Source organism: Siphateles boraxobius, unplaced genomic scaffold (genome assembly GCF_051911475.1).
Source record: "Siphateles boraxobius isolate OS27281-9 unplaced genomic scaffold, OSU_SipBor_1 63, whole genome shotgun sequence".
NCBI classification, from domain to species: domain Eukaryota; kingdom Metazoa; phylum Chordata; class Actinopteri; order Cypriniformes; family Leuciscidae; genus Siphateles; species Siphateles boraxobius.
The window spans coordinates 2,944,129-3,013,985 of NW_027509190.1; the positions used below are offsets into that span (position 1 = coordinate 2,944,129).

Consider the following 69,857-nt stretch of genomic DNA (forward strand, 5'->3'; position numbering starts at 1 on the left):
GGAGGCGGTGCGACCTTTCGACCCCTGTATTTCCGCCCTCCCACGTGCAACTTATTCAGTTTAAACTTCACAGTCGCTTCCAGGTCAAGTGGGGCTTTTTTCGGCCAAACGAGCAGTTTTGGGCACGGAACTCTAGAACCCGTCCCCGGGGCCCGTGAAGGGACGCATATGTCAGTTTCGGGCCGATCGGGCGTTTCCTTCGAACCGTTTTGCTGAAACACATACTTAGAACCCATCTAGAACCACCAAACTCGTGATCTAGACCCGGGAGCCCCCGGACTACCGCCGTGCCGAATTTGGGGCCGCTGCGACCTTTCGACCCCTTTTGGCCCCTGTTTATTTGACGTCCCACGTGCAACTTATTCCCTGGGGCTGTTGGTGGCCAATTAGCGCGAAAAAAGGTCAGAGGGACGCGGAACTCTAGAACCCGTCCCAGGGGCCCGTGACGGGACGCATACGTCAGTTTCGGGCCGATCGGACCTTTCTGAAACACGTCCACCAAACACCTGTGGAAATGAATGGGATAAGTCACACGTGTCAGTGGCCCCTGTACGGCCCCCGGAGGTCCCACGGGCCCCAAACACTGCGTGCCGAACGACATATCAGGTGGACGAGTCTCTAGAGCTCAGGGCTAATTTTTTCTCCACATTTGTTCAAGTTTCTCTTCAAATGCCACTTGCACTCATAGTCAGCTCATAGACTGGCATTCCCTCTTGAAGGGTCAAACTGAAAACACACTCGGAACCGATCTAGAACCACCAAACCCGGGATCTAGAACCGGGGGCCCCCGAACACCCACCGCGTCGAGTTTGGGGCCGCTGCGACCTTTCGACCCCTTTTGGCCCCTGTTTTTTTGACGTCCCACGTGCAACTTATTCCATGGGGCTGTTGGTGGCCAATTAGCGCGAAAAAAGGTCAGAGGGACGCGGAACTCTAGAACCCGTCCCAGGGGCCCGTAATGGGACGTACGTGTCAGTTTCGGGCCGATCGGACCTTTCTGTCCACCCTTCACCGAGCACATGGTCCAATTAATGGCAGCCCTCTTGCACACACAGAAAGAAATATGCTCAGTAGAACCAAAGCGAGGAGATTTTTGCACAAAAAAATTATACACTTGGAACCGATCTAGAACCCTGCGATCCTGGATCTAGAACCGGGGGCCCCTCGACTACCAGGGCGGCGAATTTGGAGGCGGTGCGACCTTTCGAGCCCTGTATTTCCGGCCGCCCACGTGCAACTTGTTCAGTTCAAACTTCACAGGCGCTTCCAGGTCAAGGGGGTGTTTTTTGGCCAAACGAGCAGCTTTGGACGCGGAACTCTAGAACCCGTCCCAGGGGCCCGTGACGGGACGCATACGTCAGTTTCGGGCCGATCGGGCGTTTCCTTCGAACCGTTTTGCTGAAACACATACTTGGAACCGATCTAGAACCACCAAAACCGTGATCTAGAACCGGGGGCCCCCGGACCACCGCCGCGCCGAATTTGGGGCCGCTGCGACCTTTCGACCCGTTTTGGCCCCTGTTTTTTTGACGTCCCACGTGCAACTTATTCCCTGGGGCTGTTGGTGGCCAATTAGCGCGAAATAAGGTCAGAGGGACGCGGAACTCTAGAACCCATCCCAGGGGCCCGTGACGGGACGTACGTGTCAATTTCGGGCCAATCGGACCACCGTCCACCAAGTACCTGTGAAATCGCATTGAATAAGTTGCACGTGTCACTGAACCTCGTTCGGCCCCTGGAGGTGCTAGGGGCCCGAAACTTCTTGGAAAGCTGCGTCACTCGGCCCCGGAAAGCACACAGAGAGGGGAACGTCTAGTCACACAAAAAAAATACTTGTTGCCCAATGTCCACAGAACACCTATGAAAATCAATGGGATAAGTTGTACGTGGGACGCTTTGCCGTTTGGCCCCCGGGGGCCCTGGCGGCCCCAAACTTAATCTGCCTACTGTCACTGGGGCCCAGAAAGACCCTGGGGGATGGAGAAAGCTGAACCATGTGTGGATCAGGCCGAACCACCGAAACGCACACTTGGGAACCACGTAGAACCTTGAAACTAAGGATCTCGCCCCGGGGCCCGCTGGGCTACCCTCACGCCAAATTTCGAGGCCCTGTGACTTTTCGGCTCAGAGTTAGAGACACAGTGAATTGAGACAAAAAACAGGTGGTTAGGGGTCAAAATAGGCACTTTGTGGTACTGAGGATGACTATGGTGAAGTTTAGGTGGTTAGGGGACCCCACAGGCACTTCGTGGCAATGGAGAAGAAAATAGGTGGTTAGGGGTCAAAATAGGCACTTCGTGGTACTGAGGAAGACTATGGTGAAGTTTAGGTGGTTAGGGGACCCCATAGGCACTTCGTGGCAATGAAGAAGAAAATAGGTGGTTAGGGGTCAAAATAGGCACTTCGTGGTACTGAGGAAGACTATGGTGAAGTTTAGGTGGTTAGGGGACCCCATAGGCACTTCGTGGCAATGAAGAAGAAAATAGGTGGTTAGGGGTCAAAATAGGCACTTCGTGGTACTGAGGAAGACTATGGTGAAGTTTAGGTGGTTAGGGGACCCCATAGGCACTTCATGGCAATGAAGAAGAAAATAGGTGGTTAGGGGTCAAAATAGGCACTTCGTGGTACTGAGGAAGACTATGGTGAAGTTTAGGTGGTTAGGGGACCCCATAGGCACTTCGTGGCAATGAAGAAGAAAATAGGTGGTTAGGGGTCAAAATAGGCACTTTGTGGTACTGAGGAGGACTATGGTGAAGAGTAGGTAGTTGGTGTACCCCAAAAGCACTTGGTGGACTCCCACGTGGTGCAATGGCACCCCCAGAGGCGTCCACAGAGAGCCTATGGTAATATATGCTAATCTTGGCCTCTTTATATGCGATTTTGGAAAAGTGACACGGCACCACTGAATAAGCAGCTCGTGTCGTCCATTTCGAGCACGCGGACCTCGAAGTGTCGGTGCTGACAATGGCAACTTAAATGAATGGGGAAAAGCAAACGTGATAACCACTACACTACGGAAACTTGATTTGGACGGCACCCACCTAGTGTCATTCGGCATTGCAGTCTGCCTACAGCTCCTTGGTACGATGGCCTTCACCTGTCTCAAAAGTAAGGGTTTTGTAGCATTTATATTTAAAATGCATCCACTTGTTTCCGCCCAGTTTTGAACTGAGCACCTTTCGGGTGTAAAGCGAACGTGATAACCACTACACTACGGAAACTTGTTTTGGACGTCAGTCCCACCTCTTCTAGGGTACGCTTGTTCAAAAGCGACTGAAACTATAAACTGCCCAGTGTTTTTAACATGGCAAAAAGCTGCTAATTTTGTTGGACCGAACATTTTATATTACTGTACAGGAAACCTCAATGGTTATTTGTTTTATTTCTGTCCTTTTCTAAGAGATTAAACCACAAACATCCCTGCAAGTGTACTGACCTGCTCAACAGAAAATCGCATACGAAATTTTTGCAAAAATCACCCACAGTTTCCGCCCAGTTTCAAACTGGGGACTTTTCGCATGTGAGGCGAACGTGATAACCACTACACTACAAACACGTCTAAATCTTTAGGTGCACGCTTATTAAAAAGCATATAAAGGAAATGAGCGCTGCACCCAACTAGCGTGGCAAAGAGTTAAAATTTTCTGTCAGAATCCAACCACTGTTTCTGCTCGGTTTCGAACCGAGGACATTTCGTGTGTTAGGCGAATGTGATGACCACTACACTACAGAAACCTATTGTTGAGACGGATGTGCTTTTTAGAAGATGGCTCCTTCCCATAATCTGCCCTGCAAGCAGTGTGACAGTCTGTAAATTCCACAAACAACAGAACAGAGGTCATTCGGCACCCACCTAGTGTCATTCGGCATGGCAGTCTGCCTACAGCTCCTTGGTACGATGGCCTTCACCTGTCTCAAAAGTAAGGGTTTTGTAGCGAATTGCAGCATTTATATTTAAAATGCATCCACTTGTTTCCACCCAGTTTTGAACTGAGGACCTTTCACGTGTAAAGCAAACGTGGTAACCACTACACTTCCGAAACTTGATTTGGACGTCAGTCCCACCGCTTCTAGGGTACGCTTGTTCAAAAGCGACTGAAATGCCCAGTGTTTTTAACATGGCAAAAAGCTGCTAATTTTGTTGGCAGACCGAACATTTTATATTACTGTACAGGAAACCTCAATGGTCATTTGTTTTATTTTTGTCCTTTTCTAAGAGATTAAACCACAAACATCCCTGCAAGTGTACTGACCTGCTCAACAGAAAATCGCATACGAAAGTTTTGCAAAAATCACCCACAGTTTCCGCCCAGTTTCAAACTGGGGACTTTTCGCATGTGAGGCGAACGTGATAACCACTACACTACAAACACGTCTAAATCTTTAGGTGCACGCTTATTAAAAAGCATATAAAGGAAATGAGCGCTGCACCCAACTAGCGTGGCAAAGAGTTTAAATTTTCTGTCAGAATCCAACCACTGTTTCTGCTCGGTTTCGAACCGAGGACATTTCGTGTGTTAGGCGAATGTGATGACCACTACACTACAGAAACCTATTGTTGAGACGGATGTGCTTTTTAGAAGATGGCTCCTTCCCATAATCTGCCCTGCAAGCAGTGTGACAGTCTGTAAATTCCACAAACAACAGAACAGAGGTCATTCGGCACCCACCTAGTGTCATTCGGCATGGCAGTCTGCCTACAGCTCCTTGGTACGATGGCCTTCACCTGTCTCAAAAGTAAGGGTTTTGTAGCGAATTGCAGCATTTATATTTAAAATGCATCCACTTGTTTCCACCCAGTTTTGAACTGAGGACCTTTCACGTGTAAAGCAAACGTGGTAACCACTACACTTCCGAAACTTGATTTGGACGTCAGTCCCACCGCTTCTAGGGTACGCTTGTTCAAAAGCGACTGAAACTATAGACTGCCCAGTGTTTTTAACATGGCAAAAAGCTGCTAATTTTGTTGGCAGACCGAACATTTTATATTACTGTACAGGAAACCTCAATGGTCATTTGTTTTATTTTTGTCCTTTTCTAAGAGATTAAACCACAAACATCCCTGCAAGTGTACTGACCTGCTCAACAGAAAATCGCATACGAAAGTTTTGCAAAAATCACCCACAGTTTCCGCCCAGTTTCGAACTGGGGACTTATCGCGTGTGAGGCAAACGTGATAACCACCACACTACAAACACGTCTTCAGGTTGCAGACATTAATCTTTAGGTGCATGCTTATTAAAAAGCATATAAAGGAAATGAGCGCTGCACCCACCTAGCGTGGCAAAGAGTTAAAGTTTTCTGTCAGAATCCAACCACTGTTTCTGCTCGGTTTCGAACCGAGGACCTTTCGCGTGTTAGGCGAATGTGATGACCACTACACTACAGAAACCTATTGATGAGGTGCATGTGCTTTTTAGAAGATGGCTCCTTCCCATAATCTGCTCTGCAAGCAGTGTGACAGTCTGTGAATTCCACAAACAACAGAACAGAGGTCATTCGGCACCCACCTAGTGTCATTCGGCATGGCAGTCTGCCTACAGCTCCTTGGTACGATGGCCTTCACCTGTCTCAAAAGTAAGGGTTTTGTAGCGAATTGCAGCATTTATATTTAAAACGCATCCACTTGTTTCCGCCCAGTTTTGAACTGAGGACCTTTCACGTGTAAAGCAAACGTGATAACCACTAAACTTCCGAAACTTGATTTGGACGTCAGTCCCACCGCTTCTGGGGTACGCTTGTTCAAAAGCGACTGAAACTATAGACTGCCCAGTGTTTTAAAAATGGCAAAAAGCTGCTAATTTTGTTTGCAGACCAAACATTTTGTATTACTGTACAGGAAACCTCAACGGTCAGTTGTTTTATTTTTGTCCTTTTCTAAAGAGATTAAACCACAAACATCCCTGCAAGTGTACTGACCTGCTCAACAGAAAATCGCATACGAAATTTTTGCAAAAACCACCCATGTTTCCACCCAGTTTCGAACTTGGGACCTTTTCGCGTGTGAGGCGAACGTGATAACCTCTGCACTACGGAAACACGTCTTCAGGTGGCAGACATAAATCTTTAGGTGCACGCTTGTTAACCCTCTGGGGTCCAAAGTATTTTTGGGGTTCTGGAGGTGTTCTCACATGCTCTAACATTTGAGCTTTTTTCAGTTATTTATAAACATGTTAATGGCAAAGGTGTAAATTCACTCTATATAGCACAAACAGGGCTACCATAATATGTTAGCAAGATTTATGTACATGTTTGTATTTTTGAGAGAATATTGTTTATGCATGGTTATTGAAAAAACTAAAACTTAAAGTCTCTGAAATAAGGCCACAAAACACATACTAAATATGTGTCCACAAGACTTTTGACTAATTGATGTTCTCGCCTAGGATTTTTGCTTCAAAATGATCTGAAAATCATCCTTCCAAATCATTCACATAAAACAATACATTGATTTAAATTTAGTAAAACACTTTTTGTTTGGAAAGGCAATATGCGAAATGGGCGTGACTCATGTATAATGGTCTGATTCACACCTGTGAAGACAAAAGACCTGCTTAATGAGCCTGCATAATGAGCTTTCCACAGGTGTGTCACTGAGCCACAAGAAAGAATACAAGGACACAAGAAAAGAAATGTGTATATATACTACAAAATTGGTTCACAGTTGGAAACATCTATAAAAAAATAGTATTTTTCCACTTGTATTTTTGCTTGCAAATTGTATAATATCCAAGGTGAACATTTCTAGTAATTGTGTAGTTAATTCTCATACTGTATTTTCAGAAAGTTTTGAATATGTATCCTCTCCCCAAATTTGTCACTAATAAAACACAATACAAATAATTTGAAGAGAAGGCTTATATTGACCTTTTAAGATTTTGTTTACATCTACCTTGTAAATATATTATTTGCTATTTTATTAAAAAGGTTACAATTACAGCAACAATTCAAATAACAATATTTCAAGTGTAATATTTCTTTGTCAAAACTAAAGTGTACATTTTATCATACATATTTCAAATTTAAGGATTCATTAGTTTGAATAAAGCCTACATTGGAACAAACACTATAATAGCATCCTAGTTGATGACTTTATTTTTGACAAAACAAACATAGCCTAATATATTTAACATTTGAGCAGAAATTGGTGAACAAAAGCTTATTCAATGTGGCAGTAGTCTATAGTTTAGGCTACAGTAAACAGTTAATAATCTATTTAAAACTAGTCAACAAAATGTTGTCTTTCATATTTCTTCTGTAACATAGGCATATTGTTTGTTGTTTTTATGATAGCCTATATTAGGGCATATAAATATTAATTTGCAGTTTAATACGTTGCTAATACAAAGACATTTTAACGTTATTTCAACCTATTTCAGTCGATTTTCACTCATCTCAGTATAGCAATAGGGTTTGGTAAAAACTGTTCAGTTCATTCATTCACACACGCGATTCATATTTAAACAGTCTTTTTGCAGTTTACATACACTATGATATCGCGATTAGAACAATAATAAAAAAACTTACTTCTCAGATGGATATTTCATATTTCTTTGTAAAAACTAAATTATACATTTTATCATACATATTTCAAAGTTAAGGATTCATTAGTTTGAATAAAGCCTACATTGGAACAAACACTATAATAGCATCCTACTTGATGACTTTATTTTTGACAAAACAAACATAGCCTAATATATAACATTTGAGCAGAAATTGGTGAACAAAAGCTTATTCAATGTGGCAGTAGCATATTTTACCTTAAACAGTTAATAATCTATCCAAAAATGGTCAACAAAATGTTGTCTTTCATATTTCGTCTGTAACATAGGCATATCGTTTGTTGTTTTTATGAGCCTATATTAGGGCATAAATTTTAATTTGCAGTTTAATACGTTACTAATACAAAGACATTTTAACGTTATTTCAACATATTTCAGTCGATTTTCACTCATCTCAGTATAGCAATAGGGTTTGGTAAAAACCGTTCAGTTCATTCATTCACACACAGACGCGATTCATATTTAAACAGTCTTTTTGCGGTTTACATACACTATGATATCGCGATTAGAACAATAATAATAAAGAACTTACTTATCAGATGGATCCGTTGCTCCTCGGAATGAAAAAAAAACAGCACATGTTCTGAGGTAAATGTCCCAGGATTACTCCTCACACAGCCTCGCAAGAAGAAATAGTAGGCTACATTAATCTGATGATTACATTTGTTGTGTTATCGCGTTTATGAGGGGCGTTGACACTTTGCATGTGTTGCTTCAGATCATTTGCGTTTGAATACCGCGCGCTCTCCGTGGGCGTGTCAGATTAGCAGAATAATGAGCTAAGAGAACGATATTGAGATCGGCTGACACCTCTCTCTTTTTTAATAGATTACATAAACAGAGAATATTTATTTTAGTTTTGAATTAGATATTTTAAAAGTACAAACTTAAATGATTATAAAGATATATTGCTCGTGCTTGTGTGAATAGTATTCGCTGAGCTTTGTTTAAGTTTAGAGACGTGCACCAGAAAAAATTTTAACGGAGACAGAGAGGCAGAAAGCACACCCTGTTTATTTTCTTCATTTTACAAAAGCACACGGTTTTGATGTTAATGTGAGTGTACACAAAAAAAGAAGACCCTCTATAGTTTATAATCATGTATTGATTTTATTTATATGACGTAAAATGACGGAGTATTTTAAGTCTATGTTGCTGCTATGTGGAAAAAAAACGACCCAAGAGAGTTAAAAAGCGTATAAAGGAAATGAGCGCTACACTCACCTAGCGTGGCAAACAGTATAAATTTTCTGTCAGACCCCAACCACTGTTTCTGCTCGGTTTCAAACCGAGGACCTTTCGCGAGTTAGGTGAATGTGATGACCACTACACTACAGAAACCTATTGATGAGATGGATGTGCTTTTTAGAAGATGGCTCCTTCCCATAATCTGCTCTGCAAGCAGTGTGAAAGTCTGTGAATTCCACAAACAACAGAACAGAGGTCATTCGGCATGGCAGTCTGCCTACAGCTCCTTGGTACGATGGCCTTCACCTGTCTCAAAAGTAAGGGTTTTGTATCGAATTGCAGCATTTATATTTAACATGCCTCCACTTGTTTCCACCCAGTTTTGAACTGAAGACCTTTGCGTGTAAAGCAAACGTGATATCATGGCATGTGCTTTTTAGAAGATGACTCCTTCCCATAATCTGCTCTGCAAGCAGTGTGACAGTCTGTGAATTCCACAAACAACAGAACAGAGGTCTGCCTACAGCTCCTTGGTACGATGGCCTTCACCTGTCTCAAAAGTAAGGGTTTTGTAGCATTTATATTTAAAATGCATCCACTTGTTTCCGCCCAGTTTTGAACTGAGGACATTTTGCGTGTAAAGCAAACGTGATAACCACTACACTAGGGAAAACTTGATTTGGACGGTACCCACCTAGTGTCATTCGGCATGGCAGTCTGCCTACAGCTCCTTGGTACGATGGCCTTCACCTGTCTTAAAAGTATGGGTTTTGTAGCGAATTGCAGCATTTATATTTAACATGCCTCCACTTGTTTCCACCCAATTTTGAACTGAGGACCTTTCACGTGTAAAGCGAACGTGATAACCACTACACTACGGAAACTTGATTTGGACGGCACCCACCTAGTGTCTTTCGGCATGGCAGTCTGCCTACAGCTCCTTGGTACGATGGCCTTCACCTGTCTCAAAAGTAAGGGTTTTGTAGCATTTATATTTAAAATGAATCCACCTGTTTCCGCCCAGTTTTGAACTGAGGACCTTTTGCGTGTAAAGCAAACGTGATAACCACTACACTACGGAAACTTGATTTGGACGGCACCCACCTAGTGTCATTCGGCATGGCAGTCTGCCTACAGCTCCTTGGTATGATGGCCTTCACCTGTCTTAAAAGTAAGGGTTTTGTAGCGAATTGCAGCATTTATATTTAACATGCCTCCACTTGTTTCCACCCAATTTTGAACTGAGGACTTTTCACGTGTAAAGCGAATGTGATAACCACTACACTACGGAAACTTGGTTTGGATCTCATTCCCACCTCTTCTAGCGTACGCTTGTTCAAAAGCGACTGAAACTATAGACTGCCCAGTGTTTTTAACATGGCAAAAAGCTGCTAATTTTGTTGGCAGACCGAACATTTTATATTACTGTACAGGAAACCTCAATGGTCATTTGTTTTATTTTTGTCCTTTTCTAAAGAGATTAAACAACAAACATCCCTGCAAGTGTACTGACCTGCTCAACAGAAAATCGCATACGAAATTTTTGCAAAAATCACCCACAGTTTCCGCCCAGTAATGAACTAGGGACTTTTCGCGTGTGAGGCGAACGTGATAACCACTACACTACAAACACGTCTTCAGGTTGCAGACATAAATCTTTAGGTGCACGCTTATTAAAAAGCATATAAAGGAAATGAGCGCTGCACCCACCTAGCGTGCCAAAGAGTTCACATTTTCTGTCAGAATCCAACCACTGTTTCTACTCGGTTTCGAACCGAGGACCTTTCGCGTGTTAGGCGAACGTGATGACCACTACACTACAAAACCTATTGATGTGGTGCATATGCTTTTTAGAAGATGGCTCCTTCCCATAATCTGCTCTGCAAGCAGTGTGACAGTCTGTAAATTCCACAAACAACAGAACAGAGGTCATTCTGCATGGCAGTCTGCCTACAGCTCCTTGGTACGATGGCCTTCACCTGTCTCAAAAGTAAGGGTTTTGTAACATTTATATTTAAAATGCATCCAATTGTTTAAGCCCAGTTTTGAACTGAGGACCTTTTGCGTGTAAAGCAAACGTGATAACCACTACACTACGGAAACTTGATTTGGACGGCACCCACCTAGTGTCATTCGGCATGGCAGTCTGCCTACAGCTCCTTGGTACGATGGCCTTCACCTGTCTTAAAAGTAAGGGTTTTGTAGCGAATTGCAGCATTTATATTTAACATGCCTCCACTTGTTTCCACCCAATTTTGAACTGAGGACCTTTCGCGTGTAAAGCGAACGTGATAACCACTACACTACAGAAAATTGTTTGGATCTCATTCCCACCTCTTCTAGCGTACGCTTGTTCAAAAGCGACTGAAACTATAGACTGCCCAGTGTTTTTAACATGGCAAAAAGCTGCTAATTTTGTTGGCAGAACGAACATTTTATATTAGTTTACAGGAAACCTCAATGGTCATTTGTTTTATTTTTGTCCTTTTCTAAAGAGATTAAACAACAAACATCCCTGCAAGTGTACTGACCTGCTCAACAGAAAATCGCATACGAAATTTTTGCGAAAACCACACACAGTTTCCGCCCAGTTTCGAACTGGGGACCTTTCGCGTGTGAGGCGAACGTGATAACCACTACACTACGGAAACACATCTTCAGGTGCCAGACATAAATCTTTAGGTGCACGCTTATTAAAAAGCATATAAAGGAAAGGAGCGCTGCTACCACCTAGCGTGGCAAAAAGTTTAAATTTTCTGTCAGAATCCAACCACTGTTTCTGCTCGGTTTCGAACAGAGGACCTTTTGCGTGTTAGGCGAACGTGATGAACACTACACTACAGAAACCTATTGATGAGGTACATGTGCTTTTTAGAAGATGGCTCCTTCCCATAATCTACTCTGCAAGCAGTGTGACAGTCTGTGAATTCCACAAACAACAGAACAGAGGTCATTCGGCATGGCAGTCTGCCTACAGCTCCTGGGTACGATGGCCTTCACCTGTCTTAAATGTAAGGGTTTTGTATCGAATTGCAGCATTTATATTTAACATGCCTCCACTTGTTTCCGCCCAGTATTGAACTGAAGACCTTTGCGGGTAAAGCGAACGTGATATCATGGCATGTGCTTTTTAGAAGATGGCTCCTTCCCATAATCTACTCTGCAAGCAGTGTGACAGTCTGTGAATTCCACAAACAACAGAACAGAGGTCATTCGGCATGGCAGTCTGCCTACAGCTCCTTGGTACGATGGCCTTCACCTGTCTCAAAAGCAAGGGTTTTGTAGCGAATTGGAGCATTACATTTAAAATGCCTCCACTTGTTTCCGCCAAGTTTTGAACTGAGGACCTTTCGCGTGTAAAGCAAACGTGATAACCACTACACTACGGAAACTTGATTTAGACGTCAGTCCCACCACTTCTAGTGTACGCTTGTTCAAAAGCGACTGAAACTATAGACTGCCCGGTGTTTTTAACATGGCAAAAAGCTGCTAATTTTGTTGGCAGAACGAACATTTTATATTAGTTTACAGGAAACCTCAATGGTCATTTGTTTTATTTTTGTCCTTTTCTAAAGAGATTAAACAACAAACATCCCTGCAAGTGTACTGACCTGCTCAACAGAAAATCGCATACGAAATTTTTGCGAAAACCACACACAGTTTCCGCCCAGTTTCGAACTGGGGACCTTTCGCGTGTGAGGCGAACGTGATAACCACTACACTACGGAAACACATCTTCAGGTGCCAGACATAAATCTTTAGGTGCACGCTTATTAAAAAGCATATAAAGGAAAGGAGCGCTGCTACCACCTAGCGTGGCAAAAAGTTTAAATTTTCTGTCAGAATCCAACCACTGTTTCTGCTCGGTTTCGAACAGAGGACCTTTTGCGTGTTAGGCGAACGTGATGAACACTACACTACAGAAACCTATTGATGAGGTACATGTGCTTTTTAGAAGATGGCTCCTTCCCATAATCTACTCTGCAAGCAGTGTGACAGTCTGTGAATTCCACAAACAACAGAACAGAGGTCATTCGGCATGGCAGTCTGCCTACAGCTCCTGGGTACGATGGCCTTCACCTGTCTTAAATGTAAGGGTTTTGTATCGAATTGCAGCATTTATATTTAACATGCCTCCACTTGTTTCCGCCCAGTATTGAACTGAAGACCTTTGCGGGTAAAGCGAACGTGATATCATGGCATGTGCTTTTTAGAAGATGGCTCCTTCCCATAATCTACTCTGCAAGCAGTGTGACAGTCTGTGAATTCCACAAACAACAGAACAGAGGTCATTCGGCATGGCAGTCTGCCTACAGCTCCTTGGTACGATGGCCTTCACCTGTCTCAAAAGCAAGGGTTTTGTAGCGAATTGGAGCATTACATTTAAAATGCCTCCACTTGTTTCCGCCAAGTTTTGAACTGAGGACCTTTCGCGTGTAAAGCAAACGTGATAACCACTACACTACGGAAACTTGATTTAGACGTCAGTCCCACCACTTCTAGTGTACGCTTGTTCAAAAGCGACTGAAACTATAGACTGCCCGGTGTTTTTAACATGGCAAAAAGCTGCTAATTTTGTTGGCAGACCGAACATTTTATATTACTTCACAGGAAACCTCAATGGTCATTTGTTTTATTTTTGTCCTTTTTTAAAGAGATTAAACCACAAACATCCCTGCAAGTGTACTGACCTGCTCAACAGAAAATCGCATACGAAATTTTTGCAAAAAACACCCACAGTTTCCGCCCAGTTTCGAACTGGGGACCTTTCGCGTGTGAGGCAAACTTGATAACCACTACACTATGGAAACAAGTCATCAGGTTGCAGACATAAATCTTTAGGTGCACCCTTATTAAAAAGCATATAAAGGAAATGAGCGCTGCACCCACCTAGTGTGGCAAACAGTTAAAATTTTCTGTCAGAATCCAACCACTGTTTCTGCTCGGTTTCGAACCGAGGACCTTTCGCGTGTTAGGCGAACGTGATGACCACTACACTACAGAAACCTATTGATGAGGTGCATGTGAGTTTTAGAAGATGGCTCCTTCCCATAATCTGCTCTGCAAGCAGTGTGACAGTCTGTGAATTCCACAAACAACAGAACAGAGGTCATTCGGAATGGCAGTCTGCCTACAGCTCCATGGTACGATGGCCTTCACCTGTCTCAAAAGTAAGGGTTTTGTAGCGAATTGGAGCATTAAATTTAAAATGCCTCCACTTGTTTCAGCCCAGTATTGAACTGAGGACCTTTCGCGTGTAAAGCGAACGTGATAACCACTACACTACGGAAACTTGATTTGGACGGTACCCACCTAGTGTCATTCGGCATGGCAGTCTGCCTACAGCTCCTTGGTACGATGGCCTTCACCTGTCTTAAAAGTAAGGGTTTTGTAGCGAATTGCAGCATTTATATTTAACATGCCTCCACTTGTTTCCACCCAATTTTGAACTGAGGACCTTTCGCGTGTAAAGCGAACGTGAGAACCACTACACTACGGAAACTTGGTTTGGATCTCATTCCCACCTCTTCTACCGTACGCTTGTTCAAAAGCGACTGAAACTATAGACTGCCCAGTGTTTTTAACATGGCAAAAAGCTGCTAATTTTGTTGGCCGAACATTTTATATTACTGTACAGGAAACCTCAATGGTCATTTGTTTTATTTTTGTCCTTTTCTAAAGAGATTAAACAACAAACATCCCTGCAAGTGTACTGACCTGCTCAACAGAAAATCGCATACGAAATTTTTGCAAAAATCACCCACAGTTTCCGCCCAGTTTCAAACTGGGGACTTTTCGCGTGTGAGGCGAACGTGATAACCACTACACTACAAACACATCTTCAGGTTGCAGACATAAATCTTTAGGTGCACGCTTATTAAAAAGCATATAAAGGAAATGAGCGCTGCACCCACCTAACGTGCCAAAGAGTTTAAATTTTCTGTCAGAATCCAACCACTGTTTCTGCTCGGTTTTGAACCGAGGACCTTTCGCGTGTTAGGCGAATGTGATGACCACTACACTACAGAAACCTATTGTTGAGAGGGATGTGCTTTTTAGAAGATGGCTCCTTCCCATTATCTGCCCTGCAAGCAGTGTGACAGTCTGTAAATTCCACAAACAACAGAACAAAGGTCATTCGGCACCCACCTAGTGTCATTCGGCATGGCAGTCTGCCTACAGCTCCTTGATACGATGGCCTTCACCTGTCTTAAAAGTAAGGTTTTTGTAGCGAATTGCAGCATTTGCATTTAACATGCCTCCACTTGTTTCCACCCAATTTTGTACTGAGGACCTTTCACGTGTAAAGCAAACGTGATAACCACTACACTACGGAAACTTGGTTTGGATCTCATTCCAACCTCTTCTAGCGTACGCTTGTTCAAAAGCGACTGAAACTATAGACTGCCCAGTGTTTTTAAGATGGCAAAAAGCTGCTAATTTTGTTGGCAGACCGAACATTTTATATTACTGTACAGGAAACCTCAATGGTCATTTGTTTTCTTTTTGTCCTTTTCTAAAGAGATTAAACCACAAACATCCCTGCAAGTGTACTGACCTGCTCAACAGAAAATCGCATACGAAATTTTTGCAAAAACCACCCTTAGTTTCCGCCCAGTTTCGAACTGGGGACCTTTCGCGTGTGAGGCGAACGTGATAACCACTACACTACGGAAACACGTCTTCATGTTGCAGACATAAATCTTTAGGTGCACGCTTATTAAAAAGCATATAAAGGAAATGAGCGCTGCTACCACCTAGCGTGGCAAACAGTTTAAATATTCTGTCAGAATCCAACCACTGTTTCTGCTCGGTTTCGAACAGAGGACCTTTCGTGTGTTAGGCAAACATGATGAACACTACACTACAGAAACCTATTGATGAGGCACATGTGCTTTTTAGAAGATGGGTCCTTCCCATAATCTACTCTGCAAGCAGTGTGACAGTCTGTGAATTCCACAAACAACAGAACAGAGGTCATTCGGCATGGCAGTCTGCCTACAGCTCCTGGGTACGATGGCCTTCACCTGTCTTAAAAGTAAGGGTTTTGTATCGAATTGCAGCATTTATATTTAACATGCCTCCACTTGTTTCCGCCCAGTTTTGAACTGAAGACCTTTGCGTGTAAAGCGAACGTGATATCATGGCATGTGCTTTTTAGAAGATGGCTCCTTCCCATAATCTGCTCTGCAAGCAGTGCGACAGTCTGTGAATTCCACAAACAACAGAACAGAGGTCATTCGGCATGGCAGTCTGCCTACAGCTCCTTGGTACGATGGCCTTCACCTGTCTTAAAAGTAAGGGTTTTGTAGCGAATTGCAGCATTTATATTTAACATGCCTCCACTTGTTTCCACCCAATTTTGAACTGAGGACTTTTCACGTGTAAAGCGAACGTGATAACCACTACACTACGGAAACTTGGTTTGGATCTCATTCCCACCGCTTCTAGCGTACGCTTGTTCAAAAGCGACTGAAACTATAGACTGCCCAGTGTTTTTAACATGGCAAAAAGCTGCTAATTTTGTTGGCAGACCTAACATTTTATATTACTGTACAGGAAACCTCAATGGTCATTTGTTTTATTTTTGTCCTTTTCTAAAGAGATTAAACAACAAACATCCCTGCAAGTGTACTGACCTGCTCAACAGAAAATCGCATACGAAATTTTTGCAAAAATCACCCACAGTTTCCGCCCAGTAATGAACTGGGGACTTTTCGCGTGTGAGGCGAACGTGATAACCACTACACTACAAACACGTCTTCAGGTTGCAGACATAAATCTTTAGGTGCACGCTTATTAAAAAGCATATAAAGGAAATGAGCGCTGCACCCACCTAGCGTGCCAAAGAGTTTACATTTTCTGTCAGAATCCAACCACTGTTTCTACTCGGTTTCGAACCGAGGACCTTTCGCGTGTTAGGCGAACGTGATGACCACTACAATACAAAACCTATTGATGCGGTGCATATGCTTTTTAGAAGATGGCTCCTTCCCATAATCTGCTCTGCAAGCAGTGTGACAGTCTGTAAATTCCACAAACAACAGAACAGAGGTCATTCTGCATGGCAGTCTGCCTACAGCTCCTTGGTACGATGGCCTTCACCTGTCTCAAAAGTAAGGGTTTTGTAGCATTTATATTTAAAATGCATCCAATTGTTTAAGCCCAGTTTTGAACTGAGGACCTTTTGCGTGTAATGCAAACGTGATAACCACTACACTACGGAAACTTGATTTGGACGACACCCACCTAGTGTCATTCGGCATGGCAGTCTGCCTACAGCTCCTTGGTACGATGGCCTTCACCTGTCTCAAAAGCAAGGGTTTTGTAGCGAATTGGAGCATTACATTTAAAATGCCTCCACTTGTTTCCGCCAAGTTTTGAACTGAGGACCTTTCGCGTGTAAAGCAAACGTGATAACCACTACACTACGGAAACTTGATTTAGACGTCAGTCCCACCACTTCTAGTGTACGCTTGTTCAAAAGCGACTGAAACTATAGACTGCCCGGTGTTTTTAACATGGCAAAAAGCTGCTAATTTTGTTGGCAGAACGAACATTTTATATTAGTTTACAGGAAACCTCAATGGTCATTTGTTTTATTTTTGTCCTTTTCTAAAGAGATTAAACAACAAACATCCCTGCAAGTGTACTGACCTGCTCAACAGAAAATCGCATACGAAATTTTTGCGAAAACCACACACAGTTTCCGCCCAGTTTCGAACTGGGGACCTTTCGCGTGTGAGGCGAACGTGATAACCACTACACTACGGAAACACATCTTCAGGTGCCAGACATAAATCTTTAGGTGCACGCTTATTAAAAAGCATATAAAGGAAAGGAGCGCTGCTACCACCTAGCGTGGCAAAAAGTTTAAATTTTCTGTCAGAATCCAACCACTGTTTCTGCTCGGTTTCGAACAGAGGACCTTTTGCGTGTTAGGCGAACGTGATGAACACTACACTACAGAAACCTATTGATGAGGTACATGTGCTTTTTAGAAGATGGCTCCTTCCCATAATCTACTCTGCAAGCAGTGTGACAGTCTGTGAATTCCACAAACAACAGAACAGAGGTCATTCGGCATGGCAGTCTGCCTACAGCTCCTGGGTACGATGGCCTTCACCTGTCTTAAATGTAAGGGTTTTGTATCGAATTGCAGCATTTATATTTAACATGCCTCCACTTGTTTCCGCCCAGTATTGAACTGAAGACCTTTGCGGGTAAAGCGAACGTGATATCATGGCATGTGCTTTTTAGAAGATGGCTCCTTCCCATAATCTACTCTGCAAGCAGTGTGACAGTCTGTGAATTCCACAAACAACAGAACAGAGGTCATTCGGCATGGCAGTCTGCCTACAGCTCCTTGGTACGATGGCCTTCACCTGTCTCAAAAGCAAGGGTTTTGTAGCGAATTGGAGCATTACATTTAAAATGCCTCCACTTGTTTCCGCCAAGTTTTGAACTGAGGACCTTTCGCGTGTAAAGCAAACGTGATAACCACTACACTACGGAAACTTGATTTAGACGTCAGTCCCACCACTTCTAGTGTACGCTTGTTCAAAAGCGACTGAAACTATAGACTGCCCGGTGTTTTTAACATGGCAAAAAGCTGCTAATTTTGTTGGCAGACCGAACATTTTATATTACTTCACAGGAAACCTCAATGGTCATTTGTTTTATTTTTGTCCTTTTTTAAAGAGATTAAACCACAAACATCCCTGCAAGTGTACTGACCTGCTCAACAGAAAATCGCATACGAAATTTTTGCAAAAAACACCCACAGTTTCCGCCCAGTTTCGAACTGGGGACCTTTCGCGTGTGAGGCAAACTTGATAACCACTACACTATGGAAACAAGTCATCAGGTTGCAGACATAAATCTTTAGGTGCACCCTTATTAAAAAGCATATAAAGGAAATGAGCGCTGCACCCACCTAGTGTGGCAAACAGTTAAAATTTTCTGTCAGAATCCAACCACTGTTTCTGCTCGGTTTCGAACCGAGGACCTTTCGCGTGTTAGGCGAACGTGATGACCACTACACTACAGAAACCTATTGATGAGGTGCATGTGAGTTTTAGAAGATGGCTCCTTCCCATAATCTGCTCTGCAAGCAGTGTGACAGTCTGTGAATTCCACAAACAACAGAACAGAGGTCATTCGGAATGGCAGTCTGCCTACAGCTCCATGGTACGATGGCCTTCACCTGTCTCAAAAGTAAGGGTTTTGTAGCGAATTGGAGCATTAAATTTAAAATGCCTCCACTTGTTTCAGCCCAGTATTGAACTGAGGACCTTTCGCGTGTAAAGCGAACGTGATAACCACTACACTACGGAAACTTGATTTGGACGGTACCCACCTAGTGTCATTCGGCATGGCAGTCTGCCTACAGCTCCTTGGTACGATGGCCTTCACCTGTCTTAAAAGTAAGGGTTTTGTAGCGAATTGCAGCATTTATATTTAACATGCCTCCACTTGTTTCCACCCAATTTTGAACTGAGGACCTTTCGCGTGTAAAGCGAACGTGAGAACCACTACACTACGGAAACTTGGTTTGGATCTCATTCCCACCTCTTCTACCGTACGCTTGTTCAAAAGCGACTGAAACTATAGACTGCCCAGTGTTTTTAACATGGCAAAAAGCTGCTAATTTTGTTGGCCGAACATTTTATATTACTGTACAGGAAACCTCAATGGTCATTTGTTTTATTTTTGTCCTTTTCTAAAGAGATTAAACAACAAACATCCCTGCAAGTGTACTGACCTGCTCAACAGAAAATCGCATACGAAATTTTTGCAAAAATCACCCACAGTTTCCGCCCAGTTTCAAACTGGGGACTTTTCGCGTGTGAGGCGAACGTGATAACCACTACACTACAAACACATCTTCAGGTTGCAGACATAAATCTTTAGGTGCACGCTTATTAAAAAGCATATAAAGGAAATGAGCGCTGCACCCACCTAACGTGCCAAAGAGTTTAAATTTTCTGTCAGAATCCAACCACTGTTTCTGCTCGGTTTTGAACCGAGGACCTTTCGCGTGTTAGGCGAATGTGATGACCACTACACTACAGAAACCTATTGTTGAGAGGGATGTGCTTTTTAGAAGATGGCTCCTTCCCATTATCTGCCCTGCAAGCAGTGTGACAGTCTGTAAATTCCACAAACAACAGAACAAAGGTCATTCGGCACCCACCTAGTGTCATTCGGCATGGCAGTCTGCCTACAGCTCCTTGATACGATGGCCTTCACCTGTCTTAAAAGTAAGGTTTTTGTAGCGAATTGCAGCATTTGCATTTAACATGCCTCCACTTGTTTCCACCCAATTTTGTACTGAGGACCTTTCACGTGTAAAGCAAACGTGATAACCACTACACTACGGAAACTTGGTTTGGATCTCATTCCAACCTCTTCTAGCGTACGCTTGTTCAAAAGCGACTGAAACTATAGACTGCCCAGTGTTTTTAAGATGGCAAAAAGCTGCTAATTTTGTTGGCAGACCGAACATTTTATATTACTGTACAGGAAACCTCAATGGTCATTTGTTTTCTTTTTGTCCTTTTCTAAAGAGATTAAACCACAAACATCCCTGCAAGTGTACTGACCTGCTCAACAGAAAATCGCATACGAAATTTTTGCAAAAACCACCCTTAGTTTCCGCCCAGTTTCGAACTGGGGACCTTTCGCGTGTGAGGCGAACGTGATAACCACTACACTACGGAAACACGTCTTCATGTTGCAGACATAAATCTTTAGGTGCACGCTTATTAAAAAGCATATAAAGGAAATGAGCGCTGCTACCACCTAGCGTGGCAAACAGTTTAAATATTCTGTCAGAATCCAACCACTGTTTCTGCTCGGTTTCGAACAGAGGACCTTTCGTGTGTTAGGCAAACATGATGAACACTACACTACAGAAACCTATTGATGAGGCACATGTGCTTTTTAGAAGATGGGTCCTTCCCATAATCTACTCTGCAAGCAGTGTGACAGTCTGTGAATTCCACAAACAACAGAACAGAGGTCATTCGGCATGGCAGTCTGCCTACAGCTCCTGGGTACGATGGCCTTCACCTGTCTTAAAAGTAAGGGTTTTGTATCGAATTGCAGCATTTATATTTAACATGCCTCCACTTGTTTCCGCCCAGTTTTGAACTGAAGACCTTTGCGTGTAAAGCGAACGTGATATCATGGCATGTGCTTTTTAGAAGATGGCTCCTTCCCATAATCTGCTCTGCAAGCAGTGCGACAGTCTGTGAATTCCACAAACAACAGAACAGAGGTCATTCGGCATGGCAGTCTGCCTACAGCTCCTTGGTACGATGGCCTTCACCTGTCTTAAAAGTAAGGGTTTTGTAGCGAATTGCAGCATTTATATTTAACATGCCTCCACTTGTTTCCACCCAATTTTGAACTGAGGACTTTTCACGTGTAAAGCGAACGTGATAACCACTACACTACGGAAACTTGGTTTGGATCTCATTCCCACCGCTTCTAGCGTACGCTTGTTCAAAAGCGACTGAAACTATAGACTGCCCAGTGTTTTTAACATGGCAAAAAGCTGCTAATTTTGTTGGCAGACCTAACATTTTATATTACTGTACAGGAAACCTCAATGGTCATTTGTTTTCTTTTTGTCCTTTTCTAAAGAGATTAAACAACAAACATCCCTGCAAGTGTACTGACCTGCTCAACAGAAAATCGCATACGAAATTTTTGCAAAAATCACCCACAGTTTCCGCCCAGTAATGAACTGGGGACTTTTCGCGTGTGAGGCGAACGTGATAACCACTACACTACAAACACGTCTTCAGGTTGCAGACATAAATCTTTAGGTGCACGCTTATTAAAAAGCATATAAAGGAAATGAGCGCTGCACCCACCTAGCGTGCCAAAGAGTTTACATTTTCTGTCAGAATCCAACCACTGTTTCTACTCGGTTTCGAACCGAGGACCTTTCGCGTGTTAGGCGAACGTGATGACCACTACACTACAAAACCTATTGATGCGGTGCATATGCTTTTTAGAAGATGGCTCCTTCCCATAATCTGCTCTGCAAGCAGTGTGACAGTCTGTAAATTCCACAAACAACAGAACAGAGGTCATTCTGCATGGCAGTCTGCCTACAGCTCCTTGGTACGATGGCCTTCACCTGTCTCAAAAGTAAGGGTTTTGTAGCATTTATATTTAAAATGCATCCAATTGTTTAAGCCCAGTTTTGAACTGAGGACCTTTTGCGTGTAATGCAAACGTGATAACCACTACACTACGGAAACTTGATTTGGACGACACCCACCTAGTGTCATTCGGCATGGCAGTCTGCCTACAGCTCCTTGGTACGATGGCCTTCACCTGTCTCAAAAGCAAGGGTTTTGTAGCGAATTGGAGCATTACATTTAAAATGCCTCCACTTGTTTCCGCCCAGTTTTGAACTGAGGACCTTTCGCGTGTAAAGCAAACGTGATAACCACTACACTACGGAAACACGTCTTCATGTTGCAGACATAAATCTTTAGGTGCACGCTTATTAAAAAGCATATAAAGGAAATGAGCGCTGCTACCACCTAGCGTGGCAAACAGTTTAAATATTCTGTCAGAATCCAACCACTGTTTCTGCTCGGTTTCGAACAGAGAACCTTTCGCGTGTTAGGCGAACATGATGAACACTACACTACAGAAACCTATTGATGAGGCACATGTGCTTTTTAGAAGATGCCTCCTTCCCATAATCTACTCTGCAAGCAGTGTGACAGTCTGTGAATTCCACAAACAACAGAACAGAGGTCATTCGGCATGGCAGTCTGCCTACAGCTCCTGGGTACGATGGCCTTCACCTGTCTTAAATTTAAGGGTTTTGTATCGAATTGCAGCATTTATATTTAACATGCCTCCACTTGTTTCCGCCCAGTTTTGAACTGAAGACCTTTGCGGGTAAAGCGAACGTGATATCATGGCATGTGCTTTTTAGAAGATGGCTCCTTCCCATAATCTACTCTGCAAGCAGTGTGACAGTCTGTGAATTCCACAAACAACAGAACAGAGGTCATTCGGCATGGCAGTCTGCCTACAGCTCCTGGGTACGATGGCCTTCACCTGTCTTAAAAGTAAGGGTTTTGTATCGAATTGCAGCATTTATATTTAACATGCCTCCACTTGTTTCCGCCCAGTTTTGAACTGAAGACCTTTCGCGTGTAAAGCAAACGTGATAACCACTACACTACGGAAACTTGATTTGGACGTCAGTCCCACCGCTTCTAGCGTACGCTTGTTCAAAAGCGACTGAAACTATAGACTGCCCAGTGTTTTTAACATGGCAAAATGCTGCTAATTTTGTTGGCAGACCGAACATTTTATATTACTGTACAGGAAACCTCAATGGTCATTTGTTTTCTTTTTGTCCTTTTCTAAAGAGATTAAACCACAAACATCCCTGCAAGTGTACTGACCTGCTCAACAGAAAATCGCATACGAAATTTTTGCAAAAACCACCCTTAGTTTCCGCCCAGTTTCGAACTGGGGACCTTTCGCGTGTGAGGCGAACGTGATAACCACTACACTACGGAAACACGTCTTCAGGTTGCAGACATAAATCTTTAGCTGCACGCTTATTAAAAAGCATATAAAGGAAATGAGAGCTGCTACCACCTAGCGTGGCAAACAGTTTAAATATTCTGTCAGAATCCAACCACTGTTTCTGCTTGGTTTCGAACAGAGGACCTTTCGCGTGTTAGGCGAACATGATGAACACTACACTACAGAAACCTATTGATGAGGCACATGTGCTTTTTAGAAGATGGCTCCTTCCCATAATCTACTCTGCAAGCAGTGTGACAGTCTGTGAATTCCACAAACAACAGAACAGAGGTCATTCGGCATGGCAGTCTGCCTACAGCTCCTGGGTACGATGGCCTTCACCTGTCTTAAAAGTAAGGGTTTTGTATCGAATTGCAGCATTTATATTTAACATGCCTCCACTTGTTTCCGCCCAGTTTTGAACTGAAGACCTTTGCGTGTAAAGCGAACGTGATATCATGGCATGTGCTTTTTAGAAGATGGCTCCTTCCCATAATCTGCTCTGCCAGCAGTGTGACAGTCTGTGAATTCCACAAACAACAGAACAGAGGTCATTCGGCATGGCAGTCTGCCTACAGCTCCTTGGTACGATGGCCTTCACCTGTCTCAAAAGCAAGGGTTTTGTAGCGAATTGGAGCATTACATTTAAAATGCCTCCACTTGTTTCCGCCCAGTTTTGAACTGAGGACCTTTCGCGTGTAAAGCAAACGTGATAACCACTACACTACGGAAACTTGATTTGGAAGTCAGTCCCACCGCTTCTAGGGTACGCTTGTTCAAAAGCGACTGAAACTATAGACTGCCCAGTGTTTTTAACATGGCAAAATACTGCTAATTTTGTTGGCAGACCGAACATTTTATATTACTGTACAGGAAACCTCAATGGTCATTTGTTTTCTTTTTGTCCTTTTCTAAAGAGATTAAACCACAAACATCCCTGCAAGTGTACTGACCTGCTCAACAGAAAATCGCATACGAAATTTTTGCAAAAACCACCCTTAGTTTCCGCCCAGTTTCGAACTGGGGACCTTTCGCCAGTGAGGCGAACGTGATAACCACTACACTACGGAAACACGTCTTCAGGTTGCAGACATAAATCTTTAGCTGCACGCTTATTAAAAAGCATATAAAGGAAATGAGCGCTGCTACCACCTAGCGTGGCAAACAGTTTAAATATTCTGTCAGAATCCAACCACTGTTTCTGCTTGGTTTCGAACAGAGGACCTTTCGCGTGTTAGGCGAACATGATGAACACTACACTACAGAAACCTATTGATGAGGCACATGTGCTTTTTAGAAGATGGCTCCTTCCCATAATCTACTCTGCAAGCAGTGTGACAGTCTGTGAATTCCACAAACAACAGAACAGAGGTCATTCGGCATGGCAGTCTGCCTACAGCTCCTGGGTACGATGGCCTTCACCTGTCTTAAAAGTAAGGGTTTTGTATCGAATTGCAGCATTTATATTTAACTTGCCTCCACTTGTTTCCGCCCAGTTTTGAACTGAAGACCTTTGCGTGTAAAGCGAACGTGATATCATGGCATGTGCTTTTTAGAAGATGGCTCCTTCCCATAATCTGCTCTGCCAGCAGTGTGACAGTCTGTGAATTCCACAAACAACAGAACAGAGGTCATTCGGCATGGCAGTCTGCCTACAGCTCCTTGGTACGATGGCCTTCACCTGTCTCAAAAGCAAGGGTTTTGTAGCGAATTGGAGCATTACATTTAAAATGCCTCCACTTCTTTCCGCCCAGTTTTGAACTGAGGACCTTTCGCGTGTAAAGCAAACGTGATAACCACTACAATACGGAAACTTGATTTGGACGTCAGTCCCACCGCTTCTAGGGTACGCTTGTTCAAAAGCGACTGAAACTATAGACTGCCCAGTGTTTTTAACATGGCAAAATGCTGCTAATTTTGTTGGCAGACCGAACATTTTATATTACTGTACAGGAAACCTCAATGGTCATTTGTTTTATTTTTGTCCTTTTCTAAACAGATTAAACCATAAACATCCCTGCAAGTGTACTGACCTGCTCAACAGAAAATCGCATACGAAATTTTTGCAAAAACCACCCACAGTTTCCACCCAGTTTCGAACTGGGGACCTTTTGCGTGTGAGGCGAACGTGATGACCACTACACTACAGAAACCTATTGATAGAGCATGTGCTTTTTAGAAGATCCCTCCTTCCCATAATCTGCTCTGCAAGCAGTGTGACAGTTTGTAAATTCCACAAACAACAGAACAGAGGTTATTCGGCATGGCAATCTGCCTACAGCTCCTTGGTACGATGGCCTTCACAAGGGTTTTGTAGCGATTTGCAGCATTTATATTTAACATGCGTCCACTTGTTTCCACCCAGTTTTGAACTGAGGACCTGTCGCGTGTAAAGCGAACGTGATAACCACTACACTACGGAAACTTGATTTGGACGTCAGTCCCACCTCCTCTAGGGTACGCTTGTTCAAAAACGACTGAAACTATAGACTGCCCAGTGTTTTAAACATGGCAAAAAGCTGCTAATTTTGTTGGCAGACCAAACATTTTTTATTACTGTACAGGAAACCTCAACGGTCATTTGTTTTATTTTTTACAGAAAATGTGCCTGCATCCCTGCAAGTGTACTGACCTGCTCAACAGAAAATCGCATAAGAAATTTTTGCGAAAACCACCCACAGTTTCCACCCAGTTTCGAACTGGGGACCTTTCGCGTGTGAGGCGAACGTGATAACCACTACACTACGGAAACACGTCTCCAGGTGGCAGACATAAATCTTTAGGTGCACGCTTATTAAAAAGCATATAAAGGAAATGAGCGCTGCTACCACCTAGCGTGGCAAACAGTTTAAATTTTCTGTCAGAATCCAACCACTGTTTCTGCTCGGTTTCGAACCGAGGACCTTTCGCGTGTTAGGCGAACGTGATGAACACTACACTACAGAAACCTATTGATGACGCACATGTGCTTTTTAGAAGATGCCTCCTTCCCATAATCTACTCTGCAAGCAGTGTGACAGTCTGTGAACTCCACAAACAACAGAACAGAGGTCATTCGGCATGGCAGTCTGCCTACAGCTCCTGGGTACGATGGCCTTCACCTGTCTTAAATTTAAGGGTTTTGTATCGAATTGCAGCATTTATATTTAACATGCCTCCACTTGTTTCCGCCCAGTTTTGAACTGAAGACCTTTGCGGGTAAAGCGAACGTGATATCATGGCATGTGCTTTTTAGAATATGGCTCCTTCCCATAATCTACTCTGCAAGCAGTGTGACAGTCTGTGAATTCCACAAACAACAGAACAGAGGTCATTCGGCATGGCAGTCTGCCTACAGCTCCTGGGTACGATGGCCTTCACCTGTCTTAAAAGTAAGGGTTTTGTATCGAATTGCAGCATTTATATTTAACATGCCTCCACTTGTTTCCGCCCAGTTTTGAACTGAAGACCTTTGCGTGTAAAGCGAACGTGATATCATGGCATGTGCTTTTTAGAAGATGGCTCCTTCCCATAATCTGCTCTGCAAGCAGTGTGACAGTCTGTGAATTCCACAAACAACAGAACAGAGGTCATTCGGCATGGCAGTCTGCCTACAGCTCCTTGGTACGATGGCCTTCACCTGTCTCAAAAGCAAGGGTTTTGTAGCGAATTGGAGCATTACATTTAAAATGCCTCCACTTGTTTCCGCCCAGTTTTGAACTGAGGACCTTTCGCGTGTAAAGCAAACGTGATAACCACTACACTACTGAAACTTGATTTGGACGTCAGTCCCACCGCTTCTAGGGTACGCTTGTTCAAAAGCGACTGAAACTATAGACTGCCCAGTGTTTTTAACATGGCAAAATGCTGCTAATTTTGTTGGCAGACCGAACATTTTATATTACTGTACAGGAAACCTCAATGGTCATTTGTTTTCTTTTTGTCCTTTTCTAAAGAGATTAAACCACAAACATCCCTGCAAGTGTACTGACCTGCTCAACAGAAAATCGCATACGAAATTTTTGCAAAAACCACCCTCAGTTTCCGCCCAGTTTCGAACTGGGGACCTTTCGCGTGTGAGGCGAACGTGATAACCACTACACTACGGAAACACGTCTTCAGGTTGCAGACATAAATCTTTAGCTGCACGCTTATTAAAAAGCATATAAAGGAAATGAGAGCTGCTACCACCTAGCGTGGCAAACAGTTTAAATATTCTGTCAGAATCCAACCACTGTTTCTGCTTGGTTTCGAACAGAGGACCTTTCGCGTGTTAGGCGAACATGATGAACACTACACTACAGAAACCTATTGATGAGGCACATGTGCTTTTTAGAAGATGGCTCCTTCCCATAATCTACTCTGCAAGCAGTGAGACAGTCTGTGAATTCCACAAACAACAGAACAGAGGTCATTCGGCATGGCAGTCTGCCTACAGCTCCTGGGTACGATGGCCTTCACCTGTCTTAAAAGTAAGGGTTTTGTATCGAATTGCAGCATTTATATTTAACATGCCTCCACTTGTTTCCGCCCAGTTTTGAACTGAAGACCTTTGCGTGTAAAGCGAACGTGATATCATGGCATGTGCTTTTTAGAAGATGGCTCCTTCCCATAATCTGCTCTGCCAGCAGTGTGACAGTCTGTGAATTCCACAAACACCAGAACAGAGGTCATTCGGCATGGCAGTCTGCCTACAGCTCCTTGGTACGATGGCCTTCACCTGTCTCAAAAGCAAGGGTTTTGTAGCGAATTGGAGCATTACATTTAAAATGCCTCCACTTGTTTCCACCCAGTTTTGAACTGAGGACCTTTCGCGTGTAAAGCAAACGTGATAACCACTACACTACGGAAACTTGATTTGGACGTCAGTCCCACCGCTTCTAGGGTACGCTTGTTCAAAAGCGACTGAAACTATAGACTGCCCAGTGTTTTTAACATGGCAAAATACTGCTAATTTTGTTGGCAGACCGAACATTTTATATTACTGTACAGGAAACCTCAATGGTCATTTGTTTTCTTTTTGTCCTTTTCTAAAGAGATTAAACCACAAACATCCCTGCAAGTGTACTGACCTGCTCAACAGAAAATCGCATACGAAATTTTTGCAAAAACCACCCTTAGTTTCCGCCCAGTTTCGAACTGGGGACCTTTCGCCAGTGAGGCGAACGTGATAACCACTACACTACGGAAACACGTCTCAGGTTGCAGACATAAATCTTTAGCTGCACGCTTATTAAAAAGCATATAAAGGAAATGAGCGCTGCTACCACCTAGCGCGGCAAACAGTTTAAATATTCTGTCAGAATCCAACCACTGTTTCTGCTTGGTTTCGAACAGAGGACCTTTAGGCTTTAGGCTCTGCAAGCAGTGTGACAGTTTGTAAATTCCACAAACAACAGAACAGAGGTTATTCGGCATGGCAATCTGCCTACAGCTCCTTGGTACGATGGCCTTCACAAGGGTTTTGTAGCGATTTGCAGCATTTATATTTAACATGCGTCCACTTGTTTCCACCCAGTTTTGAACTGAGGACCTGTCGCGTGTAAAGCGAACGTGATAACCACTACACTACGGGAACTTGATTTGGACGTCAGTCCCACCTCCTCTAGGGTACGCTTGTTCAAAAACGACTGAAACTATAGACTGCCCAGTGTTTTAAACATGGCAAAAAGCTGCTAATTTTGTTGGCAGACCAAACATTTTTTATTACTGTGCAGGAAACCTCAACGGTCATTTGTTTAATTTTTACAGAAAATGTGCCTGCATCCCTGCAAGTGTACTGACCTGCTCAACAGAAAATCGCATAAGAAATTTTTGCGAAAACCACCCACAGTTTCCACCCAGTTTCGAACTGGGGACCTTTCGCGTGTGAGGCGAACTTGATAACCACTACACTACGGAAACACGTCTTCAGGTGGCAGACATAAATCTTTAGGTGCACGCTTATTAAAAAGCATATAAAGGAAATGAGCGCTGCTACCACCTAGCGTGGCAAACAGTTTAAATTTTCTGTCAGAATCCAACCACTGTTTCTGCTCGGTTTCGAACCGAGGACCTTTCGCCTGTTAGGCGAACGTGATGAACACTACACTACAGAAACCTATTGATGACGCACATGTGCTTTTTAGAAGATGCCTCCTTCCCATAATCTACTCTGCAAGCAGTGTGACAGTCTGTGAATTCCACAAACAACAGAACAGAGGTCATTCTGCATGGCAGTCTGCCTACAGCTCCTTGGTACGATGGCCTTCACCTGTCTTAAAAGTAAGGGTTTTGTATCGAATTGCAGCATTTATATTTAACATGCCTCCACTTGTTTCCACCCAGTTTTGAACTGAAGACCTTTGCGTGTAAAGCGAACGTGATATCATGGCATGTGCTTTTTAGAAGATGGCTCCTTCCCATAATCTGCTCTGCCAGCAGTGTGACAGTCTGTGAATTCCACAAACAACAGAACAGAGGTCATTCGGCATGGCAGTCTGCCTACAGCTCCTTGGTACGATGGCCTTCACCTGTCTCAAAAGCAAGGGTTTTGTAGCGAATTGGAGCATTACATTTAAAATGCCTCCACTTGTTTCCGCCCAGTTTTGAACTGAGGACCTTTCGCGTGTAAAGCAAACGTGATAACCACTACACTACGGAAACTTGATTTGGATGTCAGTCCCACCGCTTCTAGGGTACGCTTGTTCAAAAGCGACTGAAACTATAGATTGCCCAGTGTTTTTAACATGGCAAAATGCTGCTAATTTTGTTGGCAGCCCAAACATTTTATATTACTGTACAGGAAACCTCAATGGTCATTTGTTTTATTTTTGTCCTTTTCTAAAGAGATTAAACCACAAACATCCCTGCAAGTGTACTGACCTGCTCAACAGAAAATCGCATACGAAATTTTTGCAAAAACCACCCACAGTTTCCGCCCAGTTTCGAACTGGGGACCTTTCGCGTGTGAGGCGAACGTGATAACCACTACACTACGGAAACACGTCTTCAGGTTGCAGACATAAATCTTTAGGTGCACGCTTATTAAAAAGCATATAAAAGAAATGAGTGCTGCACCCACCTAGCGTGGCAAACAGTTTAAATTTTCTGTCAGAATCCAACCACTGTTTCTGCTCGGTTTCGAACCGAGGACCTTTCGCGTGTTAGGCGAACGTGATGACCACTACACTACAGAAACCTATTGATGAGACACATGTGCTTTTTAGAAGATGGCTCCTTCCCATAATCTGCTCTGCAGGCAGTGTGACAGTCTGTAAATTCCACAAACAACAGAACAGAGGTCATTCTGCATGGCAGTCTGCCTACAGCTCCTTGGTACGATGGCCTTCACCTGTCTCAAAAGTCATACCGATCTTTATGGGAGCTCCCTGGGCACAGCGCTATGGAGGGCCAGGATCGGAGTTGGGCTTGCACGATTGGAAGGCGCAGACGGAATATCTGGCCGGATTACAGGGACTGAGTGCATCACAGAAAGTACAGTTTGTGTTGGGGTCTTTGGAAGCAGAAGCCAAAAGAGAAGTTCTTGCTGCATCAGAAGCCACACGGGCTACGGCGAAAACTATCTTCGATTTCCTGTCCGGATTATATGGAGACTCTACCCCGGTGGCCACTCTTCGTGCCCAGTTCTTTAACTATCAACAGGGGCCTAAGCAGACTCTTCGGGCATACTCCTTGAAATTGTGGGAGCAGTTTGGCCGGCTGTTGGGTGAACTTCGTCGGGGTCGAGTCAAGGGCGGATCGATGGTGAGAGAGAGGTCGTATTCGGAGAAGGGGCGAGCTCCTGTGCGCCGCCCCCTACGTCCTGTGGGCCCCCGGTTCCAGTGGGATGACCAGGGAAGGCCCATCTGTATTAATTGTGGAGACCCGGGACACATCAGTCGTCAGTGTGGGCTCTGAGACCCCCGTCTTTTTTCGGTACCAGAAAATATCTGCTGTATAGCCCCCCTTCGCTCTGAGCCTGAGATAAAGGTTCTATGGCCCCTTTGCTCAGCAGTTTCGCTATTTCGGCTCGAAGTAGATGAGATACTTCGTAGTTTACCGTGGTTTCGACTCACGCCGTGTAACGGCAGGGACGTCGAGCGAACTGTAGCGAATAGCCTCTTTTTATAGTGTTCAACACCCATTCTGATACCCCGGGAAGCTTTGCCCACGCATCTGCGTGAATAGCTAGGGGTAGAATGAAATCCGGGCTCTGGCCGCGGCATAGCGGCAGCTGCAGAGCTTCGGTGTGCTGAGACATAAACACTGTGTTTATAGTGTGTGAGGCGGGAGGCGCGCCGATCACGGCGGGCAGCCTGGTCGCGCTCGAATTCTCTGTGACAGGTTGTGGAGAGAGAGCGAGCGGGACAAACCCTGTGGGGTTGAGCGTGTCTGTGAAGGAATGTGGGCGCGGGATTGCGGGCACATTCACTGCACTGAGAACACCGTCGGCTTGTGCTGACCGAATGTGTGTCGGTTTCGTTTTTACAGAAAACGAGGGACACGCATCGTGTAGTGTTTGTTGGCACTGTGTCGTGGGCACATTCACTACATTTGTGCACAATCGACATGAGTCGATTTTATTTGTTCTAGCCCTGAACTGTGGCGGGCTGTGTCTGTGTGTGGGAATGGGCACTGAGACGTGGGCATTCTTACAACACTCATAACACCATCGGCCGTGACCGGAATACCAGAAAATACACTCTTTTGGGATTTATCTGGGTCGCCGTAAAAATGGCATTTGTGTGCAGGCAAGCGGGCTGTGGTGCCGGCTTGTTTACTGCGAAATACACTGGAACAGTCACATTGTTTGGAACTGAACGAGCGAGAAGTTTCGGTGTAGTCTGGCCGCGGCGAGACTTAAACACCGTGGGTCTTAGCTGACTGTATGTGTGTTGGTTTCGGTTTACCGAAAACGTGGCACATGCAGTGTGTAGTGTTTGTGGGCACTGGCTTGTGGGCACATTCACTACATTTAATGCACAATGACATGAGTCGATCTCATTTGTGCGAGCCCTGCACTGTGGCGGGCTGTGTTTGTGTGTAGAAATGAACACTGGGCTGTGGGCATTTTTATTACACTCATAACACCATCGACTGTGGCCGGAATACCAGAAAATACACTGCTTATATGATTATTCTGGGTCGCCGTGGAAACGGCATTTTGTGCAGGCAAGCGGGCCATGGTACCGGCTTGTTTACTGCAAAATACACTAGAACAGTCGCATTTTCTTGGAACTGAACGAGCGAATAGTTTCGGTGCAAGTCTGGCCGCGGCGAGACTAAATTTTATCTGCTGCGAGACCTGGGATCGAACACGGGTCTCCCGTGCGAAGGCTTTGGGTTTTGCCTCTGAGCCACAGGGGGAAACGACAAAAGCTTAAAATAGCTCGAGCATATAATAGAGCGTCATCACAGTTTGTATGTGTTGGCATTTGTTTGCAGGCGTGCGTGTTATACAACAGGCTCATTGCTGCAATATTGAACTTTTTCAGCCGCTCGAACTAAGAGGAGCTGAGAAATGTTTGAGAAATGGAGAATGGCCACTGGATTGTGACCAAAACACACCCTTTCCTCATTTCGCCGGTGACGCATGTCCACGGGGGGCGGGATAGCTTTCTTGTAACGTAAAGAGAGCTAGCCGCGCAGCGGTTTTGATAGTGGCCCGTTTCGCTGACAACTAGCGGGCAGAGGGGGGAGGTCCACAGAGCTCGCCCAGTCCTCACTGTCCGACGCCAGGATAGAGCAGCTGGCCTTCTCTACAGATGCAGCTATCACGTCGTCATTAACGGCGGAAGCGGCGGCGCGCGACGGCCGTTGTCCGTCAGCGAGCGACTCGAGTGAAGCTGGTGAAGCTGACGGGCGAACCGGCGAGCTATCACGGGCTGGAGAAGGCTCGGGGCTGTTTCGTCGACCTCAATGGCGGAAACGGCGGCAGACGGCGGCTGCTGTCCGTCTGTGAGGGACTCGAGCGATGCCGGCGAAGCTGGCGGGCGAACCGGCGAGCTTTGGCGGGTAGGAGAAGGCTCGGGGCCGCGCTGGCACGGCGCTTTTACGGCGCGGCGCTACAGCTGGCTGAAGTGCAGGCTCTGAGAATGATGCCAGGCAAGTCCTCAGAGTCACCATCGGCAGTAGCTCACAGTGAGGGCATCCGCCGTGGACGAGAGCGAGAGCAGCATGATCCTCACCCAGGCAGGAAACGCAGATGACATGGCGATCCTCTTCACTGAGTGTGGCTCGGCACGAGCCGCAGGATCTATGCATCTTGAAAAAGACACAGCTCTTTTAGGAGAGGGAGAGAGACAGTGAAAAAATGTGTGTCGCAGCGGCAAACACACACACACACTTGCAGAAAAGGATATAACGCCGGAAAGCGTAGCAGGTACGGCGGCTAAAGGCGGCGACACACACGGGTTAATATTTGGGTGAACTCCCCTCATTACTGTCATAACGTTAGTTTACTCTCATTCGCTTCTGCAGGACTTCAGTCAGAGTTTCAGCGACTGAAGAGAAAAACATTCACAATGTACTTTGTACGACCAAAAAGTACGACCGCGCGAGACTCAATAGCATTCGTGCCGAGGTCATTATGGGATAGTTAGAATAAAACCCTTTCAAACCCTGCACTCACTGTGCGGGGTTAATGCAGGAATCCTGCAAGACAGAATGAAAATCCTACAGAACAGGATATTGCTGAGCAGGGGCGTTGCTAGGGTCTTGATACATTGGGGGCTTAGCCCAGTCCGCACCACCCACCCCCGCTTTTGGTAACTACTACTTCTACTCAGAGGCACATAATAATAAGCAATAATATCATCAATGGAAGGTCTGGGGGACCTCCCCCAGGGAACGTTGGGCATTAAACACTTCATTTCCTGCATTCTGTGCATTTTTTGTAGTATTTTAAATGATATGTAAAAAGATAGAATGCTTTATTTGTAGAACTGTAACAGCAATTCACAGAAACACAATTAAATAATACATGAATATGAAATATTTTAAAAAATGAATATAAAACTATATATATATATATATACTGTGTATATAGATATTTATCTATCTATATTTATCTATATCTATTTACACACACACACACACACACACACACACACACACACACACACACACACACACACACACACACACACAGCAACCCATATATAGAGTCGTCAATGCTGAAATAGCCTACTGTCACAGTTTTACATTCTTACTCGCGTGCCAAGCGCGCGCAACCTGCCAGCTGTCATATAAACTGGGGTCTAATGACTACAGCGCGCAGAGCCAGTTTTCTTGTGACTGCACAACTGGACATCCCATACTGCTAGTTTTTCAGAGGTAAAGTACTTATTTTTTTTTTTAGGTACATTACTTTTAAAACTTATGATCCCATTAGGTAAATGGTATTTAACATTGAAGAAAGTAAAATAATAACATATAAGGATAACCAGATGAATGAGAGTCAAAGTCCCAGTCTTTGCTAGAGATAAATAAATGCCGCTTTCACCTGATGAACATATAAACCTCTTACAAAATTATCTTTTCCAGTAAATGTACCACTATTGGTCACATAATGATTTTCCATTTTTTTTCTACCGTTCACTTGTTAGCACCTTTAAATACCGTTACGTTTGATTTTTTGAATCAAGCTGCTGAGCTCACTGCCATCAGTTGCGCGGATACAATGTCCTCAATCCTTCAATCTATAGCTTAAGCCTTATAGATGAACTGAACTGAAATTTGAAAAAATGTGATATAACAGATGTATTTTATTTATTCTCATTGGTACAATTATTAAAATGGCAGAATTTGTTAAAAGGGATAAAATGGTATTTTGAAAATGTTGTTGTTGTTACACGGGCGCGTCATGTTGGATTTCAACATTCAACTACGTCACTGGAATGGTAGGCTACTCCGATGCTAACCAACACTATCAGAGCTAGCTTCTCTCTACCCCATGCCTTGTCAACAAAATTATTCTAGTCGTGATTTCTAGTGTTTAATCCTAGGTACGAGAGACTGATGTGTTGAAAACGTCAATGAGTACATGAAGCGTCTGACATCAAATGTTTTATTTAGCTACAAGTCCAACGCATACTAGAATCCTTGATATTCACCTGAGGGGAAAAGATGTATCGTTAGTTCACTGCACAGGATGGGAATGGAATCCTATTCCTCCTTCCCAAATGCCCCCTCGCCCAAAGAGTGAACTGCCGGTACACTGTTAACCTTAACAGTCTGAGAAAAGGATATAAGTTAGCCTAGCCTAGCCCAGTCGCCAATTCGTAAAATACACTAAATTATATACCATTATAAATTATACCAAAGTTTCATTAGTTGATTGATACCAATACCAGTACATTTCATTGTTTTTCGTTTGTTCCTATTTTTTAGTAATTACCTTCTAATTTACAGTGGAACCTCAGCTGCCATTTCCCCGAGCATTTAAACCCAACAAACAAACCACACTAACACCAGCAAGACCTGAAGATTATACCATTCTTGATGCATCATTAAGACCAGCGCCTCCTCTCGTACCTAGGATTAAACACTAGAAATCACGACTAGAATAATTTTGTTGACAAGGCAGGGGGTAGAGAGAAGCTAGCTCTGATAGTGTTGGTTGGCAACGGAGTAGCCTACCATTCCAGTGACGTAGTCGAATGTTGAAATCCAACATGGCTGCGCCCGTGTAACAACAACAACATTTTCAACGTACCATTTTATCCCTTTTAACAAATTCTGCCATTTTAATAATTGTACCAATGAGAATAAATAAAATACATCTGTTATATCACATTTTTTCAAATTTCAGTTCAGTTCATCTATAAGGCTTAAGCTATAGATTGAAGGATTGAGGACATTGTATCCGCGCAACTGATGGCAGTGAGCTCAGCAGCTTGATTCAAAAAATCAAACGTAACGGTATTTAAAGGTGCTAACAAGTAAACGGTAGAAAAAAAACGGAAAATCATTATGTGACCAATAGTGGTAAATTTACTGGAAAAGATAATTTTGTAAGAGGTTTATATGTTCATCAGGTGAAAGCGGCATTTATTTATCTCTAGCAAAGACTGGGACTTTGACTCTCATTCATCTGGTTATCCTTATATGTTATTATTTTACTTTCTTCAATGTTAAATACCATTTACCTAATGGGATCATACGTTTTAAAAGTAATGTACCTAAAAAAAAAAATAAGTACTTTACCTCTGAAAAACTAGCAGTATGGGATGTCCAGTTGTGCAGTCACAAGAAAACTGGCTCTGCGCGCTGTAGTCATTAGACCCCAGTTTATATGACAGCTGGCAGGTTGCGCGCGCTTGGCACGCGAGTAAGAATGTAAAACTGTGACAGTAGGCTATTTCAGCATTGACGACTCTATATATGGGTTGCTGTGTGTGTGTGTGTGTGTGTGTGTGTGTGTGTGTGTGTGTGTGTGTGTGTGTGTGTGTGTACATTTTATAATGAGTTTGTGTTACCTTGTAAAATATTGATAGATACCGAAATGATTTTTTAAAAAGTTAAGCGAAATTATGTATCAACAGTGGTGGAAAGAGTACTGAAAAAACATACTCAAGTAAAAGTAGCATTACATTCCAAAAAATGTAGTGTGAGTAGAGTAAAAAGTACTTGTCCAAAAAACTACTTGAGTAAGAGTAAAAAAGTAGCTTATTTAAAAGTACTCATGAGTAGTGAGTAGTGAATACTGAGCTGCGGATTCTACCCCTTACAATAAACACTGTGCACTACAATTTATACATTTAAAAAAATTGTACATACTGTAATTCACATTATATTTTGTTCTTTGTTAGAAAGATTGAAGAATATCTATCATCCATCTTTTTAAAATGCATCAAATAGAGAGATTAAAAAATACCCAATTTCTCTCCAAAACGGTATCAATGTTAGTGTTTTGATAAATGAGAATCACTAATATTATCAATTACCTCACATAATGCACTGAAAAAGGCTAAGATAGTGAGCTAACACTAATTACACACTTTAATTCCATGATATTAAATATGTTACAATTTAAATGTAAATGCACATTGTTCTAGAAGGGTGGCATCATCCCTTACATTTTACACGGCTACATTTACTCACATTGTAATGCTGATAATATAATTTGTAAGGAAAATTTTGCATTAAATAGGGAAGTTATATCCAGGAAACTTTTACAAAAGAAAAACACACACACACACACACACACACACACAAATGCATGTCTCTTTGTAGTCTCGGTGAAGGGGTTTTATCAGCAGCATCCACACACACACAAAAAAAAAAGTTCAACATGAAAAATGTTTTTGCGCAAGTGCACTTGCCAAATGAATACGGATTGTAATGGATCAATCAAAAAACGTTGTTTATTAACGAGCTGTAGTCACGCACTGACAGAAATGCAGTACAAGTTAACGCCATGGTTCACACTGATTCTGAATCTGGCGGCATCGCGAGCGCGAGACGCGGCAGTGCACAGATCGTGACGCGCGTCTCTCTATAATGTGATTTTGAAGTAAATGGGAGCGGGAATTCACCGCATTATGAACTCGTCACGCAATACCCACAGCCTCAGACCAAATGTTAGGCCCTGTAGACAGGCCAGCCTATATAAATATCATATTAAGCAGAAATGTGAAATGTACCTTATTAGAGGATTGATATCTGGATTGATGCGTGAAGAATGCACTTCCACAGCAGTCACGAGTAACAGCAGGAATAGGCGGTTAAAGTTGTCTATGCTTAATTTGATTTGATGACAGTCACGAGACCGCTTACTACAGGGGTCTCCAACCTTTTTTCTTTTGAGAGCTACTTTTTAAAAAACATAGTGGCCGAGAGCTACTCATGTAATACAATACTTTAATCTCTTAAATAATGTCTCATAACTCTCATATTAACAACTATTTAAACTGTTTTAGACCTAAAAGAGTTTTTGTAGGCTCATATGTCACCCTTAAATGTCAGAGAAAAGAACAGAATCAGAGATACATTTTTTTAAAGAAAATTGTACTTTGCATATTATACTGTAAAAACAAAACGTAATTATAGTTGATTTTATAGTGCATCTTAACTAGAGATGAAATGGCATGGAAATTTCATTTCATGATTATAGTGACCAAAATGATCACGGTTATCACAGAATCCTGTTCAAAAAGTACTAATACTAGCTACACAATAAAATCAATTCACCAAGTTTTATGTCGAAAACCAGCAAATAACAAATATAATTAGCATTAATATGCACTTTTTGTTACATAAACATTAAAATAATAACATTAAAAATGATGGCCAGATTTTAAAGGAGTACTGGACATGTTATCTACTAGTATGTAGCCTACAAGTTCAAACTTTTTTTGACAAAAAAGATTTATAAAAAGAAACCTTGCATATTTCAGCCTTTTAATCATTTTTATAAAAAGAATGAGTCAAAAAAGATAAATTACTGACGTTTACAATGCACATTAGCTTATCTTTTATTATTAATAGTAAAATTCGGTCGTTGCTATGCAACCATCCACTGCGCTCTCCACAATGACAAAGAAGTTTTAGAAGTTAATGCATTTTTTCATCTCACTGCGCCTGGAAAAAATTAGTGCGTCGCTTCAATTATGAGCTTCCTACATTTGAAATAACGAACTTGAGCGTGCAAAAGACGCTATATGTGAACGGCCCCTTGGCGAGCTACCTCCAATCAGGCCACGAGCTACTGGTAGCTCGCGAGCGACGTGTTGGAGACCCCTGGCTTACTCAATCCAATCACGTTGATGGATAAAAATAAAATACATTTAAAACAAGCATGTAACGAGTAACGACCACAAACAGAAGGAAAATAGCGGAGAAAAAGTACCGATACATCACTTAAAATGTACTCAAGTAAAAGTAAAATTACAAAAATTTTAAACTACTCAAAAAAGTACAATTTCTGAAAAAAACTACTTAATTACAGTAACGTGAGTATTTGTAATTCGTTACTTCACACCCCTGTGTATCAATTCAAATTAATTAACATTTGAGCATTGTTGTGGGTACCTGGGAGATGATGGAGAGAAAAATAAATAGTATATACAGTGTTGGGCAAGCTACTTAGAAAATGTAGTGAGCTAAGCTAGCAGTTACTCTATATTAAATGTAACTTCACTACACTGAAGCTACCACCCTGGGAAATGTAGCAAGCTAAGCTACAGCAATATGGCAAAAGTAGTTTACTACATCTAAGCTACTTTTTCAAATTTAATTTTTATATTGAACCAACTTAATTCCAAGTCAATGCTATCTCAGTGATCAATAAAATTGTCAATCAAACATATAGGCATGCATAATTTGTCAGTTCAATTGTTTATTCAACTGTTCCAAACCAATTTGGCCAAAAAAACAAAACAAAAAAACATAACTATATAAAACCATATAACTATATAAAACTATAACAAAACCAGGTGTCAAGAGTGTGTGCATCTTTTTCCATTTCTCACGTGTCAGCCCAAGGATTGATATTGGTACGTGATGTCACACCATACGGAGCAGAAGGTGGTGGTAATGCACCAAAAATCTGGTTTGTAGGGCCCTATGAAATCCGTTTTATTTTTTCCCACATTCCAAATTCAGGTTTCTTACGAGAGGTTCTCTCGTATTGCGTAAGTTATCTTACGCTACGGGAAAGATTAATCTTCTCGAGATATTGAAGCCAAAAAATGATCCTTAATTTTGTATTCATTGTCAACGCTGTGCAGCAGCTAGCAGACCTAGAGCAGGCTGTCTAGCGTGATCATAGGCTGCCCTGCGGGAACTGCAGCAGCCTACCACTGAGCCCGACGTGACGTCACGTCCAATGAAGGGCGCTCGCGCCTTCACAGTGTCAAAGCCCGCCAGAATGGGCGTGGCTTAGCGTATATAAGGAGAGCTCGTAGGCTGTATTCTCTGATTTTCATCTCTTCAGAGAGGCTCTTCGCATCGCTGGATCTAGAGAAAAGCCGCCGCCGTCGAGGAAGCGACTAGCCAGCTTAGGACAGCGCCTGAAGAAGCTGGCCGTCTTCGCCACCTTCCGTGCGAGCTACGTTATCCGGCGACGTATCCTTTTTACCTCACTAAGCATAACTCTAAATAGCAGTGAGCGTCTTTTTCAAGATGCCTCGCATTTCCTGCGGTTCGTGCACACGGAGAGTGCCACGAGATCTGCGCTCTCTGCCTGGGCCAGCAACACGCAGCCCGCGCCCTCTCGTCTGGGGTATGCGAGTTCTGCGACGCGCTTCCGATGTCGACCCTGCGGCCGGACCCGGGCTGGAGTGGACGCTGAGCTGTTGCGCCTCCTCTCTAAGGCTGTCGATCGACTCGGGCTCGAGTGGTCGCCGCTCAAGGAGCCCGCACCTAACAGACTCGACGGCTGCTTTCTTCTGAGTCGCCACCGTCAAGCGCCTGCAGCCGGGGCCGCCCCGTTTCTGCCTGAACTTCACGCAGAACTGGCTAAGTCGTGGAATGCACCTTTCTCCACGAGGCTCCAATCCCACTTCTCCGCATCGCTCTCCCAAGTGGACGGCGCCGCCGAGAAAGGATACTCCGCCATTCCTCCTGTGGAAGAGACGGTCGCAGCGCACCTTTGCCCGCCCTCCGCGAGATGGCACTCAAGGTCTGCCCTCCTGTCCAAGGCCTGCAGAGGCACGTCCGCCCTTGTCGGCCGCGCATACACCGCCGCCGGACAGGCCGCTTCCGCTCTGCACTCGATGGCTGTGCTACAGATTCTACAGGCCGACCTCCTCCGTGAATGGGATGAGAAGGGCCGGGACCCAGCTGCCGTTTCTGACTTAAGAAGCGCGACGGATCTATCGCTCCGCACTACCAAGACCGCAGCTCAAGCCATCGGAAGGTCTATGGCCGCGTTGACCTTCAAAGAGAGGCACCTCTGGTTGACGCTCGCCGACATGAGGGAATCCGACCGCGCCACCTTCCTCAACGCGCCTCTTTCGCCTACCGGTCTCTTCGGCCCAGCGGTGAGCGGGCTCGTCGACCGCTTCTCGGAGGTTCAAAAGACCACGCAGGCCATGAATTATTTCCTGCCTCGTCGCTCGAGTTCCGCTACAGGCCGCTCACGTGACCCGCCGCCTACACAAACTACCACTCAGCGCCCATCTTAGCCTAGCCAGCATTCGCAGTGACGCCAGGGCGGCCGCCCTAGGTCGCGCTCGGACAGCCGTCACAGACCGCCGCCCACCAGAGGGCCTCGGCAAAGGATCGCACTGAAGCCTGAGCATGCGAAGCCTTCCTAGCATCCACAGGAAGGAAAAGGCGGCCGAGTCCCGATGCGGCCGGACTGCCGTCAAAGCTTTTCTCACTGTCAGTCCCCTTCAAACAGGCTACTGCAGTGGTTCATTTAGCAGACAACGAGCCGGTAGAAAAACCCTCTCGCCTGCACACAAACGCCGTTTTAACGGCGACCCAGAGAAATCTAATAAAGAGTATAATTCCTGGTTATCCGGCTCACGCCGAGGGTGTTTTGAGTGTAGAAAAAGTGTCCACTTCCCAGTGTTCACCCCTACACACAAGCACAACACTTCCCGTGTCATTCACAGAGCCCACTCTCATAAAGCAGGCAAAAGCTGCTCGAGTGTTGAATGTAAGAAGTGTATTCAGTCAGGTTATGGACGTAAGTCACGTGCCTGCCGGTGAGTGCTCACGCTTATTAACACAAGCCTCTCCCCGAGCACGGCCCGTGCATTTAAGCGTTGTCACAAAACGCAGGGCGATCAAAACGCTCCCCGTCCAAAGCGATCGGGACTTCAAATTTATGTGTAAGTCTCGTGCCCGCAAAAAAGCGCTCACGCTTACTAACATACACTCCGCCCAAGGCTCCGCTCGCACATCACGAAGTGATAAAAGGGCGCTCCCCATTCACGGCAATCGGGACGCCTCTTATGTATCAGCCTGTCACGGAGGTCAGCGAGCTGCCGCTTGCAAGCACCGAGGGCGCGCGCGCTGCGCCACCTCCGGTTCAGTTTCTCAACCCCGCGGTATGCAGCGGTCAGAACCCGGAGACCATTCGCCCACTAGCTACATATACAAAAGCATGGGAAGTCATTCCAGGGGTTTCAGAATGGGTGCTGAGCACAATAAGGCACGGCTATTCGCTACAGTTCACTTGCCGTCCCCCGCGCTTACAAGCGCGGACCGCGACAACTGTGAATCCAGAAGTAGCACATCTACTTCTTGCAGAAATAGCGAAGCGGCTGTGCAAAGGGGCCATAGAACTGCTACCGCCTTCTCTGAGCGAGTCAGGCTTCTACAGCCGTTATTTTCTCGTACCCAAAAAGGACGGAGCCCTCAGACCCATCTTAGATCTGAGACGTTTGAACAAGGTGCTTATGAAAAGACCATTCAAAATGCTTACAACCAGGAAAATCCTCGTGCACGTTCGCCCGAGGGACTGGTTTATTTCTCTCGATCTGAAAGATGCCTATTTCCAGATTCAGATAATACCCCGTCACAGGCCATTCTTGAGATTTGCCTTCGACGGTCAGGTTTATCAATACACCGTCCTGCCGTTCGGCTTGTCCCTGGCACCCAGTACATTTACGAAGTGCATGGCTCTCGCCCCCTTGAGGAATCAGGGGTTGCGAATTATGAACTTTCTGGACTTCTGGCTGATTTCGGCACAGTCAGAGGCAGAACTGCTATCTCACAGAACTGTGCTTCTCAGTCACGTGGAGATCTTGGGTCTCACGGTCAACTGGACCAAGAGCTCATTAGTGCCCAGTCAGTCAATTTCCTTTCTAGGAATAGAACTAGACTCTGTGGCCATGACGGCTCGTTTATCGACACAGCGTGCGCCATGTTCGACACCTAGCCGCGTCTTACCGGAAGGGCAGCTTCATCCCTCTGAAGACATTCCAGAGGATGCTGGGCTGTATGGCCTCAGCTGCAGCAGTGCTTCAGCTGGGCTTACTGTGCATGCTCCCGCTCCAACGCTGGCTCAATACTCGTGTGTCTCGCCGAGCTTGGGCTGCTGGCTGCGAACAAATCAGAGTGACTCAGACCTGTATTACGGCTCTGCAGCCCTGGTTAACAGCCGACTGGTATCAGCGGGGTGTTATGATTGGAGCGGTCTCGTACCGAAAGGTCATCTCGACAGATGCGTCCAACACAGGTTGGGGTGCGCTCTTCGAGGGCAGACCGGTCTTTGGCCTGTGGTCAGACCAGGAGAAGCTCCTTCACATAAACTGTCTGGAATTGATGGCAGATGGCAATGAGTACTAGCCAATCAGAGGCAGAGCAGGGCAATCGTTTTTTTTTTCTGGTTAGGAAAACGTTAGTGAGTGACGTTTAAATGAAAATACGTGCGAGTCGCGACCGTTGCGACTGATGGTGACTGGACTGTAGGAGAGTTTTTATATATTAATTATATTTTAGATATTCTAGATATAGTTTAATATCGTTTAACCCTTTAACTGTCACTCCTCCTTTTTTCGCATAGACATGAAAATCACTATTCAAACTTAAATGGTTGTAATTCAAGAATGCTTTGGAATGTAGACCTATGGTTCGTCTTGTTTTAGAGAAGACATTTGCCATATTATTGCTGAAGTGAAGTATTATGAAATTATGAAAGTTAAACAGAAAAAAAGTTATACAAGTTTGAGTTTATGAAAATGAACAATGTAAAAATATAATTATTTATATTTTATAAAAAATATATATATATTACAAAATATATTTTACTCTAAAACTGCAAGAAAATGTAAGCCAAAAATCTGAAGAAGTTGTGTTCCAAATATTAGGTTGAAAATATTAGGCTCAAAAAATGAGCTTTCAGTAAGATTTTATTTGGCCGCAGTACCAACATTTTTCACTAGATGGACAGCCAAGCTTCATTACAGAAGAAAAATAAACTGTACCGTGTGCAGTTTTACAAAACTGGGCACAGTTTACCAATCTGTCCAGATGGATGTAAATTGACAATCTGTACCCACAGTTTCAAACTATCCGTCCTCACGGATTGTAAAACCGTGCACACAGTTTATTTATTTTTCTCTTCCCGGAACCTTGGGGTGCTCCGTAGAAAAAGCTCTTTTACTGTCTAAAAAGGTGCTTGTTTTGGGCTTGTTTTCACGGGCCTGGTTGCTTATTTGTCTCGAGAGATCTGGCAACACTGGTCACGCCAGCAGGGCAGCCTGGACAGTGCCTCGGAGATGAGACTCTGATAAGCAGTGAGTTGAGAGGTAAGTTTGACACCAAGTCGAAAAAGTTCATAGCAGACAGTTAACCCTGCAACAACCACATTGTTACGTTATTTACATCCGCAATACTTTGTTGTCTCATCGAATTTTTCTATGATCGTCAGGTCAGATTGGGTCTACCTTACAGTAGCCCAGTAGTGCACAACACAACGAAATTCAAAAAGCAAACATAAGTTCACAACACAACGGAAACAAGCCGCAACACAACGGAAACAAGCCACAACACAACGAAATAGCCACAACACAACGGAAATGCTCCCGACCACCAGGGGGGCAGGTGGTCTCCGGAAACGGTACATTGCTCTCAATCTCCCATGCGTTATCGCTGGGGGTCTGGATGATTTTCACTCGCACAGACACACACGAAGAATGTGAATGTAAGTAAAAGCAAGTAAATATTAAAATGTATTGTGGCGAGGGGGGCGTGGTTCAGCGAAGTCGGTAGCGGGAGAGCGAGGGCGGAGCCGAGCGGTGAGTAAGTGGGTCAAGTTCAAATAACAAACACCTGTTTGTGATTTCAGTAATTGGCGTGAGGAGACCGCATATAAGCGGGCCGTGCTGACAGCATTTTGAGAGAGGCTGGGAGCTTGTGCACGTCGCGTGAGAAGCTGTGATCAGTGATCGGAGTGTTGGTGAAACTTTGACACGTGAAGCTGTATCCAGCGGGAAGGGTGTTATTGGAATCGTGTCCAGTGAAGCTGTATCCAGCGGGAAGAGAATTATTGTCTACTGTTTATTTTGCCTTTTTGATATTTCTGAGTTAACTTTGTTTGAGCGTGATTACGCACCTTAAAGGGGGAAAAAGCCCATAAATAAAAGTGCATGAGTCCCAGTATTTGCCGACCCCGTGTCTCCTTCCATCATCCATACACAAACGAACCTATTATCCATCACACTGGTGCCGAAACCCGGGATGGAAGGAGAGGCCGCCGCCAGGCCACCTCTGGCATCGCCGTTTGCGGACATTATCAACGCGCTCGCGGGCCTCCATCAACAACATCAAGAGGCTCTGCTGAAGATGGAGGAGCATCAACAACATCGTTTCGAGGCCCTCCTCCAGACTCAGCACGAGGACCGCGAGCAGTTCCGGAGCTGGATAGACCGGGAGGCTCGGGCGTCTACATCGTCGGTCCCGACCACGGCCCTTCCCCTCCACAAGATGGGTCCCCAGGATGACCCGGAGGCGTTCCTGGACCTCTTTGAGAGGTCGGCCGAGGCCGGGGGCTGGCCGCCCGCGGACTGGCCCATGCGTCTGATCCCGCTGCTCTCGGGAGAAGCACAGATCGCCGCTCAGCAGTTGCCAGTCCGCAACCTCCTGGTCTATGAAGACCTTAAACGCGCCATTCTTCAGCGGGTCGGCCGGTCCCCGGAGCAGAGTCGTCAACAGTTCCGCTCCATGGAATTCGGGGAATCCGGCCGACCCTTCATCTTCGCGCAACAGCTCCGGGACGCGTGCCGCAGATGGCGGGTGGCCGAGGACCGCGACGTCGATGGAGTCATCGAGTTGGTGGTACTGGAGCAGTTCATCGCCCGGCTGCCAAAGAAGACTGCGCAGTGGGTCCAGTGCCACCCTCCGACGTCGCTGGACCAGGCCATCCAATTGGCAGATGACCAGCTGGTGGCGTGCCCAGGGGTTGGCGATCCCCTCCCGACATCTCTCTCTCTCTCTCTCCCTTCCTCTCTCTCTCTCTCTCGCCCTGTCCCCGCTCCCAGGTCCCGAGGCGGCTTCCCACCGCGCCCGGCGCCCCGCTGGAGGACCGGGCCCGCAGCTGAACCGGTCCATGCACCTCGTGCGCAGCCCCGGGGAACCCCATCGATGGTTGGCAGCTCGCCAACCCCGACCCCTGCACTCTCCTCATGCCAATCACATGACCCACTTCCCGCCACTGGGATTTGGGAGGCCTGGGCCGGCCTGCTGGCGTTGCGGGGACCCTGGACACTTTGTGGATAGGTGCCCGGTGATGGAGGTCGGAACGGTGATCAGGGTCCCCGACGCGCCTCAGGTTGCCCCCGATCAAGCTGGGTTGTACCAAATTCCAGTAAGTCTAAAGGGGGGTACCTATCAGGCTTTGGTGGATTCAGGTTGTAACCAGACCTCCATCCATCAAAGCTTGATTCATCCAGTGGCATTGGATAAGAGCCGCATGGTTAAGGTTCGGTGTGTGCACGGTGAGGTGGTGGGATACCCCTTAGTGCCAGTCATTATTCAATTTCGGGGACAAAAGCATAGTGTGGAGGTGGCAGTTAAGCAGCACCTCCAGCACCCGCTAATTTTGGGGACCAATTGGCCGGGGTTCAAAACGTTATTGGCTCATTTATGTACGGGTGCTTCTGGGTTAAGAAAGAGGCAGGAGAAGAGAGCGGTGGTTCAGGTTGGAGAGGCTGTACCGGGACCCTCGGGCCCTGTCTCAGAGGAACGGAGTGCGTTAGAAAGGGAAATCTTTTCTGACCGCGATGATTTTCCTCTGGAACAGTCCCGAGATGAATCGTTTAAAAATGCGTTTGATCAGGTCTGCATGATCGACGGACAGCCTGTCCACCCAGACCAGCCGCTCTCATATCCTTATTTTGCTGTGATAAAAGACAAGTTGTATCGGGTGACCCAGGACACCCAGACAAAGCAAGATACAACTCAGTTGTTAGTTCCAAAGAGCCGCCGGGAAATGCTTTTTCAGGCGGCTCACTGTAATCCAATGGCTGGGCATTTAGGGCAAGCAGCTACACTAAATCGCCTAATGACCCGATTTTTTTGGCCGGGCATTCACGAGAATGTGCGCAGGTGGTGTGCGTCTTGTCGTGAATGTCAGTTGGTGAATCCACCGGCCAACCGAAAAGCACCTTTGTGCCCCCTTCCATTAATAGAGGTCCCCTTCGAGAGAATTGGCATGGACCTCATCGGGCCATTGGAACGATCCGCACGGGGGCATCGCTTTGCATTAGTTCTGGTGGATTATGCAACGCGATACCCCGAAGCAGTGCCGCTTCGCAACATTTCGGCTAAAAGTGTTGCGAGCGCACTGTTTCAATTAATCTCCCGGGTGGGAATCCCGAAAGAGATTCTCACTGATCAGGGCACGGCGTTTATGTCACGCACAATTCGCGAGCTGTACGAATTGCTGGGCATTAAATCGGTTCGGACCAGCGTCTATCACCCACAAACAGACGGCTTGGTGGAACGATTTAATCGCACGTTGAAATCCATGATTCGTAAGTTCGTGCAGGAAGACGCCAAAAATTGGGATAAGTGGTTAGAACCCCTCTTGTTCGCTGTACGCGAGGTCCCCCAAGCCTCCACGGGGTTTTCCCCCTTCGAGCTGCTCTATGGACGCCAGCCCCGCGGGGTGCTGGACGTGCTTAGGGAAGCTTGGGAGGACGGACCTTCGAACAGTAGAAATGAAATTCAATATGTCCTGGACCTGAGAACAAAACTCCACACTTTGGGGCGGCTCTCTATGGAGAATTTGTTTACAGGCCCAGGACAAACAACGTCGGCTGTACAACAGGGGGGCTAAACTACGTACATTCGCACCGGGAGATAAAGTGCTCCTATTGCTTCCCACATCCAGCTCTAAATTACTCGCCAAGTGGCAAGGACCGTTTGTGGTCACACGGCGAATCGGGGATCTCAACTATGAGATTCTTCGATCAGATAGGGACGGGGCACATCAGATTTACCACCTCAACCTGTTAAAAAAGTGGAATGAGGCGGAGTCAGCGATGCTGGCGACGGTAGTGAGTGGGGAGGAGGATCTCGGGCCAGAGGCGAACTTAAAATCTCAATCCTCTGCTCTGGCCATTTGCGGAGACCACCTCTCACCGTCCCAGATCACTGACATTCGAGGGTTACAAACGGAGTTTGCCGATGTGTTCTCGCCCCTCCCTGGTCGGACAAACCTCATACAGCACCATGTTGAGACCGAACCGGGTGTGGTAGTGCGCAGCCGGCCATATAGATTACCTGAGCATAAAAAGAAAGTAGTTCAGGATGAATTAGAGGCTATGCTGGATATGGGAGTCATAGAAGAATCCAACAGTGACTGGGCGAGCCCGATAGTTTTAGTGCCTAAAACTGACGGCTCAATTCGGTTCTGTGTGGATTATCGAAAAGTGAACGCTGTATCGAAGTTTGATTCGTATCCAATGCCACGGGTGGACGAATTACTTGATCGGCTCGGCACGGCTCGATTTTATTCGACACTGGATTTAACAAAGGGTTATTGGCAGATCCCCTTATCTCCAATGACTAAAGAAAAGACCGCTTTCACAACGCCGTTTGGATTACACCAATTTGTTACCCTTCCTTTCGGCTTGTTCGGGGCACCTGCTACCTTTCAGCGCCTGATGGATAGAATCCTCCGGCCGCATGCTGCATATGCCGCGGCATACTTGGATGATATTATCATCTATAGTAATGACTGGCAGCGGCATATGCAGCATTTGCGAGCTATCCTCAGGACGCTGCGAGGGGCAGGGCTCACGGCCAGCCCAAAGAAGTGTGCGATTGGGCGCGTGGAAGTCAGGTATCTGGGCTTTCACTTGGGTCATGGGCAGGTGCGTCCCCAAATTGATAAGACGGCAGCAGTTGCGACCTGTCCAAGACCTAGGACCAAAAAGGAGGTTAGACAGTTCCTGGGGCTAGCAGGATATTACAGAAGGTTTGTACCTAATTATTCGGACCTTGCTAGCCCGCTGACTGATCTAACTAAAAAGGAGGCACCAGATACCGTCCAGTGGACGGAGCAGTGTCAGCAGGCTTTCACCCAGATAAAGGCTGTCCTATGTGGCGGGCCGCTATTACAGGCTCCTAACTTTTCTCTCCCTTTTTCCCTACAGACAGACGCGTCGGACAGGGGGCTGGGCGCCCTCTTGTCCCAGGAGATGGAGGGTGAGGAACGGCCGGTGCTGTACATCAGTCGAAAGCTCTCAAAGAGAGAGACTATGTACAGCACCATTGAGAAAGAAGCCCTTGCCATCAAATGGGCCGTCCTCACTCTCCGCTATTATCTCCTGGGGCGAGAGTTCACCCTCTGTTCGGACCACGCTCCCCTGCAGTGGCTCCACCGCATGAAAGATACCAACGCGCGGATCACCCGTTGGTATCTAGCTTTACAGCCTTTTAAATTCAAGGTGATCCACAGGCCGGGTGCACAGATGGCTGTGGCAGACTTCCTCTCCCGGAGGGGGGGGGGGGGGGAGGCTGCAGGCCGGACGGCTCGCCGGCCTGAGATGGGCGGTGGGGGTATGTGGCGAGGGGGGCGTGGTTCAGCGAAGTCGGTAGCGGGAGAGCGAGGGCGGAGCCGAGCGGTGAGTAAGTGGGTCAAGTTCAAATAACAAACACCTGTTTGTGATTTCAGTAATTGGCGTGAGGAGACCGCATATAAGCGGGCCGTGCTGACAGCATTTTGAGAGAGGCTGGGAGCTCGTGCACGTCGCGTGAGAAGCTGTGACCAGTGATCGGAGTGTTGCTGAAACTTTGACACGTGAAGCTGTATCCAGCGGGAAGGGTGTTATTGGAATCGTGTCCAGTGAAGCTGTATCCAGCGGGAAGAGAATTATTGTCTACTGTTTATTTTGCCTTTTTGATATTTCTGAGTTAACTTTGTTTGAGCGTGATTACGCACCTTAAAGGGGGAAAAAGCCCATAAATAAAAGTGCATGAGTCCCAGTATTCGCCGACCCCGTGTCTCCTTCCATCATCCATACACAAACGAACCTGTTATCCATCACATGTATGTTTAAGTTTAGTGTTGTTAAACACTTTAAGACAATATTTGTCTAGTGCAGAAGATAGATAATTACTGTGTACTTGCCAAGAAGTTAGTCACTGTGATTTTGAGTTGACATTTTATTTCAAAATATTATTGTTAGTCTCAACGCCCTTTTAACAGGCTGCTTCTTCCCTGAAGTTAGTAATTTTTTTACAGATCACAATGTATTGTCCATTTTGTGGCGCTACACTGGAAAACTGTCCTGCTTTTTGCAGTGCATGTGGTAAAAGCGTAACATTTCTGAAAGATAAAGTTCCTGGTGAAAATGAAGCAAGCACGAGTGCAGGTAGGCAACAATATCTGCTTGGTGAACTGTCGAGTATAATTTGAGAGATTTCTATATGACAATGTGTTTGAAGCAGGGAAATCAGAGAGAAGTACAGTGGATTCCTTCATGAAGTTCAGGGCTTTGAAGGAGAAGGAGAGGAAAACCTTTACTAAGAAAAGTCAGGAATCTAAAAAGGATAAAAAAACAGTGAAGGTATCTTTTATATGCCACAATAGGGATGAAGACTATTGCACCTTACATTTCATAATTACTTTAAAGGATAGTTAGAATCACGATTACCCCTAACCCATATCTGTTTCCTATGGAATTCAGTCCATTTGCGGAATTGAGAAAATAAAGATAAACTATTTTCAAAAACATGATTATCTTTTAATCTATCAGTTTTATTTTCAGTGACAAAATAGTTTTTATAAATATTTTATAAAATGCCCCAAGTTAAAGCTAATTTTAGATTTCAGTTTGTGACACTTAACATTATTATTTATTCTTTTCATGTGTAGATTTATGTTGGAGTTATGTGGAGACATGGTGGTGTTCTAAAGCCTATCAGAGGGAAGACCCTGCCTCTTGATGTTCAACCTAATTGGTCATCTGAGCAACTTTTAATTGCTGCTGAAAAGAAAGTAAGAGACTTTAATCAGGATATGGAAGAGGGTCCGGTCCCTATGTATTGCTGTACCCAGATGGTTCAGAGGTGAAAAAACATTCCAGGAACAAACACCCCTTTCAAACTACACCTGTACAAAGAGGCAATTGGAAAGGCTTATCAAAGCATAACACTGTTTATAAGCAAATTTCAAGACTTTTTAGCTAATGGTAAGCATATTTAATTTAATGAAAATCTTACCAAGACATAATGTATAAAACACTATTTACACGAATGGGTTTAAATAAAAGTGAATTTATTACTTTCATTGTTGTTTGAAGACTGCTCTGGGGATTCTTCTAGCGAAGACAGTGAAGTGCAAGTAAAGTCTTCCCCCCCACAGTCCACATTATGAGAGTGACACTTTGGTGGGTGCATTTAATTGCATGTCTCCTTACATAAATATAACATTTAATTGTAACTCATTTTAACAAGTGGCTTGTTTTTTTTTTACAGATATGGGATGGTCCAGATGAAGCAAGCACACCAAATGCAGGAAGCACATCAAACAGGTATTTTTGATTATTATCAAAGTTAACAAGACATTATTTGGAGGTTAGGAGTGGAGTTGTTCAAATTAATTCACAGTAGTGAATTTTTCAGACCCCCTGATCTCTCTCTGCCTTTTTTGGACCAAGTAAGTTCATAATTGTTCATACCTTGCAAAGTTACTTTGTTACAACAAATGAAAAAAATGTATTCTGTCTTTATAATGGTCAGTTATAATGTTTTTTTAATAATTATTATATTTCTGGCAAATCTAGGAAGCAGGAAAAAATGGAACAAATATCCAAGAACACACACATGGCCAACAAGTGCTACACGTAAGCTCCTTGTATTACCTCAAAAAGAGTTTCAAAACATAAATGAATTGGTTTACAAGTAGCCTACAATTACTTTTGTTTGTCAATGGATGTAAATTATTGTTATTCTGTCTTTTTACAGCAATTACACACGTCTCTATGCCCCAATAATAATCGAAAGTGACTCGGAAGGGTCCGATGAGAGCAGACAACATGTTCAAGAAGAAAGGTACTTAATTTATTAATTACTCAATGTCATGTTCCTAAATTTATTGAGTATTTTTTTATATCATTATTATTTTGCTTAACTTAATCAAAACCTCTCTATTTATTAAAGCACAGATGTATTAACTTCTGCAGACATTGTGTCAGATCTCTCATTGAAGATAATAAAAACATCTTGCGGCAGATTCAACATAAATAGAGCCGATGTTTGGGATTGAGCAATTCGTGGATTCAGACGTGCATCATACAACCCATTACACGACATGCTTGTTAAATTCACAGATGACGAAGGCACAACTGAAGATGCAGTGGACACAGGTGGTCCCAAACGTGAGTTTCTAACCCTCCTAATGGACTGTTTAAGGACATGGAGAATCTTTGATGGTCCAGAAAATAGGAGATTTCTCACCTTTAACAGTGCAGGTAAATTATTTACTTAAATCTACTTTTTATCTGCCCTGTTCATAATTGTCTTGTTTTATACTAACTGGACAAAAACAATTTACTGCAGCTGCCAGAGAAGATGAATACTTCCTTGCGGGGCAGATGATTGTGGTTTCTATTGTTCACGGTGGTCCGGGTACTTGCTTCCTCTCAGATAGGCTATACAATCACCTCACTGGGAGGGCTGACATTAATGGAACAGTTGAAGATATAACAGATGAGACCATGAAGGCAGCTTTACTTGAGGTGCATTCAATTTTTATTTAAGCTCATTTTAAGATTTTTGTGTGTGTGTGTGTGTGTGTGTGTGTGTGTGTGTGTGTGTGTGTGTGTGTGTGTGTGTGTGTGTGTGTGTGTGTGTGTAATAATGGTTTAAGGATTAACAGTTACAATATTTTTTTGGTATTTGCTGTAAGAGAAATGTATTAGAATTTAATTGCTCCTTTTGAATGTGTCCGATTTACCAGATATCTAGTGCATCATCTTTGGATGAATTACACATGGTCACGGATAAGTATACCAGCTTGCTGCAGACTGCTGGATGTTTCGATTACCCACAAAGTGTAGAAGGCACAGAAAACATTGTGAAGGATTTCATACAGTGGTACATAATTTACAGAAACCAATACTCAGTACAAAGGTAAGTTGGTTCCTAATTTAAGAGCATATTATCATTATTCATATCATCATCATTATTATCATTACTTTGTTTTGCTTCTAGATTTAGCGACGGTCTTTCCACCCTGGATGTCATCCATGCCCTGGAACAACATCCAAGTGTATTCAGACCCTACGTGTGCTACAGTGTTGAGAAACTAACACCTGAATTACTGGAGGCTGTCTTCAAGGCTCAGCTCAGTGAAGTTGGTAGCAGCAGACGACAAGAAGAAACAAGGATTTTAGGATTCTGGAGAGACTATCTGCTTGACACTGGAGGTAAAGGATTGGACATCATATTTTATTGTTGTTTTGTACATATTTCATAAAATTCCATTGTTTTCTTTTGTTCTATTTTTTCAGAACAGCCTCAGCCCCAAATGACTTTTGAGAGGACTTCTAAATTTCCCATTGCCAGCACATGTGCCAATACAATAAAATTGCCAATGTCAAAAAGCTATGAAGAGTTCAAAAATGCAATGGACTTTGGTATCCAAGACTCACCTGGTTTTGGATTGCAGTAGAGGAGTAGAACAATGTAAAATGTTAGTAAGACCTTCGTTCATCTTCGGAACACGAATTAAAATATTTTTGATTAAATCTGAGAGCTGGATCACTCCTCCATAGGCTTCTAAGGGATTGAAACTTGCCGGCCCAGAAACATTATTAAATACATCGTTGAAGTAGTCCAAGTGACTACAGTGGTTCAAACTTAAGTTTATCAAGCGTCGAGAATACTTTTTGTGCGCAAAAAATAAACAAAAATAACGACTTTATTCAACTATTCATTTCCTTATCTGTGGGCCTTGAGTCAGTTCACTAGTGTTATAGCGCAGCGCTTCTGTGTTGTACGTCACACATAGGCTCACTATTGGCCGACGCTGGTCATGTGTGTGATGCGTGTGACGTACAACAGTAGCTTACGGTGTTTTACTACATGAACTCACTTGAGGCCCAAAGAGAAGGAAATGAATAGTTAAATAAAGTTGTTGTTTTTGCGCAAAGTGTTCTCGTCACTTGATAAACTTAAGATTGAGTCACTGTAGTCACTTGGACTATTTCAACGATGTCTTTATTAACCTTTCGGGGCCGGAAAGTTTCAATCCCTTAGAAGCCTATGGAGGAGTGATCCAGCTCTCAGATTTAATCAAAAATATTTTAATTGGCACACTGTAGGTAATAAGCAGCTATAATGTCTGGGTTGTTATTCCCAGGGTTCCCACGGGTCATGGAATTTCTGGAATATCATGGAATTTTAAAAGGTCTATTCCAGACATTGAAAGTCAGGAATTTTATATATTTTTTGTCCAAGTCATGGAATATCAGGGAATTTAGTTTGTTGCTTTAAATTTTAGTTTCCATTTATCAAAATGTAATTTTTCTATACCGATTCTCACCAGCAGGGGGTACAACCGCGTGTTGTTGACGAAGACCAGAGCAACAGTTAGAGCAAGCCATTCATTCATAAAAACTCACATACATGATCTATAGTATAAGATACATGTTAATATTCCTACATACATGATTAATCTGGGAAGGGTCATAGCACTTTCATATTGTTGTCCTATATTGTTAGTTTAACTGTAACTTATGTCGCTTTGGATAAAAGCGTCTGCTAAAAGACTAAATGTAAAATTGGCTTGACATTCGCACATTTAGGGACCGTCTCTAAAGTAACATTGGTAGTCCTATAGGCCTAAACGTTTCTAACTTCAATAGCAAACTTAAATTTATCTGAATAAATTGCGCATTATGCCTGACACCTACATGAACACTTTACAGTTGGTTTTATGACTGCAAGTCGTTCTCTTCAAATGCTATTGAAGTTAGAAACGTGTATACCAATGTCGTATGTAACTTTAGAGATGGTCCCTAAATGTGCGAATGTCCAATGTCAAGCCAATTTATGCCAGTATCACTGAGAAACGCTCAGCTTTAAACTTTAGGCGTTAAGTTCATATTCTGAGTGCTTCTGCTTGCCTGCGAGTTTGGTCTTTTATATCACTGTATGAGTCCATTAAGCTACGTTAAGCGTTTTATATGTCCAGCAGGGGAATGCTGACATATTGAGGGAAACCCTAGTAGCTACTGCATGCAGCACAATCACCGCAATATAAGGTTGAGGCAACTAAACAACCAATAGATATGTCAAACTCAAATGTAACATTGGATCTGTATACATCCGCATAGGGGGAATAACATTATAATCTCGTTCACGGTAGAGATGCATGTAGGCTACACAGGAAAAGTAATCGTGAAGACACTGAATTTCACATAAAACATAATAATCATTCACAGATACACTTACATTGTTGTAAATGAGTTTTTATGAATGAATGGCTTGCTCTAACAGTTGCTCTGGTCTTCGTCAACAACACGCGCTTGCACCCCCTGCTGGTGAGGTGGACTAACAGCAGATGGAGATTATGCTCGGTAATCTACTGCTTTTCCTGCAGTTCCTGGACGTCAACGTTGAATTTACTGTCGAATTTGAACCACTGAATTTGTGGAAGCGAATTTGCAAAGCGAAATAAAATGGACCGAAAACCGCCTGTTGAATATTATAGGTTGTATTTTTAATCAGTTTGAATATTGTGGAAGTGAAATATGAAAGGTGAATATGGATTATTGAAATTTTACTAATGAAAATGTGTTTGAAATGTTTTGAATTTAAATATTCACAGCTTAAATATTCAACCATGCTAAATTTCAGCCCATAAAAATGCAAGCCCTAAAAATACAATGCATTAAAGCTACACTGTGTAACTTTTTTAGTTTATTCTTAGCTAAAAACACTTAGTTCTTTCAAAAATATATGTGCTCATTAATGTATATTTACTTCGTTCAAGTAATAAAGTATTCTCGTGAGTGTATAATATGCCATTGAAAATACATACGGGTGGGGGGTTCTAATGTCGGTCGCCATGTTGCCCCTCCATCTTGAAAGTACATTAGCCAAAGAGGGACATACCCGTTAATTCAAGCTTCGCCTTTCGCGTTTTAACACTCGATGGCACCGTGTCGAATCTCAAGAGGGGGATTGCTTGAGACTGATATATAAAAACCTGAAAGCCTTTTTGAAAGTCTGTTGCTGATGGAGGATCACTCTTACTCTCGAGGATACGTATCAGAGTCGCCAAGGAAGCGAAAAAGAGAATTAAGACGGCAACGCAACAGGCAAATCAACAAGACAAAAGTAAATATTTGAGTGGCCTTTCCAAGATGGAAAGAGCTCATGACGAGCAACGATTTTAAAAAGGATGCCGACGTTGCCTGCTTTCTTCTCGACAGGTAACGTTAATTAAGCCTGTTTGTGTATATTGGAAGTTGCTTGGCTAATTATATCATGGTGTGCTGTGCATAACGCTAGAACGACATCTAGGATAGGTTTCCTCGCGTCAATGATGAAAATTATTGTTTACCTTGTAACATAAATCCGTGTTCTATGACGGATAACATGTGATTAATATTTTAATGGCGCTATAATTTGTAGGCTATAAGTTATATGTAGGCACTTTAAATTTTAGTTATTTTTCATTTATTTTACTTTATACACAATTAACGTAGCCTAATGTGATAATGCAGTTGTAATGCTGCATTCCAATCTTGGACTACATTGGCCACCGTAGGAGTTAAAACGAAATCGGAATTGAGAGGAACAGAAACTAATATTCACTGGATGGTCATATACCTTTTCACCGCTAGATGGGGGTAAAAATCACACAGTGTAGCTTTAAGAATAGACATTCCCATGATTCTGAATGCAAAACATTAGACAACCAAACAAAATATTATGTGATTTACTTGAGGTTCTGACAAAATGTTCTATTTAATGTTAAAAATTAGTCTATTTATTAATGTCTAAAATGTTATAAATGAGTCTATTAAAAATATTTATTAATTTCAATGAATTCATTATGTAAAAAATCGTTTGAAATGAATGAATGAATGAATGAATAATGGTGACTTGTTTCGTGCAGAGCGAATCTCTTGAATGATGAATAATTCAGTGATGCATCAGATACATTTTTACAGTCGCTGGTCGCCACCAACGGCATCATGTAACGTATACAATCTTTATTTGAAGCGTAACATAAGTTTCAAAGATCAGTTACTTATTTTGATCGCGTCTGCCACAACATCAGAGTCTATATCCGGCTTATGAACTTTTATCCCAATACTTCCGTTATCATTTAATGTTTGCGACACAGAAAGTTAGCCTATTGTGTAGTATGTCACTTCCGTGATCCCTGATCTGAGGAATCAGTCTGGAGCTCAAACGCTGCAGGACGAGTAACACACCAAAGTTATTCAGGTTGTTTAAATCACTGAGGCTTAAGTATGAGCAACAGAACTGACGTTGCCAACACCACTTCAGACCAAATGTCTTTATTTTACCCTCTGAAACTTGTTTGCTGTGATGACGCTGGTAACTGCACTGCTGAAATACTAGACTGCAGACTCTCTACAAAGCTCTGCTGTGTTTGCGTGTCGATCTCTGACTGTAATGCTTCATGAGGCTTGTTCAAACCCAAAACCTACATATTGCAAAACACACAACCCACTCATATTTACACAATCACTAACTCAAAGGCTCTTGGGAATCGCTCATTGGAGTGCTGAAATCAAATTGTTGGCTGCTGATCCAGTCTGTTAAAACAATGTGTTTTATTCTTGGTCGTCATGTAGAAGACTAATATCTGACTAATATCTCAGTGTGTACAGGTTTCCAGAAGTTTGTTAGGAAAGTTGTTTGTACGACAAACACTTGTGAGGAAAAGTCTCTGTAGTTGGTGAGGTTTGCAAAAGACACTTGAAGTTACGACAGCATTTAATTTTGTTGTATTATGTGCATAAGCTGTAAAATGGAGGTTGTTGAAAAAAAAAATGTATGTAGCTTTAAAATACAAGCAGGGTTAATGCAATGCATATTTTTTTCAAGTAGTACAATTTATTTATTTTCGGATTTTTTTGAAAAAACAAAAGGGGCAATACATATTGATGAACATTTTCACAAATGTAAATATGTCAGATTATAGCCTTAGGCTAATTTCCATCTGCAATTCAACAGGCTTTTTGTTTCAAAAACATTTGGCGTTATTTTACTTCCATATTATAGGTCATGGAAATTCATCTTTTTAGTCAGGCGAAAGTCAGGGAATTTGACATTTGGTTTAGAGTGGGAACCCTGTAGCTCCACAGTTTAACCACATCACTTTGCGTGAGTAACCATCAATGCAGCCACTTATAGCCAAACCCTATGGTTTTAATTTGTCATAGCCATCAATGTGCCAGACATGATTTGGCCCCAAAGAATGGTAAACCCTTCTCACAAATCTTCTTCTTGAGCATTGTTCAATGCCTAATGGATCAAGGTCTGCCATCATAAACATTACATCTTGCCTTCTCACTGTAAGATTGTGTTTTTGACGCAGGGTCTGGCACATTGTGCGGTAACCATAATGCTGTCCAGAACCATTCAACTCTCCAACAATAGCTGTCCGGACAGTGTCCAAAGGCGAGTAGCTTCTTCGTTTGTACAAGGACAGTCTGTTCAATTTTTTTTTTCAGGGTACGAAGGCTCATTTTAATGTTTGCTTCGATGCCAAGAAATTCACAATGACACTGTAACTGTATCCATCTCTGAAGTACTTTCGAAGAAGATCATCCTCACAAACATGGACTGATGACTCTAACCATCAACAAATGATACAATATATAATAGAAATGGCATTATTAAGTAACAACTTTAATTTGTAGAAACATCTGACTCAGAATTAAGTTAATAAACTTAAACAGTGTGCTCAAATAACAGTAACTTAAGGTTTAGACTTACACTTAAGGTTCTAAGGCAAACTTAACGCATACATGCCACGTTCAACTTCTTCAGACAAAAACTGGACATTGGAGCCACACGAGCTGCAAAAGGCTGTAATGGTTCTCAGATCATTTCCCCAAAATGCTTTTCACTCAGAGTAGGCTACTAGTCTAGACATTTGAAGCTGATGTCAGCACATCACATGCTTAGTGCATGAGATGTAATTGCTTAGATTCCAGTTAAATATTTCATTGGGTTTGCTGGTAGATGAACCAACATAAAACTGAGGCCAGCACAGCATCTGATGCATGAATAACCACATTTTTCTTAGTAGCTTATGCAATTTGAAATGTATCTCTGTACAATTACTTCAACTTACTGAAGTGAGTGCATTTTTGTTAAAAACAAAAATTCCACTACATTCCACATCTGAACACCACCAAAGTCTTCAACCAGCAGAAATTTGGCAGACTTGGTACAAGACTGTCGGTTTATTGAAGACTGGTATTTCATACAATGTATCAGTGCCATGACCAAACTTGCAAAAATCATGATCAACTAGAGAGAACATAAACAGTAACATTGTTCACAGCTGTTCATGGCTCTGCAGCATTGTTAGTTAAAAAAAAAACTTCTCATGGGAATACACAATCGTAGGTATGTAGTCAAAGTATTTACATTTTACTAAGGATTAAGATTCAATGGACATGGATAGATGAATTGGAATTGTACGACATGGTTTTAACCAACATGCTATTTTTACGATTGACAAACTGCAGGTCAGATTAGGATGCAAAATGAAAAGGTTTGGCATAGCCAAGTTCTTTCAACCCAAGAAAAAAAGGGGGAAACTGGACACAGGTGGAGAAGACAGGGAGAGAAGAAGGGAGACTGGAGAGAAGTTAGACAAAGATGAGCAGCACAATAGACTGGAGCAGACCGAGGGCCAGAAGCAGACCAAGGTTCAGGAGCAGCAGGAGACACTAAGGCGGACTGAGGGCAAGAAGCAGTGCGAGGGGCAGGAGTGGCATGAGAGGCATGAGAAACTGGAGCAGACCGAGGGCCAGAAGCAGACCAAGGTTCAGGAGCAGCAGGAGACACTAAGGCAGACTGAGGGGCACGAGGAGCACGAGGGGCAGGATCAGTATGAGGGTCATAAGCAGCACGAGGGGCTGGAGCAGCCCACTGAAGAAGAGGGAAATGTAGGACGATAGAGAGGGCAAATCAGTGAAGAGTTGGAAAGTGAAAACTGGAGAGATGGCTAGGAGCAGCGAATGTCAAGCTGGCCCTTATGGTACGTTGAATCACATCTGTAATAAAGACATGTCCAACTCTAGGCGGCAAAATTAAAACTGATCTTGTTTAGATAAATGCAACAAAAATTGTAACATGTTGTCAGTGCTGTGATTGTGTTTTTTTGTTTTCTCTTCTCAGATATATCAAAGCTGAAGGCAGATGATCCGACACAACCTGTGTTAAAGGTATTTCCTAAAACCGTGCAGGGAGCCGCAAGGAGGAGCTTCCAAGGACAGTGGTATGAGGAATATCCTTGGTTTTGCTTTGCATGCCGGCATTTTTCGTCTAGCAAAACTGTTTATACCTCTTCTGAGGGATACAAAAACTGGCGCAAGGCCACTTTTAAAGATGGAGGCTTTAGTGTACATTCCAAATCTGAGGCGCATTTGAATGCAATGATCACATGGCGAGATCATCAAAAGATGATGAAACGCAACATATCAGTATTAGGCATGATGAATGATGAGAATCGCAAACAGATAAAAGAGAATCAACAATACATAAAGACTATAGGTCAGGTATTGCGTCTTACTGCAATACAAAATACAGCTCAGCGTGGACATAATGCAAATGATGAGTCTAGGAACAGAGGCAATTTCCTTGAGATTTTGCACCTAGTAGGAGATCATGATTCTTTTATTCAAAAAAGACTATCAGAAGGCCCCCACAATGCGATGTATACTTCCAAAAATATCCAAAACGAAATATTACAAATCCTGGCAGAGATGGTCCATGAGGACATACTAAAAGAAGTCAAATCTAGTCAGTACTTCTCTGTTACATCTGACGAAACAAAAGATCTCAGCAAAAGGGTGCAATTGTCCATAGTCTTAAGGTATTATTATGAGGTAGCCATACGGGAGGGGTTCTTAGGCTTTTGGGAAGCCGAACATTTGGATCCCAGCTCCTTAGCTAACAAAATCATCTCTTCTTTGGAGCAGTATGGCCTTGAATACAAGGAGAATTTAGTGGGCCAAGGGTACGACGGCGCTGCAGTTATGAATGGCCGGTGCTCAGGGGTGCAGAAAAGAGTTAAACAGGTTGCCAAATATGCTTTTTATGTCCACTGCAATGCTCATTGCTTAAATTTGGGTCATTGTCGATTGCGTCAAAAAGGTCCCTGAGGCTGGCGAGTTTTTTACTTTGCTCCAGCAATTGTATGTGTTTCTTTCCAGCTCTTATGTCCATCAAAATTGAATGGAAGTACAAGCGGAGATGTTTAGTGGCCCCCCTAGAGAACTTCAAAGCCTTAGCGACACCAGATGTGCCTGTCGCAGCATTGCCTGTAGGAACCTTTTTGATAGATTGTCTGCAGTACTCAAAGTGTTGGATGACATATCATACAAAGGGATTGATCCTGAAAGATCTACGAAGGCCCGAGGGTTAATGTCTCAAATTGACCTGAACTTCATTGGGCTACTCGCTATATTTAGACAGGTGTTTGGTGACGCAAAGTTTTTGTCTGAGCTGCTACAGTCCCCAAACTTGGATCTCCTCAGAGCTGTAGACTTAATTGAGACCCTCAGGGAGACCTTTCAAGAGCATCGCAATGAGGAGGAGTACTTTAATGAGCTGTGGAACACAGTAATCCACACATGTGAAACCTGCAACATCCCCATAACTGTTAGGCCCTGTCACATTTCTCCCCCCTTAAAACTTCCACTTGGTTTTGAGTGCCCTCGAAAGTAAAGTCCCCTCAACGAGGGAAGTGGAGTTGAAGATCTTTCCCTATGAAATGGGACACTACTATATGGAAATTAGCGCGGCAAACCTCACTACGTCACGCGCAGCATCAACGTGTCTACTACTACTACTATTTTCATTCAGAAAATGCCGGTTCCAGCTGTTGTGTGGCCTGTGTTCGTTTATCTACGTCTGATGAATCAACAGAGAAGACATGTGGAATATCGAAGACGCATTCGCCATATTTTTGTCTGTATTTAATCATTTACACGCGCTCATGAAACCCAAAATATAGTTTGCTTGTCAAGTTGCAGTCCGTTTCCGAGCGCGCGCCGCCATGGGAACAGGGTCAACGTCTCTTGTGCAGATCATTGTGCTTATAATAGTACTTTTTTACAATCAAACACCTCCTGCAATTTAGAATCAGCAATTTTACAACAATCACTGATTGTGCTCAGTGCAGTTTGGGTTTGACGTTAGGGAGAAGTGACAGCGCGCTGTGAAGAAAAAGATGAAGCACTAACGTTAGACGAACGCGGCTAGTTTTTAATAGTTTTACCTCACATCTTCTTTTTATAATATTTGGAAGCCAAAATCGAAAATAAAATTAGATGAACCAGATCAGATGTATATTTGATGGGCAGACTCTCTCGAAGCACTCGGCAGATATCATGAACATCGTCATATAGATAGCTTTGTGAAATATTTTCTAACAGTAGTGTTCAAAACATAAGAGTCCATTGAATGTGCATCAAACTAGCATATTCCAGCATATTTAGACATTTTAACATGCTTATTTGCGAAAATATACTTCAATTGTTCCTTTCCAGTGATGTCCGCCATCTTGTTTAAAAACATTTGGCTTGCTGAGTCCGCAAGGTATCCTGGGTAATTTCATCTTCCACTTAGTTTTAAGCCTGCATCGGACCGCACTATGTTTTGAGGGTTGATTTTAAGGGGAGAATAGCACTCCCCCTTGCACTTTGGAGTATTGGGACACCCCTACACAAGAACGCGCAAAAACAAGGGTTAGGGCAGAAATCTAGGGTAAGTGGAGGTATTGGGACAGGCCCTTAGACTAAAAAGAGCCAAACAGACACCCAGAGCACTAAATGACAGTTATGTCACCTCCACACTTGGTCACAGAAGCCAAGATAATGGCAAGGATGCCTTTAGAACAAACATATTCCTGCCCATAATCGACTCCATTATTGGGGAAATGCAGAAGCGTTTTTCAATGCCCAGTTGCAACATAATGAAAGGCTTACAGGGGCTAAACCCAGTTAGCAATCACTTCCTAAATGAGGATATTGTCTTGCTGCTTGCTGAAGCATATATGGCTCAAATATTGAGGATCTGAAAAATGAACTCACTCAGGTTGAGAGGCTTTTTGCAAGGAGTAAAAGAGATGGAAAAAATTGCCCTTCATCTTTGATTGAACTGCTAGGTTATTTGGACCCTTTTAAAGAGGTGTTTTATGAGATGCATCGTTTATGCAAGATTGCAGCTGTTTTACCAGTTACCACATCTGGATGTGAGTGCAGTTTTTCCACTCTAAAACTGGTAAAAAAATCAACTGCGCTCAACTATGGTACCAGAGAGATTGTCCCATTTAGCTGTGCTCAGCATTGAGAGTGACCGTGCAAAAGCAGTTGACTTAAACAAGTTTGTTTAACACTTTGCTAGCATTCAGGGAAACCGCCGTCTGCAATTGATTTAACCTGTACAGTTTAATAGTCATGTGCAATAAAATAACAGCATCTTGCAAATAAGAAAATTGCTTTAGGTTATAATTTTATCAAGTTAGTGTTTTTCATTTCAAGATGTTCTTTTTCGTATGTTTTCTGCATACAGTATGGAGCCTCACAAATGCCTGGTGTAGGATTACAAATTTATTTAAATGTTTAATTTAGATTTCCAATACAATAGTATTTTATATTGAGAAAGTTTAGAAATGATGAGACCAGGAAATCTCTGCAAACGGTAGGGGTTCCCAGCGGGATATTCCTGACTGTCCCATCTCAGTACTAGAAGGCTAGGCTTTTCCTGTTCTCGTTGTTTACCGGCTGAAGAGTCATGCTGAGCAAGTTTGAACACCTGTTATTTTATTACTGAGACCATTTGTCTCATCTCAGTACGAGAAGTCTATGCCTTTCCTGTTCTCATGTCTCAGCTCATTTACATGCTTTGTTCATCACAATGTAATCCCTCCCCCTTGAAATGTATATAAACTACAATGTAAAGACTAGATTAGACTAGACTTGACTTGACTTGGGTACGAAGCAGACTACAGCAAATAAAGAATCCTGCTTAAATAAGTCTCCTGGTTTTCGCTTCTGAGTTTTTCTACACTGAAGAAGGAAGAAGTTTACAACAGATGGTGCCCTGTGACCCGGATGGAGAAACTGAAACTCAACAAAGAATGAACTTTTGAAACTTCAAAGCTCAAAGATCTCAACAAAGATCTGACTTTCCAGTTCCAGACTGAATCTTTTGAATCAAGAAAGATCTCAACAAAGCTGCCTGAGTTCGCGAACTGAATCTCAACAAAGATCTCAACAAAGCTGACTGTGTTCCAGAACTGAATCTCAACAAAGCTCTCAACAAAGCTAACTGAGTTCCAGAACCAAGCTCAACAAAGATCTCTGACTGAGTTTCCAGACGGAATTTTTCCATACAACAAAAATTTGGTGAGTTTCACTCCATTCAAAGAACCGTTGAAAAACCAGTAAAAATTATCCTCTGTGCCATCAGAGAAGTTAACAGACAGCTGTAGGGTTTGTTAACTAAAGTTATCCTCTAAAGTTGCTTTAGAGATGAAATGTATCCTCTATAAAATTAGGGAAGATTAGCATCAAGTGCTAATATATTGTACCCTCTGTTTTCAGGCAGGGAAGGTTAACATTACGTGTTAATATTGGTGAACCTCTGTTCAAACAGGGATGTGTTTATCCTCTAAAAGTTAGGAAGGTGAAAGATCCTATGCATTTCCTTTTAGAGTAGATTAGTGTAACGTGCTAATATTTTGTGTGTTACCCTTTGCTCTGGGCAAGGAAGGTTAACTGTGTTATCGAGTGTAGCCTCTTTTGATCAGAGAAGATTTAGTGTTTTTGTTTGTTTTATCCTTTAAAAGTTAAGAAGGTGAAAGATCCTTTTGCATTTTTCTTTTAGGGAAGATTAGTATAACGTACTAATAGTTTGGGATCTGTTGGTAACAAGGAAGTTTAACAATAGTTGATTTGTGTTAACAAGCGTACCCTCTGTAATCAGAGAAGTTTAGTGTTTGTTTGTGTGGTAACAAAGAAATCCACAAAATGATTAAGAAAAGTGCTAGACTAATCTCCACAACTAAAAAAGGTGGACTTGCGACCCCTTTGTGGTCAGATAGTGAATTTAAAACACTGTTAGGAGAACAAATGAACCTAATAGTCACAGAAAAAGTTAGACAAGAACTAACAAAGAAATGTGAGATTCATCCAGACAAGATTTGGTCGGTAGATGAGTGTAAAAAGGTGCTTGGAGCAAGTATCCGCAAAAAAAATGTGAAAGGGATATTATGCTGCCATAGAGAATTTGGTTTAGCAGTAGCTACACAACAGTCTCAGCATAACTCAGAACTAGAAAAAGAGAACAAAGAGCTACGTGCTAGAATTTCTTCTTTGACTAAGAAATTGAACCGCAACAAACCTATAGAAAAAAATGATGTAGAAGAAGTTAGTCAGCCGGATAACATTTACCCTGATTTACGAGCGTTCTTTGAAACAGATGCGGCTCTCCGCCCAGTAACTGATGTGCCTGTAAATTCATTAAATGTGTGTGGTGCTAGAAAGAGATCGGAGGGAATTGAGGGAACTGAAAGTGTTCCTCCCAACTCTTCTGTTGTCCAAATCCAAACGGTTGCAAAAGCACTTGGACCTAAAGCCATAGAGCGACTGTCCCAGAGCCTACCTTCAGCACGTAAACAGTTTTCTGAATTTAGAAGAACATTAATCAGCAAAATGCGTCTATATGACATGTCGTTAACAGAGGTCACACAGTTAATGTCACAAATTTTAAATGAAACTGAATTCAACAGTTTTGAATCTGCCGTGACTTCTGAACTACAGAATGCCAGAAAAGATGAATTGAGAGAGGGAGTTCTGAAGGCATTGAAGAACATTGTTGGACCTAAAATTGACTAGTCAAAGATCACTAGTTGTTTACAGAAGAAGGGTGAAACTGTTAGTGAGTACACTCAAAGATTTTGTCACTCAGCAGCAGCATACAGTGGTATAGCTGACACTTCAGAGAAGGTGGTAGAAGATAATGGTCCCCTAGTTCGCACATGGTTTGATGGTCTGTTGTCAGAACATAGAAAAGCATTGCCTTTCTTAGACTTAACATGGTCCACTAGAACCATACAAAACAACTTAGACAGTTTGGCTGCATGGGAAAGAGACTCTGATGTCAAGGAAAGAGTAAAAATTGCAGCAGCATCCTTTAAGGTCAACGCAGAGAAGCAACAGAAACGCAAATGTCCTAAGAGAGAGGGCAGTAGTTGTTATTATTGTGGTAAACATGGACATTGGGGAAAAGAGTGTAGAAAAAACAAAAAGAATGTTAGAGAAACTAACAATGTAACTCAGCGTCTGCTCAGCCTGCTGGCTGCTCTGAAGCAGCCCCTCCCCTCGTCATTAAGCTCGTTGGGCAGCTGTTTTAGTTGTTAACCAGTTGGGCTGTGATTGCTTATTTTCCTCACTAACTTACAACAGAGATAAAAGACTTCTGTTTTTGTTTAATAGAACAAAAGGAAAATGACTATCTCAGCCTTCCTTTGGGGAACACTGGTTAAGTAAACTCACAGCCTTAAATGTTATGCTACAGCATAGGCCCTTTATCAGTAATGGTGTTAGGTCAGACTGTAAATGTAAAATGCCTTCATGCAATGTCCACACCTGATGAATGAAACAAAAGAAACTTCTGTCACCTCCTCCCATTGGGGAAATTGGTTAACTACCCCCACAGCCCCGAACATTATTTTACAGCGTGCACCAGTCAAGAACCCATCCTCATGTATGATGTCTGCAATGACTGAATTTTTGTTAGAGGATGAAGGAGAAATGACACACGATTGTGTTACGCTTACATATACACCTATGAGTGAAGTAAAAGAAACTCCCACAGAGAATTCAGAATTTGAGTTGTTTGTTGACGGTTCAGCTCAAGTAATTGAAGGTAACAGACGAGCAGGTTATGCAGTAACGTCCATCACGGAAGTGTTAGCTTCAGGACGTCTTCCAAATCATTTTTCAGCTCAAGCTGCAGAACTAGTAGCCCTAACGAGAGCATGCACGCTAGCTTCAGGATCAGTTGCTAATATCTACACAGATTCCAGATATGCTTTTGGGGTAATTCATGATTTTGGTGTCATTTGGCAAACCAGACAGTTTCTAACTTCTGCTGGATCCACCATTAAGCATGCTGAATTAGTGAAAGATCTAATGTTTTCCATGAAACTTCCAAAGAAATTAGCAGTGATCAAAGTGAAAGCACATCTCACAACTAATACTACGGAAGCTAAAGGTAATGCTCTTACTGATATGGCAGCTAAACCGGCTTGTTTCTATGCAACTGTACAAGTTTGTTCAGGTAGTGCAGCACAGAAGAAAATTATGCCTCCTGAATCAATAATTGATCTGTACAAAGACGTTTTCCTCCATTAGAACCAAAGTGGCATGGGCCACATCAAGTGATGTTGATTACAGCAGCTGCAGTATTGTGTCAGGGAAGGAAAACCTGGACTCATTGTACACACTGTAAAGTGTTCTCCCACCTACAGGGATAGGATAGGACACGAACCAGTGAGGAGACGAGGGAAGAACCGATTGCAACAGGCGGTCGGGGGCCAACCCTTCGGTGAAGAATCCCTCATAGGCCTTCCAATCCATTAATCCATCCTCACCTCACTGCATCTTTAGGTGTCAAAGGAATTAAGAAATAGGGAAAGATGGAACAATAGCAGACTCAGAAAAAGTTTACAAGCCTAGTGTTTGAACAAATACTGCTCTACTGTTTAGCAGACTCTGAAAAGTTTACAACCCTTTTGTTTTCTTTCTTACTCTGTGCAGATACCACTGATGACTTCCCGAGACCCATACGCACTGACCTCGTCATCTGCGTATGAAGCCACAAGAAAACCTCAAGAAAACGACTAGACCCACTTCCGAGCCAACAATCACAAAAGGATAAAGAAAATAAAAATAAAAAAATACACAACGCAGAGACTCACATACGAAACCTTCAGTCATCCATCAACATGATCAAGATTGTCGTACCAGTAACATCACAGACACTCTCGCTTCGCACAAGATAATGATCTTACAGAACAGAGTGGCCTTAGATTACATTCTAGCAACGCAAGGAGGAGTCTGCACCATCATCGGACCTGAGTGCTGCACCGGGTTTTAATGGATCCAACAGAGAACTTGAACAAAATCCAACAAGACATTCTTGATCTTTCAGCAAAATTACACCAGATGACTGAAGATAATTCTTCATGGTTCGGAAACTTGTTAGGTAAACTGTGGATATGATTAAAGGAAATAGCAATTCTGCTGTTATTTCTTCTACTAGCGTACTATCTATGCGTCCACAGTATCAAGTGTTTCATTCAACAAATGACTCACGCCCCCCACAAAGAAATGACAGTTCCAAACAGAAAAGACTATTACCCTTAAGAACTTCACAGACCCTAAATTTGCATGTTTGTTTCTGTGTCAGCATGCAATTGCAGAAACAGCAACACAGAAGCCTGTGCCTGTAACAATCACAAGTTACAAGAATTAACTTTTAAGTGTCTAAATTTGTATTTACCATTTGTCTCATCTCAGTACGAGAAGTCTATGCCTTTCCTGTCCTCATGTCTCAGCTCATTTACATGCTTTGTTCATCACAATGTAATCCCTCCCCCTTGAAATGTATATAAACTACAATGTAAAGACTAGATTAGACTAGACTTGACTTGACTTGGGTACGAAGCAGACTACAGCAAATAAAGAATCCTGCTTAAATAAGTCTCCTGGTTTTCGCTTCTGAGTTTTTCTACACTGAAGAAGGAAGAAGTTTACAACACTGGCATCCATAAATTTTTATCTTGGGCTGAAATGCCCAAACTATAGTGAATATGAGAGAGTGAGAAAGTGAGAGAGAGTGTGTGTGTGTGTGTGTGTGTGTGTGTGTGTGTGTGTGTGTGTGTGTGTGTGTGTGTGTGTGTGTGTGTGTGTGTGTGTGTGTGTGTGTGTGTGTGTGTGTGTGTGTGTGTCTGTGTGTGTGTGTGTGTGTGTGTGAGATTATGAATGACATTTTTATGTGCATTTTAAATTGTTGTATGTTATACTGTAATAAATCCAAAAATAATGTTTGACTAAAAAGTTACTTCACTGAGTCTTTATTGAATCAGAGGGAAATGTTTTGACAGTTGTGGTTATAATTGCAACAATCCTGCATTATAATCTTGTTTCAATCAAGATAACCTAAATCTATTGATGGCTTTTATTCCATGGCTTGGTAGAATTCCAAAGTAGAATGTGGTCTGTTATTTCTTGATGCCATGAAAAACAGAGCGTTGCCATGGACGCAGTTCAGAGACGGAACTGACTATTTTCTTTAGTGGAAGCAATACAATCGTTTTTAAATCAATAAACTCCTTTTTAAATCAATATTTTGTGTCAAATTACTTAT

At 43.3% G+C, this 69,857-nt stretch overlaps 1 long non-coding RNA gene, 27 other non-coding genes and 1 pseudogene across 28 annotated transcripts; 2 read left to right on the forward strand and 27 right to left on the reverse strand.

The window, feature by feature from the left end:
- Positions 1-5,319: 5,319 nt before the first annotated feature.
- On the reverse strand, positions 5,320-5,392 carry trnav-aac (transfer RNA valine (anticodon AAC)). The gene has a single exon. It is a non-coding gene; the product is annotated as a tRNA-Val (tRNA).
- Positions 5,393-9,761: 4,369 nt separating this feature from the next.
- Positions 9,762-9,834, reverse strand: trnav-uac (transfer RNA valine (anticodon UAC)). Its single transcript has one exon. It is a non-coding gene; the product is annotated as a tRNA-Val (tRNA).
- Positions 9,835-11,328: 1,494 nt separating this feature from the next.
- trnav-cac (transfer RNA valine (anticodon CAC)) lies at positions 11,329-11,401 on the reverse strand. The gene has a single exon. It is a non-coding gene; the product is annotated as a tRNA-Val (tRNA).
- Positions 11,402-12,408: 1,007 nt separating this feature from the next.
- On the reverse strand, positions 12,409-12,481 carry trnav-cac (transfer RNA valine (anticodon CAC)). The gene has a single exon. It is a non-coding gene; the product is annotated as a tRNA-Val (tRNA).
- A 1,203-nt stretch (positions 12,482-13,684) lies between these two features.
- trnav-aac (transfer RNA valine (anticodon AAC)) lies at positions 13,685-13,757 on the reverse strand. The gene has a single exon. It is a non-coding gene; the product is annotated as a tRNA-Val (tRNA).
- A 213-nt stretch (positions 13,758-13,970) lies between these two features.
- trnav-uac (transfer RNA valine (anticodon UAC)) lies at positions 13,971-14,043 on the reverse strand. The gene has a single exon. It is a non-coding gene; the product is annotated as a tRNA-Val (tRNA).
- A 666-nt stretch (positions 14,044-14,709) lies between these two features.
- trnav-aac (transfer RNA valine (anticodon AAC)) lies at positions 14,710-14,782 on the reverse strand. Its single transcript has one exon. It is a non-coding gene; the product is annotated as a tRNA-Val (tRNA).
- Positions 14,783-15,356: 574 nt separating this feature from the next.
- Positions 15,357-15,429, reverse strand: trnav-cac (transfer RNA valine (anticodon CAC)). The gene has a single exon. It is a non-coding gene; the product is annotated as a tRNA-Val (tRNA).
- A 2,026-nt stretch (positions 15,430-17,455) lies between these two features.
- trnav-cac (transfer RNA valine (anticodon CAC)) lies at positions 17,456-17,528 on the reverse strand. The gene has a single exon. It is a non-coding gene; the product is annotated as a tRNA-Val (tRNA).
- Positions 17,529-18,731: 1,203 nt separating this feature from the next.
- Positions 18,732-18,804, reverse strand: trnav-aac (transfer RNA valine (anticodon AAC)). The gene has a single exon. It is a non-coding gene; the product is annotated as a tRNA-Val (tRNA).
- A 213-nt stretch (positions 18,805-19,017) lies between these two features.
- trnav-uac (transfer RNA valine (anticodon UAC)) lies at positions 19,018-19,090 on the reverse strand. The gene has a single exon. It is a non-coding gene; the product is annotated as a tRNA-Val (tRNA).
- A 666-nt stretch (positions 19,091-19,756) lies between these two features.
- Positions 19,757-19,829, reverse strand: trnav-aac (transfer RNA valine (anticodon AAC)). Its single transcript has one exon. It is a non-coding gene; the product is annotated as a tRNA-Val (tRNA).
- A 574-nt stretch (positions 19,830-20,403) lies between these two features.
- Positions 20,404-20,476, reverse strand: trnav-cac (transfer RNA valine (anticodon CAC)). The gene has a single exon. It is a non-coding gene; the product is annotated as a tRNA-Val (tRNA).
- Positions 20,477-22,163: 1,687 nt separating this feature from the next.
- Positions 22,164-22,236, reverse strand: trnav-uac (transfer RNA valine (anticodon UAC)). The gene has a single exon. It is a non-coding gene; the product is annotated as a tRNA-Val (tRNA).
- Positions 22,237-23,244: 1,008 nt separating this feature from the next.
- trnav-cac (transfer RNA valine (anticodon CAC)) lies at positions 23,245-23,317 on the reverse strand. The gene has a single exon. It is a non-coding gene; the product is annotated as a tRNA-Val (tRNA).
- A 668-nt stretch (positions 23,318-23,985) lies between these two features.
- On the reverse strand, positions 23,986-24,058 carry trnav-uac (transfer RNA valine (anticodon UAC)). The gene has a single exon. It is a non-coding gene; the product is annotated as a tRNA-Val (tRNA).
- Positions 24,059-24,324: 266 nt separating this feature from the next.
- On the reverse strand, positions 24,325-24,397 carry trnav-cac (transfer RNA valine (anticodon CAC)). The gene has a single exon. It is a non-coding gene; the product is annotated as a tRNA-Val (tRNA).
- A 1,007-nt stretch (positions 24,398-25,404) lies between these two features.
- Positions 25,405-25,477, reverse strand: trnav-cac (transfer RNA valine (anticodon CAC)). Its single transcript has one exon. It is a non-coding gene; the product is annotated as a tRNA-Val (tRNA).
- A 526-nt stretch (positions 25,478-26,003) lies between these two features.
- trnav-cac (transfer RNA valine (anticodon CAC)) lies at positions 26,004-26,076 on the reverse strand. Its single transcript has one exon. It is a non-coding gene; the product is annotated as a tRNA-Val (tRNA).
- Positions 26,077-26,199: 123 nt separating this feature from the next.
- Positions 26,200-26,272, reverse strand: trnav-aac (transfer RNA valine (anticodon AAC)). Its single transcript has one exon. It is a non-coding gene; the product is annotated as a tRNA-Val (tRNA).
- A 1,070-nt stretch (positions 26,273-27,342) lies between these two features.
- trnav-cac (transfer RNA valine (anticodon CAC)) lies at positions 27,343-27,415 on the reverse strand. The gene has a single exon. It is a non-coding gene; the product is annotated as a tRNA-Val (tRNA).
- Positions 27,416-28,083: 668 nt separating this feature from the next.
- Positions 28,084-28,156, reverse strand: trnav-uac (transfer RNA valine (anticodon UAC)). The gene has a single exon. It is a non-coding gene; the product is annotated as a tRNA-Val (tRNA).
- A 266-nt stretch (positions 28,157-28,422) lies between these two features.
- trnav-cac (transfer RNA valine (anticodon CAC)) lies at positions 28,423-28,495 on the reverse strand. The gene has a single exon. It is a non-coding gene; the product is annotated as a tRNA-Val (tRNA).
- Positions 28,496-29,134: 639 nt separating this feature from the next.
- trnav-cac (transfer RNA valine (anticodon CAC)) lies at positions 29,135-29,207 on the reverse strand. The gene has a single exon. It is a non-coding gene; the product is annotated as a tRNA-Val (tRNA).
- A 668-nt stretch (positions 29,208-29,875) lies between these two features.
- Positions 29,876-29,948, reverse strand: trnav-uac (transfer RNA valine (anticodon UAC)). The gene has a single exon. It is a non-coding gene; the product is annotated as a tRNA-Val (tRNA).
- Positions 29,949-30,214: 266 nt separating this feature from the next.
- trnav-cac (transfer RNA valine (anticodon CAC)) lies at positions 30,215-30,287 on the reverse strand. Its single transcript has one exon. It is a non-coding gene; the product is annotated as a tRNA-Val (tRNA).
- A 123-nt stretch (positions 30,288-30,410) lies between these two features.
- On the reverse strand, positions 30,411-30,483 carry trnav-aac (transfer RNA valine (anticodon AAC)). The gene has a single exon. It is a non-coding gene; the product is annotated as a tRNA-Val (tRNA).
- Positions 30,484-51,667: 21,184 nt separating this feature from the next.
- On the forward strand, positions 51,668-52,027 carry LOC143719420 (uncharacterized). Its single transcript, XR_013196511.1, has 3 exons — positions 51,668-51,724; positions 51,816-51,849; positions 51,977-52,027. It is a non-coding gene; the product is annotated as an uncharacterized LOC143719420 (long non-coding RNA).
- A 186-nt stretch (positions 52,028-52,213) lies between these two features.
- LOC143719439 (G2/M phase-specific E3 ubiquitin-protein ligase-like) lies at positions 52,214-53,865 on the forward strand (annotated as a pseudogene).
- Positions 53,866-69,857: the final 15,992 nt, after the last annotated feature.